General features: G+C 39.4%; 2 protein-coding genes across 2 annotated transcripts in view; one reads left to right on the top strand and one right to left on the bottom strand.

Moving 5' to 3' along the window:
- Positions 1-15,709: 15,709 nt before the first annotated feature.
- Positions 15,710-49,487, top strand: LOC143282894 (coatomer subunit beta-like). The gene is made up of 24 exons (XM_076588773.1): positions 15,710-15,839; positions 20,734-20,833; positions 21,553-21,782; positions 23,868-24,037; positions 24,666-24,780; positions 25,571-25,663; positions 27,204-27,341; positions 28,159-28,278; positions 29,059-29,166; positions 30,440-30,583; positions 31,549-31,694; positions 34,141-34,237; positions 36,327-36,381; positions 37,295-37,397; positions 38,568-38,688; positions 39,261-39,332; positions 39,738-39,893; positions 41,134-41,223; positions 42,782-42,868; positions 43,337-43,481; positions 45,088-45,207; positions 45,856-46,091; positions 48,024-48,179; positions 48,648-49,487. Exons 2-24 carry the CDS (start codon positions 20,740-20,742, stop codon positions 48,717-48,719), a joined length of 2,868 nt encoding a protein of 955 aa, XP_076444888.1. The 5' UTR covers positions 15,710-15,839; positions 20,734-20,739; the 3' UTR covers positions 48,720-49,487.
- A 14,639-nt stretch (positions 49,488-64,126) lies between these two features.
- The window catches only part of LOC143283347 (ras-related protein R-Ras2-like), a 13,591-nt gene continuing 5,628 nt past the window's right edge, over positions 64,127-72,089 (bottom strand). The window contains exons 3-6 of the mRNA XM_076589553.1: positions 71,231-71,333; positions 69,663-69,771; positions 66,000-66,118; positions 64,127-64,595 (exon numbers count right to left, since the gene is read on the bottom strand). Of these exons, the coding sequence (XP_076445668.1) occupies positions 64,517-64,595; positions 66,000-66,118; positions 69,663-69,771; positions 71,231-71,333 (410 nt within the window). The 3' untranslated portion in view covers positions 64,127-64,516. The remainder of the gene's footprint in view (positions 64,596-65,999; positions 66,119-69,662; positions 69,772-71,230; positions 71,334-72,089) is intronic.

The following is a 72,089-nucleotide window of genomic DNA, read 5'->3' as shown; positions in this document are numbered from 1 at the left end:
CACCCAAAGTGGGAAAAAGCAAAACTTATAATCTACACAAAACATCAGATAATAATGTAATAATAAAATCTTTCACTCACCTCAAGCATCCAGAGAGGTAATCTTGAAAAATAATGTAAAATTCAGCTTCACACACAAGCACAAAACAAAAGAAGATGATGGGAACCACACACTGTCGGCGCAGAATTGTCTCCTCACTGAAGATTCACAAAGTTTATTTTGCTGTTCTGTTCAGTTTCTGTCCATCCGAAAATAGCCTACAAAGTCAGAATTATAAACTGAATGTGTGTGTGTTTACTGGCTAACCACATCACAAAGACATAGTGTTATAGACTGATTCAATGATTGTTCACAGCACATACACTGACACACACAGACTGACTGAACACACACACACACACAACACACGGTATGGTTTGAATGGTGCATGATTTAAACTCGGCACCTCAAAAAGTACAGACAGATGAAAATGTAAACTGAGCGGTGAAGGCAGGAACACATGGAAAGTTCTTGATGTTGCACACCCACATTTGCTGCCTCTGATTTCCATCAACAGCATGTTGCACGTTGTTGTTGTTGACTGGTTCATCATTTCTTCGTTCATCAACAACCATAAAATCATCACTGTCACTGTCGCTTTCTCCATTTTCGAGTTGAAAATCAGGATCGCCATCACCCACACGCACCTCCTCGGTATTGTCAATTTCTTCTTCATCCTTAACGACAACATCTTCAAGTAAATTGTCTTCATTTTCTCGGTCTTCATCTTCACCTTCTGAACAGCTACCTTCATCGCCAGAGCCATTCTGAACAACTTCTTGAAGCACTTCTTCAAGTGACATGACTGTCCGCCTCATCCGTTGCGACGCCGTCCTTGATAGCACAATGACTGTCTCGAGTCCTTTGTTTCAAGTTGGGGATTCATCCGGATAACGCTGACTAGGACAGCACAAACTGGTCTAAAAATAGATGGATGATTGGTATGTGGACTTCCATGCATTTTTTTTCCTCAGACCGTTGACGGGCAGTCTTTGTCTCGGAACAAAGCTCGGCACATAAATGCGCACGCTGCGTGTTTAACTATAAATGGCGCTACCACACAGATATGCGTGATTCGTGCCCAGCGGAGCATCGCCCTCCACGCATATATGCGTGGTACGTTGTTATAGAGTTAACATATGTTCACCTTTTTTCCACAAGACATTGATCAAATCCAAGGGCACATCCATTTGAAAAACCAAAGTTATTGAAATAAAATGAAAAAATTGATTTTGAGAATTTAAAATTGTTTGAAATTCAAAGATGCTGGTGAGAAGAACTTCATAGAGATGTGTTCTTTACGTATTGGAATCAGATCACATGAAACTGTATTTTTTAATTTATTTTTAAATTGAATAAGCTAAGTTTTCAGAATTTATTCTTGTTTGAAATGTAAAGATCTTGGCTTTATGAAGATGCAGTCTATTACATATTGGGAATAAAAAAGACATAAGAAACCTTTTATCACTTTGGTTTTTTAACTTTTTCTGTCCTTTGATTTTTGTTTTTAATGGAATTGCATAGTTGCCTGTAGTGACGCTTTTTGATAAAGACTGACCATGTTGTTGTTTTTCCTTTAAATTTGAACATATTTGATGGTAGTGATTGTTTTTAAATCATTGAACTTGAAGTTGACTTTTTATAATATCTGATTGCTTTGATTGAAATTAACTTCTTCTTTTTTTCTTTTTTCTTTTTTTTTTTTTGTTTGGTTGGTTGGTTGGTGTTTTTGTTTTGTTTTGATAGTCTGCTTGATTTTAGCGTAAATGCAGCTATTTTTGTTTTGCCTAAAGAGAGTCAGTGCAGTGTATTTTGGCTTTGTTTTCCAGATGTAGAAAGTATTAGCATTAGCAAAAGAGATCTTCATTTGATAATATTTTTGTGTATTGGCACACACACAAATCAGTCCATAGTAGTTTGTTGGAGAATATTGGTGCTGATTAATTTTTTGTTTGAATATTTTTTTGTGATATGTGCACTTGCAGTTGAAGCTTGGGCCTTAACCCTTTGGTTGCTGTAGTCGCCACTCGGCGATTTGCAGTGAGAACACCTCGGTCGCTGCACGGCGACTTGTAGGGAGAACGCTGCTGTCTCCGGTTGGCAACTTGAGCATCAGAGTTAACTCACTCCAGACGAATAGTTTTCTCCCTTGCTTTTCCCTACAAATGACCCATTTGTCAGGGTTTGGAAAATAAAATCTCAAAAAATACAAAACATAAAGTAACTGAATGAAACTCAATGTGCTTGATCCACTGACCCTCTCCTCACGTTGTGTGAACACCCACCCCCCTCTCTCTTCACTGCTGTCAGAAGCTGAATCACTATCAGTACCTACTTGCTGGTTGCTTTCTTCACTGGAGATACTTTTTTCAACTTCTTCTTCATCCTCCTCGATGTCAAAAACTTCAGTTTGAAGCATTTCAATCACTTCAGCAGTTGTAAAAGCTGCTGTCATGATCTAGTTTGCTCAAAAAATTTCCATTTAATTACACATACTTAACCGTGACCCAACTAGAGCAGACTCCGGCAGGGGTCTCCATTTCACAAGGTACACAACTTCAAGTCAGGCCCGGCACTTCCTTTTTGAGGAAGTGTCTGGGTTTGTTCCAATGTACCTTTTATTTACCCGTGTGCTAGCTGAATCGGTAGCATAAGCGTCACTAAGTTGTGTACCTTGTGTAATGGAGAGAGTTGCCACCCTTTACTATATGTTTTCCATTCAACCCTTGACACGTTTGCAATGCCTGGTGTAGCTGCAATTGTTATGCTACCCTATGAGGAAAAGGTGGAAAAAATTTTCATTGTCGAAACCGCTATAGCGTTCCATCATCCAGAACGCTATAGCGTTCCATTGTCCGGAGTGAGTTAACAAACTTGAGCTACTGTTCAAGAAATAACACTAGACTTCGTCAGCACTTCCTGCCACATGTACCAGAAGCATCTTTCTCATTGTAAATGTCGAACTAACTCTGTGCAGTTTGGAGTGATTTTCAGTGGCTTTTTTAAAACTTAATTTGAATGATGGCGAGTTCTTCAACCAGCTCAGATTGTAACTAGCAGTCGCACTTTAGACCACACTGTATGGGACAGCAAGCTGCAAATCTAATTAAAAGGCATTTAGCAGAAAATGATTTTGCTGCTGACGGTGACATTGGAGAAGAGTTTGTGCCACATGGCAGCGAAAAAAATGAGTACCCCACATTCCCACTGGCTGCTCTGCTGCACAGTTGGTTTTCAGCTGTACTGTGCAGCTGACTTGGTGGGCTAGCAGATGTTTGCAGCTTGAACAGAGCTGGCGATGTAAGGGTTAAAATGTGAAGTTGTTGGATCGATGGAGAGGTGTGTTCTAAGACAAGCAGTTGCTTCCATGTGGAAAGATTAGTTCATGTGCTTAGACATTTCCGTGAAACTGATACCACTTCCAACTTTTGTTCTGTTATTTCATATTCATATGCAAACCTAATGTTGGTTTGTTTGTTCAAATTTGGTGCTGACTTTGTATCAGTTGCAATATGCACACTGGTTTTATTGTTGTTTTTTGTTGGTTTCTGTGCTTGCTTGCTTGCTGCTTTTTTTTTTTTTTTTTTTTTTTGCAATGGTTTAATATTGCAACATGCAGTAAAGCAGATCAGTGGCAGTTCAGTTCATTCATTTAAGAAAAAAAAAATTGCTCATGGAAAAGTAGCAGACAAGACATTATCTTACATGTATGTGTATTATTTCTTTTATGTTGATCGATGAAAACCACCACAGACCACAGCAAAAGAAAAAAAAAGAAATGTGGCCTCAGTCAGAATGAAATGCCAGTCATGTTCTCGGAGAGAGAGCCGTCAAGCTTTTCTTGCGCCAAAGAGCGTTCCATGGTTTTTGTGTTTATGTGAAGTTTCATGCTTAATCCATGGACTTTCCAACGTTGGTTTTTTTGGGGTTTTTTTAAATGAATGTTGTCCGATGCTGCATTGTGTACATATGTTGTAAGGAAACTGCTGAATGTCAGAAGCTGAGATTGTTACTGTTGAATAAAATTATCATTCTTACATGGTGTGTGCCGTTCTGAGAGATGATGGTGTGGACATTCAGTGATTAATTTTCTGTGGTTTGCTTCAGTCATGTCATTTAAGGAACACATGCACTGAAGGCGGTCTTGAGAGCACTGTAAATGCACATGGCATTTCTTGTTCTCTGTTGTTGCTTTTTTACTTGACAACTAGTTTTCTGTTTATGTGGGGAAATATGTGTAGTAATTTCTTGGAAAACAGTCCGTATTGTATTGTATTTCTCTTTTTATCACAACAGATTTCTCTGTGTGAAATTCGGGCTGCTCTCCCCACTGAGAGCGTATCGCTACACTACAGCAGCACCTTTTTTTTTTTCTCCTGCGTGCAATTTTATTGGTTTTTTCCTATCAAAATGGATTTTTCTACAGAATTTAGCCAGGAACAACCCTTTTGTTGCCATGGGTTCTTTTACGTGTGTTAAGTGCATGCTGCACATGGTACCTCAGTTAATCATCTTGTCCGAATAGATAAGTCAAAAACATTTGCTGGCTCATATGTCACTGTTATTTCACCCACACTCCATTAAAAGAAAAAGAAACACCCACACTTACTCCATCAAAAAAAAACCCAAAAAAAACACTCTATTCAAAAGACAAAACATGAAACGCCCACAGTCCATTAAGAAAAAAAGAAATACCCACATTCCATTAAAAAATAAAAAGGAAAGCCCAACATGAAATTACACACATAGGATTTCACTTTTTTTCTGAGGATTTTTTTGGGCGTCATTTATATGACATAAAATATTGCAATATTTTATTTTTTACTCTTTAAAGAACAAATAACATGAAAAATGGAAACGGTGTTTTGCCAAAACAAAAACAGCACACACGCTCCCACGCATGCACACACACACACACACACAATGCCAGGTGGTTGTATACTGAAAATGCACCCTGAAATTTTGCCTGTGTATCACAAACAACCCAACCTCCCACACACAAGAGAAACAAAAACTGACGACTTTAATGTGAACATTCAAGATTTAATGACAGGAATAGGACATGATTTGACCAAAGAAGACCTCTTCAGAAAGATGAATTTCAGAAATGTTAGTGGTGAATGGTTTCTACCCCCACCCCCACCTCCCCCTCTCTCGCTCGCTCGCTCACTCTCCCTTTGTGATTGGCATGCATAGTAAGCATTTTCACATGCACACCAGGTCTTAATAATACACTGAAAATTTCAACTGTCACTGTCAGTAGCTGAAGGAGGCATCATTGTTCTCGGACAAATCCATTTGCGCTACACAACATCTGCCAAGCAGATGCCTGACCAGCAGCGTAACTCAACGCACTTAGGCCTTGAGAAAAAAAAAAGTAAATCAATATTTAAATTAAAATTTTGATTTTTAAAAGGAAAAAAGATAATTACAATTATGATAATAATATAATAGACAATGATAATAAATATGTAAATAAATGAAAAACATGCATACACACGCGCACACACATGCATAACAGATATGCAACAAACATGCAGTAGCTGTAAGCAAACACACCAAACACCTGCAGCGTTGACTGTTGATCAGGATGTTTGAGCGAATGCAAGCTCCAACCTGGGCAGAAGCAGACCTAGTGATTCGAACCTATGCTTTTGGTCTTCAGACCGTGACACAAGCCATCGTGCCACGGTGAATGGTTCGTTTTGATGTGTCATGAGGTGCATGACAGATATGCTGGAAGGTGTGGTTTTTTCCTCGGTTTATGAGTGATATTCTGACCAAAGAAAAAGTTGTGGACCGCTGTCTAAAACGAGGTAAGTTTCATAAGAATCAATGTTAAAAAAAATCGAGAGATTATTCAAATTGTACAAGGTGCATATGGTCCACTGCAAGCCATTTATTGAATACTCAAATGACTTTTTCAGGCACACATGTACCATGGACAGCCTGGAAAAACGCCTTCGAAAAATCTCTGTGTCAGCCAGAAAGGCACAGTTCAGTTTTTTTTTTTTTTTTTTTTTTTTAAGCGGGTTTTGTTGTGTTTTTTTGTGTGTGTTGTTTTTGTTGGGGTTTGTTTTTTGTTGTTGTTTTGTTTTGTTGTTGTTGTTTTGTTTTTGTTTTGTTTGTTTGTTTTGTTTTGTTTTGTTTTGTTGTTGTTGTTTTGGGGGGGGGGTCTTTAGTGGTTGTTTTGTTTTTTTCAAAAAATGGGAGTGCATGGGAAACAAAGCACCTCTGGCTATGAATGATTCTCACTGTATTGACTACACACCGCTGTGTGTTGAAAACTCAGCATGATTTCGCCATATCCCAAAGCAGAAAATTGTGCAAGTTGCTAATTAAGTGGTTATTTTTGTGAACCCTGTATATCAAAGTCAAACTGTGGAAAGCACGTTTCACATTTCAGTGTTCTGGGCCTGGTATGCCGCAATATATGCATCCAGGCCAACAGTAACTACAACTATTGAATTAGTTCAAACGCTGTTACTCGCAGAAATAAGATGCTGGTATTGTATTTGCCTGGTCACTGCATACTTTTAAACCTAGCACAACAATAAGGATACCCGAACAGCAACTATTAACTCCTTCATTGCATAACTTCGGTGAAATGAGGTCAGTGTTGCTTCAGTGCATTTGAGATGCAGTTATTTACTACCTTTTATTTGCTCTTTTAAAATGGTGTAATTTATTTTGCCGAAGTAATCAATGCGATCACAGGTTTCGAAGAAGTCCAAATAAAGACTGAATAGTGACTGACATCCTCAGCTGTAAGCTTTGTCTTATCTCAGTGAGCATACTTGTCAGCAGCAGCGAAGGGGTTAAAAAGAAGGGGGGAGGGTGGCGTGTGTGTGTGGGATGGGGAGGATGGGGGGCGTGGGGGTTAGAGGTTAAACAAGAACAGGAATTTGAGCGAACACGACAGTTGATCCAGCATAATCATATAAAGTACGCAGCAAAGACACTGTCGCCAGGACCAACGCCTCGACCACACCACCCATCACGGAACAGACCACAGCCACGAACAACTTAATTGACCTTAAGGGCGAAATGCTAATTCGTCGTTGAACTCACCCAAACGGCGACAGCGGCGATGGCGAACACAATCTATTCAAAGTACACAGCGAAGACATTGACGATGGCGAATATCTTGCCGTTGTTAAAGTTCACGGTGGAGGAGGTGTCGGAAGCCGTGTCCCAGAGACAACGACTGGCGACCACCATCCCCTGGTTGCAGACCGGCCCCACGATCACATTGGTGACCAGCTTGTGACGCTCACTGTGCAGACCCTTCATCGCAGTCTTCACCCTCTCACTCAGCATAGCAACCAGAGTGGACGCTGCGCCTGGGTTGTACGTCTGGTTCGCCAGTGCAGAGTCCAGAATTTCTCGTATCATCTCTTCGGCTTTGCTGTAGCGGAACTTCTGTTCATCTTTGGGTCCCATCTGGTACGTGTTCTCCAAGCGGACCTTGGGTTTGGCTGCGGCTGCAGCAGCGGCTGCGGCTGCAGCTAGTGATTCTTTATCCGCGGAGCATTTGGTCATTCGACGGATTGACATAAAACTGGATGCGACGCCTTTGAAGGTGGATTTTCTTCGTCGGGTTACGTCTTCCGGAGGTGGCCCGTGTTGATCCCCTGTCTTGACGACGGAGGATCTCCGGTCGGAACTGGTTGAACTTTTCCCGCCGGCGCTCCCCGGGGCCTTGAGGTATTTCATGTCCAACCGGGGACTGGTTGCAGTTACGACCTTGCCCTGATGACACAACGATAACACAGTTCTTGGTGTTTTACTGTCGTCAGCACTGAGATCCCAAACTCTGTGTGTGTGTGTGTGTGTGTGTGTGTGTGTGTGTGTGTGTGTGTGTGTGTGTGTGTGTGTGTGTGTGTGTGTGTGTGTGTGTGTGTGTGTGTGTGTGTGTGTGTGTGTGTTTAATCAACGCCGGAAACTGTTCATCCCTGTATATTATGTCCTGGAATTCCGTTGATTTTCTTTGTTAAATATGGATAATCTCAGTGGTCATTTTCACGCTGTGTGTACTTAAATGCCTTAAAAAAAGATTCCATTAGGGTCAAAATAGTGCCGCTGGCTCTTAATGTTACATCAATACCACCTCGCTCCCCTCTTTTTCCTAACTTAGTCACCCTCAACCAGCTGATAAGTACTTGTGGGTCTTAATCGGCAACTATGATAATCATAATTAGTAGCTCCATCAAAATATGATACAACTCTCTCCCTCTCTCTCTCTCTCTCAGTCTGCGATGCGATCATGATAACTGGGATACTTGCCTGCTTCCCGGCGGCTACTGCCATCGTTGTCGTCTTGCGTGAGCTGTGCACTGAGACTTCACCTGATGTCTTTATTTGCTGACCTATAACAAAGCGTTCACATTGCATCAGTAATAAATCAGTGCTGAAGCAGTGGCCAAACGGAAATGCATTCGACTAGGAAGCCATGTGGAATGATGGCGGCCTAGAGGTAACGCGTCCGCATAGGAAGCGAGAGAATCTGAGCGCGCTGCACTGATGGTTCGAATCACGGCTCAGTCTCCGATATTTTCTCCCCCTCCACTCTAGTAGACGCTTGTCATTCGGATGAGACGATAAACCGAGGTCCCGTGTGCAGCATGCACTTAGCGCACGTAAAAGAACCCACGTCAACAAAAGGGTTGTTCTTGGCAAAATTCTGTAGAACTTGAAAATCCACTTCGATAGGAAAAACAAATAAAACTGCACGCAGGAAAAAATACAAAGAAATGGGTGGCGCTGTAGTGTGGCGACGCGCTCTCATTGGGATAGCAGCCCGAATTTTACACAAGAGAAATCTGTTGTGATAAAAAGAAATACAAATACAAAATGTGCTCACGGGTTCGAGCCCACTGATACGGACCAGGATTTTTTTTTTTCAACATTTTTTATTCAGACAAAGGTTTACAGATACAGAATTTATGTTTTGTGCATTAGAAAGTATAGGGTAAGCATATAATTAAGTTCTAAGTACTGACAAATCTATAACAGCAAAACAATATATGTTGAATGTCAAAATTCCAAGGTAGCATTGTATAGCTTAATATTGTATCAAACAGTTATAAAGTGCCCATCTTTCCACAAACGTGTTATATACCATAGTTATGTTAAAGGCATACTTGTCTACTTCATATGCCTGTTTGAGGTCTTTTTTGAACATTTGTAATGTTGGTTTTACTTTGTTGATTCTACATTTGTATACATAGAATTTAGCTATCAATAAAATATATGAGAAACATTTATCAGTTTTCATTTTCTTATGTCCAAAAAAGCACCAGTGTGTCATTCACGTTAAGTCCATCACAATGTAAACACCTTTCTTTTAAATATCTCACAAACTCCGTCCAAAAATATTGTACATGGTTACATTCCCATAGATAATGCAGAATTGTATCTCTTTCTTCCTTACAAAAATTACACATATTATGTGGGAGTATTCCCATCTTCATCAAAACCGAATTTGTCACAAGACTATGATAATTAATTTTCATCTGGAACCATTTCAACCTTATTTCATGGATTTTTTTTGTATTGAAAAAAATGTTTTTCCAGTAAAGTTTGTTTTCAAAATTCAAGTCCCAATTTTTACAGGCATTTGGCTTTCTGGTTTTCCAATTATTATTTAGTAGAAACATTTCGTTCCTCTTGGGGCCTTTATCATTGCAGTGTATGCTTTATTAAAGCTGATTCCATTGTGATCATTAGTTTCAAATGTTATGTTCTTTTCTCTTAAAAAAACTTTTAACTGAATTAACACAACCGAAGTATTCTAACATTGGGACTCTATTTTCAATTTTATCTTGGAATTCTTGAATATTGAAAAAAATATCCATTCCCTTTCACAATGTCTTTCACATAATAAACATCTTTTCTGACCCAGTCTTCAAAATACAAGACCAATAAAATACCATCAATCTTAAATTTGTTATTAAAAAACAAAGGTTCCATGAGAATATCTTGCTTAACATATATATCAGTTTTGTCATAAAATTCTGTGTAGCTACGAAACGAATCTTTCCAAAAGGGGTTTATCATACATCCTCCAACTGTAAGAACTATTGGGCCATATTCTTGTAACATTTGAACTTCTGGACATTCTTTTGTTAATATAGTTTTCCATTTCGGACGATACGACATATTGTAGCATTTTTTCAACCATGTGAGTTTTAAAGATTTTATGAATGATAGAATATGTGGAATATTTACACCCCCGTTTTGTACACTGTGCACTGCCACTGATCTTTTAACTTCGTCCTTCTTTTTATCCAATACAAAATTAAAACACATTTTTTGCAATTCTTGAATACTGTTATCTGGTGGATCAGTCGGCTCTACTCAGGTAGGCAGCCTGTGGTGCAAATGTCCCCGTGTATGTAAAGCGCTTAGAGCTTGGTCTCTGACCGAGGATAGGCGCTATATAAGTATCCACATCAATCAATCAATTTGGAAGCATAATCCATAAGTAAATTAATTTTGACAAGATAATCGACTTAAGAACAGCTACTCTTTCTAGAGGTGTAATTGGTCTTTTTATCCACACGTTAAACAGTTTTTTTTGTTTCGTTGAACTTATCAGTTATATTTAAATCTATTATATCACTTAAATCGTTAGTAAACCAGAGCCCTAGGATTTTAAACTGTGATGGATTCCAATTCATTTTCAAATTTGATGAATAAACTGTATCACAATTACGCTTATTTCCCAGCCATACATTGCATGTTTTTTCGTGATTTAATTTGAGTCCTGAAACTGTTTCAAAATCTTCTAGTTCTTTGAACAGTTCTCCATATGATTTTTTGTCACCCTCTAAAAAATAAGACGTATCATCAGCAAACTGGCTTATCTTAAATTCTACCTCTATAATTTTTTTTAATCTTAATACCGTTTATGTTTGTATTTTGACGAATTTTGCAAGCCATTATCTCTGCGCACAAAATAAACAAATAGGGTGAGAGTGGGTCTCCCTGTCTACAGCCTCGTTCAATCTGTATACTTGTAGATACTTTACCATTAACTACTATTGAGGATTTCATATTGGTGTAGAACGCTTCTACCTCTGCGAATATCCTCACCCAAACCCAAATGTTTTAAAACTTTATGCATATATTTCCAACTAACTGAATCAAAGGCCTTCTCAAAGTCTATTGAAACTAATAGTCCTGGTAGATTTTTTTCCTTCAAGTAATTGATTATATCATAAATAAGCCTTAGATTATCTCCTATATATCTGCCAGATTACAAAACCCGTTTGATCTTCATTAATAAGTTTATCCACGGACCAGGATTTTTACTCCTACCCTCACTAGTATAGACCTTGAGTGGTGGACGGCTGGATGTTAGTCATTCGGATGACACGATAAATCCGGCCGTAGGGCCCCGCGCCGTGTGTAGCCGGCATGCAGTTGGCGCAGGTAAAAGTACCAACGGTAACAAAACTAGGGATGTCCCTGGCAAAATTCTTCAGAAAAATCACGTTTGATCTTAGAACAAGTATGCCTGCACTTGCAGACGGGGGCGGGGAGGGGGGGTGGGGGGTGGGGGGGGTTGAGGGCGAGGGAGGAGGGGGGCGCGGGGGGGGATGGGGGGGGGGGGGGGCGATGCACTGTGGCGTCCGCGGCCGCGCTCTCCCCGCACAGAGCTACCGGCCGAATTTCACACAAAGAAGTCTGCTGTGACAAAAAGTAGTCACCACAAAAAAAATACGGGCCAATATCAAACTTGATCACTAAAATAGCTAAGGAAGGATTAAAATAATAATAATAATAATCATTATAATTATAATAATACTAAAAACCTGGTCCACCGAGTGCCGTCTGATCACGCAGTGTACACTGACTTTGCTGTCAGTATTCTATGATGTCTATAATCTTCCTAGAAAGTATTTTCTGCAGGTATTCTATAATGTCTTCCTAGAAAGTAGTTTCCTTTCCATCACATTTAAACAGCATACCTATGCAACTAACTGTCGCTCGCGTGTTAAATTAAGAAAGCCTATCAAATATAGCTAAATATTTTTTCTTGTGCGTTAAGCATCCGTTCTGTTATACCTACCTTCAGATCATCCGCTTGTATGGTTCTTTCGTGCCCAACAAAGTTATTATGTAAAAGTTTTCTTCTGCAGGGCCGGCAGGTTGGAGTATTGTAATGGTGATTCTGATTTCCACCAGTTCAGTCGAACTAAATCACAATTCAAGCTCGCAGCGGTTTTCAAAGCTGTGGAGCGTCAGTGTGCAGGCAGTTCACATGAAGGCAACCACAGCATAAGTCGTTGAACAAGCAAACACGATACCCCACATGCCCACAGCTGCTAAACCTTTCATCATCTGTTTTGCATGCATGAAACCAGCTATCACGTGAGTGATCACATTTACTACGAATTTCCCAATCATGTCGCTCTCTCTCTCTCTCTCTCTCTCTCTCTCTCTCTCTGACAGGAACTGTAACGTGCCACCCCCACATTCTAAGCGTCTGGCTTACATTAAGTTGTGAAGGTAACAAGCGATGAAAATCGGCTAATCATTGTTGACACGTCTTTCTGTAAATCGGATTGCAGCTCTTTAAGGGGTGTATGGCTCATATTATGGGTTAGAAACACGAGCAAACTTTAGTGTTATACGCACTGCTCGTAGGCAGCTAGGTGGGGGTTTTTTGTTTTGTTTTTCTCCAGTTTTTAAGGTATTGGAATTATACGCTCGGTAAAGCTCTGATGCGATTCAGCGAAGCAATGATTTGTCAAGGATTTGGCTTATAGCCTGGTACTCCCCCCACTCTCTCTCTCAGTCACCTCCCCTTTTAAAACACACACACACACACACACACACACACACACACACACACACACACACACACACACACACACACACACACACACACACACACACACTCACTCACTCACACACACGTGGCAGTGCCTACTTTTCAGCCGGACAACACTACACTCGGCCTCACTGCAAGACACGCTGCATGTGGAACGGTTTCACACAGCTGTCCATCTACTAAATCATTATCTGAGGAGGCTGTTCCACATCTCACACCGTGGCAAAGAGCACCGATGAGACAATCGACAACTGAGATATAGGTTTATATCTAATATCAGTTGCTGAAAATTGCTGTCATCTCAGCCATTTAATTATGTGTGTGTGTGTGTGTGTGTGTGTGTGTGTGTGTGTGTGTGTGTGTGTGTGTGTGTGTGTGTGTGTGTGTGTGTGTGTGTGTGTGTGTGTGTGTGTGTGTGTGTGTGTGTGTGTGTGTGTGAGTGTTGGAGTGTTACAGTTGTAGTATTGATAGTATGTTACTTTATACGTGAGTTGTATGCATTGTGTTTTTATAATATTAATGATTCTGTTTTATGTTTCTACTACTTTTTATATGCATTCTTGTTTCACTTTAGGTAGTGGATTGTAAAACGCTTAGAGCCTGTTTATGCTTGTATTATAGCCCTATATAAAAATAAAATATTATTATTATTTTTGATACAGGTCAGCCAGATGTTACGGACGTACGTGCTCAGTCAAGACGCCTATGGGTCCCTCAATAACCCTATAAGTCAACCACAGACACTAATAATCATCTCCGTATAGTGTCTATGACTCAACCTTCAAACGACAAAATCTGGCTTGGTATTTGGACACGTCATCAGACATGACACCCTCTCGGCAAAAACCACCCTGCAAGGCACTGTGGAGGGTAGTGAGAACGGACTAAAAGTGGAGTGATGGCCTAGAGGTAACGCGTCCGCATAGGAAGCGAGAGAATCTGAGCGCGCTGGTTCGAATCACTGACAGGCTCAGCCGCCGATATTTTCTCCCCCTCCACTAGACCTTGAGCGGTGGTCTGGACGCTAGTCATTCAGATGAGACGATAAACCGAGGTCCCGTGTGCAGCATATACTTAGCGCACGTAAAAGAACCCACGGCAACAAAAGGGTTGTTCCTGGCAAAATTCTGTAGAAAAATCCACTTCGATAGGAGAAACAAATAAAACCGCACGCAGGAAAAAAAATACAAAAAATGGGTGGCGCTGTAATGTAACGACGCGCTCTCCCTGGGAGAAATCTGTTGTGAAAAAACAACAACAAAAAAACAAAAAACAAACAAACAAACAAACAAAAAACAAGCGCGGGTGACAACGCTGGTCCGACAATTACATTAAAAGACTAGACGGGGATGACCTGCTTGGGTCTTCTTTTGACACGCCGCTAACAGAACAGCGTGGAGGAGGAGGTCGGCGTCTGTCTCTTCGGTCAGCCTCATGTCCCTCCTTCGACGACTCCTTATTTCGGAGTGGCTTGCTGCCTTTAGACCGTCATCATTTTCATATATCTATCAGTGTCACACACACACACACACACACACACACACACACACACACACACACACACACACACACACACACACACACACACACACACACACACACACACACGTAATGTGCCAGGGACATCTCTCTTGTTGCCGTGAGTTCTCAGTTTTCGCCGTGCGCAAAGTGCATGCTACACAGCCGGGGGACGTCAGTTAATTGACTCATCCGAATGACTAGCGTACAGACTATCACTCTGTCAAGTTTGGGATTCGATCCCCCGTAAGCCCAGACGGATTCTCGGCTCGCTTCATAGGCGACCGCGTTACCACCAGGCCACTACTCTACTGATCCGCTACTGGAGAATGGGTACTGACAAATAATATCTGCAGTTCACCGAAGAGTTCGTTGTCCCTGCCCACCTGCGCAAAGAACCTGAAAAGTTGGAGTTGGTTGTACTTAAGCCATTAAGCTGCCTGTGGGCCATATGGGCCGTACTGATTTAATCACTCGCCTTTCTCCCTTTCTCAAAACAACACACACACACACACACACACACACACACACACACACACACACACACACACACTCACACACACACACACACACACACACACACACACACACACACACGCACACACACCCACACGCACGCACGCACGCACTGACGCACGCACGCATGCACGCACGCACGCACATACACGCCGTGCGCACGCACGCATTTCACGCACTGGCACGCCACGCACGCACTCTCTCTCTCTCTCTCTCTCTCTCTCTCTCTCTCTCTCTCTCTCTCTCTCTCTCACGTTAAAATATCATGGCATTATTTTGTGGAATGACTATGTGAAAGTTCTAAACACACACACGTGGTACACACATTCACGCACACACCAATAAGGGCCTACGTATTCAGGCATCTGCATTGCAGACGTGGTGTAGAGTATATGGATTTGTCCGGACGCAATGACGCCTCCTTGAGAAACTGCAACTGAAACTACGTACGAATGCACACACGCAATCTCTCTATCCTCTCTCTGACACACACACACACACACACACACACACACACACACACACACACACAATGACACGCGACTGAGGGATGCCGGTGTGGACCAATATAATTATAAGGTCATTTGAAATCAGTGTTAGTATTGTTAGCATGTTTAAAGACACCGATTGCTCGAATCAAAGAACCAGTCAACTGGGAACATCAGCGCTACAGTATGATATATTTACGCATGCATTGTTCGGTTCTACCACGAACATGTCCGTGGGTTCCACACACACCAGATTTTGTGGGCGTGGACATTCAAGGGACGTTACTCTTGACACACTAACATGAATGTTACCGGAAATTTAGCCACGTATGTCGGCCAGCAGACGTCAGTGCTTGGTGGCGTGGATCAAACGAACGAATACATTAGCTACAATATAGTCTACTGAGAATTGCTGTTGTTTCTTCAACATTTAAAAGGTAAAGTCATATATTTACTGTAACCCTTCATATGTTTCATGGGTCAGTGCATGGTAGCTTGCTTCTGATAATTTATCATTTTATGTCTGAAACAGTCACACAGTTGACTTGTTCCAGATATCCGAGTCGTGAAGTTGAGTTCACGAGCAGCTAGGAATAGTCCAGTGGATTGGGTCCTTAGATACGACGACACACAAGATTACTACAGATAGTACAATCTAGTATAGGTCTATCTTGAGGTGGATCCCGTTAACCAAGCATTTATTGTTACAACTTGGCAAAAGCAAAGAACCAGAGGAAATGGCCAAAGGCGGTTTCTAGAACCGAAACAGAAAGGGGGGAAAAAGTAAAATTTTCAGCTTTGAACAACTGTGCCATCATATCATATCAATATTAAGGCGTGCAGACCTGATAAGGCATTTGCCCTTTTAAAGTGGGTAAGAAAAAGAGTCAAAATGATAAAGTAGGTAGTTTAGAATGAAAAAAATATTCATTTATTGCTGTGTCAACCGTTTCAATGGTTTTACATAACAGTTAGAACTGTGTTCTTTTGGCATATCACCTTTCAGTTGTTTACTGTTACTAGTGATAGTGCTGCCAATGGCATTAGCCTTAAAAAAAATCATATATATATGGATATATATATATATATATATATATAGAGAGAGAGAGAGAGAGAGAGAGAGAGAGAGCGAACAGTAGTCAGTATTGTTTTCATAGTCATACTCATGTAAAGTTACTATTATAAAGATATGTAGAACAGTATTGTTGTCATACGCATGTAAACATTCTTATTTCACGTATTGATGTCTACACCATGATATTCTTTCAATCTTTGTAATCTCGAATATGCAGTTTGGTATTCATCAGATGATCAGTACATGGAATAAAAATGTTTATATTAAGTCATCATACAATGATACATGAGTATGATAACAATACTGTTCTAACCCTCATCTATATACCTCTGCATATTTGGGATTGACTAACTTAATTTTCACAACAAAAAAGTAAGCTTATGAAACACCTTGAGATGCACAGTTTCCTGGAGCCATTTCAGTCATCATACAGAAAGGGACACAGCATGGAAACGGCCTTATTACGTGTGGTCAATGACCTGTTGCTAGCATCTGATGCAGGCAAGGTATCCATTCTGTCACTGCTGGACCTTTCTGCAGCATTTGACATGATAGACCATGAAATTATGGTCAGAAGGTTGTGTGCTGTGTTCGGACTCAATGGTACTGTTCAGAAATGGTTTCATTCCTACTTATCAGGTCGCACACACTCTGTCCTTGAAAATGGAAACCAGTCTGTTCCGTCTGTGCTCAGATATGGGGTACCACAAGGTTCCGTCCTGGGACCTGTACTCTTTACAATGTACACACAACTAAGTTTGATCATTCAACAGTCTGTACCTCACTATCATCTGTTTGCTGACGATTCTCAACTGCATGATTCTACTATTCCCTTTGAAATTCCATGTTTAGCTTTTAAATTTAAAACTGGTATAGAAAATGTAGCAAAGTGGATGAAACAAAACAAACTAAAATTAAAAATGAATGACGACAAAACAGAACTCATGTTGACTGATAATAAAAATGAGCTCAAGCAGATAAATACAACGTCTATCATTTGTTCTGGCATAGAAATTTCTTTTTCTAGTTTCGTCCGCAATCTTGGTTTTTACCTCGATTCATCCCTCACGATGGAAACTCATGTGAACCACCTGTGTAAAGTTCTTTTCTTTCAGCTTCGTAAGATTAGTAAAATCCGCCCCTTCCTGTCTGTTGATGCCACCAACAAACTTGCTGTTGCCTTCATTTTATCCCGCTTAGATTATTGTAATTCTCTCTTAGCTGGCCTTCCCAATGATAAACTCTACAAGCTCCAGAAAATACAGAATAGTGCAGCTCAACTCGTCCTTAAAAAAGTCGAGGAGAGAGAGCGCTACTGCTCTCCTGCGGACATTTCATTGGTTGCCTGTTCAAGCCAGAATTGAATATAAAGTTACTTGCCTATGCTTTCAGTGCCTGAATTGTGATACCACACCCTCATATCTTTCTGACAACAAACAAAAACAACCCCCCTTGCTGAGCTGGTACAGATTTATGTTGTCATTTCAGATGATTTCAGTATAGTTTCCTCTTTAGTTCTTACAATACTGTGCATCAGAGTGTGCATGGTTACTGTAGTTAGGGAGTTAAGTATGATGGCCATTCAAATTTTCTTTGCCTGAACAGATCTATGAAATATAATTGTAGTTATACGAAGATAAGTTGTAATATCATGAGACCAATGATTATCAAGATATCAGTCTGTATGCATGTTTTTATACCATGTACAGTCTAGATTAATAAAAATGTAGAATTTAAATGAATACTACAAAATATATTGTTCATCAGTTACATTAGAAAAATTATATGTCCAATAATTCTTAATCAGGTGTGGCTGTTAAAAGAGAAAGAACAGAAATTGTGACCAGGATGAGTGTGAACATTGCATTTGCAACATTTTTTCTCAAGGTAAAACTTTAAAAAGCAAAGTGTTTGTTGTTTGAATTTTTTTCTCTTCTTTTTATGAAAGAAGAAAAACAAACTTTCAAAATTATCTCCTTTAGTGATTGGTGCATGAATTCTCACTTGTTGTCAGTGTCATCCTGGAATTTGTCATTCACTATTCAGCTGACTCCGAATTAATGATTGAAAATGGAATAATGTGTAAGGAAATTGATATGTCATTTTCACATTTAACGTGGAAGATTCTGAAGAAGATAGATACGAAAAAAATAAATGTAAACGGATTTTGTAAAATGCACAGCTTTTGTCAAGGTCATTTACAATGGTGGTGGAGCACTGTCTTTGAAAGCTGGAGGAAAACATTCTGGAGTGACTCTTTTTATGCTTGTTTTTGGTTGCCATCTACAGTGAAAGACAATACAAAGTTAGCAAGATACAGTTCTTAAAAAAAGGGAAAAAAAAGTCTGGGGAACAGCCTGTTGCATTATATATTTAAGCGAACTCAATTCAACCATCCTCCCCAAAAAAAGATTAAAAAACACCCAAAAAAACCAAACAAAAAAACCAACAAAAAACCCCTCCTTTTCAAGCTCCAGATGGAGAGACGAAAGAACTTTCAAAGAATTTCAGAGATCAGAGCAAAACATGGTTTTATTTTCCCTCAGAATCATTTCCCTGTCTCTTCTACTTTGTTCTTGGGCTGCAACTCCCACGTTCACTCATATGTACCCATGTGGGCTTTTACGTGTATGACCATTTTTACCCCGCCATGTAGGCAGCCATACTCCGTTTTGGGGGTGTGCATGCTGGGTATGTTCTTGTTTCCATAACCCACCGAACACTGACATGGATTACAGGATCTTTAACGTACGTATTTGAACTTCTACTTGCATATACACATGAATGGGGTTAAGGCACAAGCTGGTCTGCACATATGTTGATCTGGGAGATTGGAAAAAATCTCCACCCGTTACCCATCAGGCACCATTACCGAGATTTGAACTTGGGACCCTCAGATTGAAAGCCCGCTTTAACCACTGGGCTATTGCGCCCATCATTTTCCCTGTCTAATAAGGCTTTGTGGCTATTCCACTTGGAGTCAGTCTATATTTTTAGCTCATGGGAGAGACACTGGGAGGTGAGATGGGAGTTGATAGCTGCCGTAACACACCAAGCTGGAGGACAGCTTTTCTTTCTTTCTTTTCTTGCTAGCTATACTTTTGCATCGACAGAATCAGGAAGCAAAGCTCTTCATTTTTTTTGCTCTGATTTTTATTTTATTTTATTTCATTAATTTATTTATTTGTTTATTTAATTCCTTTCTTTTTATGGTTTCTGGCTTGCATGAATCTTTTTCCAGTATGTGCCTGTGTTTTGATTTTTAGTTTTTTTGAGCATGTGCAGTGAATTAGCTTTCATTAACAGATTCTGAGATTGTAATTTGTGTGTGTCTATTTTCATTTTCATTTTTCATTTTCTTGTTTATTGTTATTTGTGATTGTAGGAAAATTTAAGAGATGACCTCATTACATGTAGATGATGTACTTAAGTGTAATTTATGTAAAATCATAAGTTACCATTTTTTGCAGCTATACCACTACCACTGGAATAACAATGCCTGCGGAGGTAGCTGTTTACTATATATATATATCAGTTTGGGTAGCAGACTTTTACTTTAGGACTTTGTGAAAATGTGGTTTCAGTGATGATTACCACTGGGACAGCCAGAGAATGTTAATGGTAAAGTAAGACTACCCACTGTGACTCAGCCAGGCAAAATATTAATAACTATCCATCCACTCATCAATCATTGAACCAACCATTCAACCAACCCACCCTGCCAGCCTGATATTTTGTAGTCAATCAATCCATCACTTAAACTAAACTTAAAACACGGACATTCTTAACAGTTAACTTACCTAAGTGCTGACCCACTCACCCATTCAGACAACCAACTAGTCATTATTCATCAGTGAAATGAATTTGTTGACCCAATCATCAGTCAACGTCAGCGGAAGAATATGCATAACTGGTACATTTACACAAGCAAAGAAGTAAAACTAAAATGTAACATCGTAAGTGAGTATATGACTGAATCATGAGTTGAAAAAGTGAGCAAGCAAATAATCAGGTGAAGTACTTAGTAAGGAAGTAAGTTTATTGTTATACAGACGTATAAAGATAAGGTAGAGAAAGTTTCTGTTGTTACTGATATTGAAGAGAAAGGCTTGTCCTCAGGATTGGTCAAGTGTTTTAATCATCATCATAGTTTTATCAGTGTCTGGTTAAAATGTACTATACATAATTTATATATATTTTTTAAATGCTAAGAAAAGGAGTGATGTGACTGATCAGTGGAGTTGTGCTGTTTTCAGGACAAAATGTCGGCCATGGTGGACCAGCCATGTTACACATTGATCAACACCCCCACAGACAGCGAGCCTCCCACGGAGATACAGCTGCGACAGGATCTGGGTAATTTGTCTGTCTGTCTGTCTGTGTCTTTTTGTTGGAAAACAGCAGTTCCTTTTCTTTTTGTATTTTGGTGCAGTTGTAATGTTTCCAAAAATAGAAATAATTTTAAAGAATAGATTTATATATGTGAACAAAATCTATTATTTATTTATTTTTTTATTGATGTATATTCATAATTTGTTTTGTTTTAGTTTGTTGTAGTATAATATTGGTTACTATGGATCTCATTGAGATCATGTGAGATAGAGGGTGCGATAATATGAGCATAAATTTTTTGCCTGACCCAGTGATGTGCTGTCTTTTTGCTTTGTTCTTTGTTCTGAATGTTAATTCCATTGATCTTTCATGTGCAAGTAATCTTAGAAAGAATTGCTGTGTCATGAACATTAATTTCTTGTCTTGGCCTCATGGTGTGCATCACACCTAACGCATTTGTACCCACGCCATTTCGCTCTCGGACGATGAGACCTGATGCATTTGAACCTATGCCATTTTGCAGCAGTTAGCTCTCTGACAACGACACCTAATGCATTTGAACCAATGCCATTTCACTCTCAGACAACCACACTTAACGCTGTTGAACCAACCAACCAACCAACCAACCAACCAAACAAAAAACCCTGTACTTTATGACAAATTTGATATCCAAATAAAACGTCATTTTGCTCATGTACAAGCACACCTAACAGATTCGAACCCACCTTCCTGTTGTCCTGCAGAGAAGGGGGACTCGCGCACGAAGATTGAGGCCCTGAAGAAGGTGATCCAGATGATCCTGAACGGGGAGAAGATGACCTCACTGCTGATGACGGTCATCCGCTTCGTGATGCCCATGCAGGACCATGTTGTGAAGAAGCTGCTGCTGGTGTTCTGGGAGGTGGTCCCCAAGTACCACCCTGACGGAAAGCTCATGCAGGAGATGATCCTCGTCTGTGACGCTTACCGAAAAGTAAGAGAAGCCAGGGAGATTTGAGAGGGGTTACCAGTCACACATTTGTATCTTAGTGTATGGCAGTTTCAGGCAAAGCTAGAGGGGAAGAGGGTGATATGATGGCACATGGGTAGGGGAATAAAGGTGGCAGAATGGCTAAAATGTTGATCTGCCAATACAGTGTCTGTTAGGGTCTGGGTTTGAATCCTGGTCTCACATTTTCTCCCAAGTTTGGAAAATCAGACTGAGCGTCCAGTCATTTGGAGAGGACTGTCAGCCAAAGTCCCGTGTGCATCATTCACTTGGTGCACTGAAAAAGAACCCAGTGGAAGAAATCCTCTCTGATAGGTACACCAAGATAAAGGTATGCACTCAAAGCCTGACGACTAGTGGTTGGCATGTTTGGTTATGCTGCTGGTCAGACATTTGCCAGAGATGTGGTGTAGTGAATATAGACTTGTCTGAAACGGAAAGCAGTGATGCCTTCTTGAGAAACTGAAACTGAGACATACAGTAGGTAAGGATGGGAGAGAGAGAAAGTTAAAACAGTAGTGTATTCAACAGGGTGACAGTCTCTTAGAGTGAAAATGATAACAGTGAATTTAAAGACAATAAAGTTTTATATCATTTTATTTTGACATCCTGGACCCTGTAATTTTATACCTGCTGAATCTGTGTTTAGGTTGACAGTGGGTAAATGGTGTGAGAAACGAAAAATACATCAAACATGTAATTTCTAGTATTTCTGTATTGTAATTAAAAAATCATTGGCTTATTTTCACACTTCATTGAATGGCTGAACATTATCATGATAAGTCAGCTTTGCTGCCAGTTATATTAATTGTTTTTGTCTTTGTCTCCCAAAGTCAGCAGTAGATGCAGACAAACTCTTCTTCTTACTCAACTCTTTGAAGAGCCATTCGAGCGCCATACAGAACATCCTTCAGGTCTCTAGGTAGAGTGTCAAAGCCTGGTTCTCTGCAAATGGTTTTTGGCAAGGTCTTTGGACCTGGGAAGGTGGTAGAATAATTAAGAAGCTTATCTGCCAGTACAGTGTCTGTGAGGTCCTGGGTTCAAATCCCCGAGTCTTGCCTTTTCTTACTAGTTTGACTGGAAAATCAAACTGAGCTTCTAGCCTTTTGGATGAAACACTGAAAAAGAATCCATGGCAACATAAGTGTCCTCTGGTAAATTCTTTGGAAGAAATCCACTTTGACAGGTACACATATGTTTATAAAAGCTCTGAAAGCCGGACAACAGGATTGTTTTATGCTGCTGTCAGGCATCTGTGTACAGGATGTGGTGTTGTGTATATGGATTTGTGTGAACACAGTGACACCTCCTTGAGGAACTGAAAGAAACTGATGCATTGGACATAATACAAGTTTTGCATTTTAAATTGAAAGCAAAAAAAATATTTAAAAAAAACAACAGGAAAAAACAGCAATAAACCTCAGCTGTGTTTTGTTTGCAGGCCATTAGATGCACTGTAATATCATAAAATGTATTTGAAATTGAAAAATTAAGAAATAAGAAAAACAACAACAAACTTTTTCTGTGTGTTGTGCTCAGGCCATTGGATGCACAGTAATATCATTAAATGTATTTGAAAATGAAAGATTTAAAAAAAAAATAAGAAAACTCAACAACAAACCTTTTCTGTGTGTTGTGCACAGGCCATTGGATGCACTATAATATTAAATGTATTTGAAACTGAAAGAAAAAAAAAAGAAAACAACAACCACCAACCTTTTCTGTGTGTTGTCCACAGGCCATTGGATGCACTGTAATATTAAATGTATTTGAAACTGAAAGAAAAAAAAAAAGAAAACAACAACAACGAACCTTTTCTGTGTGTTGTGCACAGGCCATTGGATGCACTGTAATATTAAATGTATTTGAAACTGAAAGAACAAAAATAAGAAAACAACAACAACAACCAATCTTTTCTGTGTGTTGTGCACAGGTCATTGGATGCACTGTAATATCATTAAATGTATTCAAAATTTAGAAATAAAAAAAGCAATAGCAAAAAAAAAAAAAACAACAACAAAAAAACCCCAACAAAAATGACATCATACCTTTTCCGTATGTTGTGCACAGGATCTGCAGCACCCGAACGAGTTCATCCGTGGGTCCACGCTGCGCTTCCTGTGCAAGCTGAAGGAGCCAGAGCTTCTGGAGCCACTCATGCCATCCATCCGGCAGTGCCTGGAGCACCGTCACTCGTACGTTCGACGCAACGCTGTGCTGGCCATCTACACCATCTACAGGTGTGCACATTTTGGGCTTTTGTCGTTGGTTTTGATTTTTTTCTGAAAGTGCGTTCCCTTAACAGGTGTGCACAGGTGGCATGAGAGTAATGCCACTGAAACAGCGCATATGATGGGGTAGGAAAAGAAGGGAAGAAAAAAAAAAGAAAGGGAAAAAAAAGGGTTCAGTAGAAGTGCACCAGTGTTTCTTATTTCAAGTGTAAAGGAGATCTTGTTTGAAGGATACATTCTGTGATGTGTATATATATATTTACTTTGTATGTTTGGTTGGCAGGAACTTTGACTTCCTGATTCCCGATGCCTCAGAGTTGATTGCTAACTTCCAGATCATGTTTGAAGGAAACATTCTGTGATGTGTATGTATATGTTTACTTTGTATGTTTGGTTGGCAGGAACTTTGACTTCCTGATTCCCGATGCCCCAGAGTTGATTACTAACTTCCAGATCATGTTTGAAGGAAACATTCTGTGATGTGTATGTATATGTTTACTTTGTATGTTTGGTTGGCAGGAACTTTTACTTCCTGATTCCCGATGCTCCAGAGTTGATTACTAACTTCCAGATCATGTTTGAAGGAAACATTCTGTGATGTGTATATATATGTTTACTTTGTATGTTTGGTTGGCAGGAACTTTGACTTCCTGATTCCCGATGCCCCAGAGTTGATTGCTAACTTCCTGGAGGGAGAGCAGGACATGTCCTGTAAGCGAAACGCTTTCATGATGTTGATCCATGCTGACCAAGTAAGTTTCAATTTTCACAGTGTGCACAGTTGTTCTCTTTTGGCTTTTTTTTTTCCCTCTGTATATTTGTTTACATCAAACTTTAGGGCCTTCTGTTTTTGTTTATGGATGCTACTTATGATACTCAGCACTTCCTTTATGTTAGTTGTGATGTGTGTGAAAACTGAATTAAATTGAGGCTGAGTGTTATTTTGCACAGGACAGGTATCAGACCCCTGCTGGAGTCTGCCTCCGAGGGTCGTGGTATGTTGAATTAAACTAAAAAAAAAAAACCACACATAAAAATGAGGATTTTCATTATTTGGTTCTGAGGCTGAGTGTCAGGTGTTAGCAACTGTGTTCTCTTAGTTACAATCTATCTAGCATTTTAAAGTTCCTTTTTGAAGAAAAAAGTGTTAAACTTTATAAATTTTAAAAATATTTTTTTAATTTTTTTTTTAGAATTGCTTTTTTCTAAGCTTGATAAAAAATATTTAATTACACATACTTAACCGTGACCCACTAGTGCAGACTCTGGCAGTGGTCTGACATTCCTGTCCTGTGCAAACTACTATCCGCCTATGCGGAGAAAACGAAAGTAGCTACGGCCAATAACCTCCCGGAAGTAGGTAACCTCCCCTTTGCCAATATTTACTATTGTCAATAATGATCATGTTCATTTGGTGATAAATGAGAATTAACCAACAGAATTTTTGGATGCATTGATGTTTAGTGCAGTGTGATGTCAGTACTGTATGTGCAGTATAACTGTGATCTGTGGCAGGAGAATACACTGTGAACTGTGTTTCAGGAGCGTGCCCTGAGTTACCTGAGCAGCTGCATTGACCAGGTCAACTCCTTTGGGGACATTCTCCAGCTGGTTATTGTGGAGCTGATTTACAAGGTCAGTTATTCTGTTTTTTATATTTATATATTTTATTTTATTTTATTTTCATTTTATTTTATTTCTTTATTAATTTTTTTTTCATCCATGAGTCTTACTCTTAGGCACATCAACACCTATCCATCCATGTCTTTTTACATCTATCAGTCCTCTGCCATCATGTTCAACAGTGCATGTTATCCAGTGACATTGAGGATTCAAATGCACATTGTCTTTTGCAACAGAAAAAAGACTTTAAACACTGTCCAAAACAAAAGAAATACAAGACATGTGCAGTGTGTGTGTGTGTGTGTGTGTGTGTGTGTGTGTGTATGTGTGTACCTGTGTGCTCCTGTGGGTGTGCATTACGTTGAATTCTTGTTTGTTATGAACATGTATTTGTGTACACACATTCTTATTTGTTACTAGTATTGCAGGGGACAAAGTTCTTTTTACATGCCTGCACATGTTGTACACATATTTTTACATGCGTGTGTATGCATACAGTGTATATATGCATGCACATAACTTGCAGTCTGTTACTTTTTAGAATCATACCACTGCATCTCATGGATGGAAAACCACGTGTCAGGGTTGTTGAGTGATATATATACACTGGCTTATTGTACATGGTGCCTTCCCCTGCCAAACAAGTGCGACATGCAAAAGATTGTTGTCCATGAGTATTCACGTTATTGCTCATGGCATCCTCCTAGTTGTGCTACACAAAAGACTTTTGTCCATGAGTATTTAAAATGACTGCATGGCATCATCCCAGGTGTGCTGGTCAAAATATTTTTGAAAAGATTTTTGTCCATACATCTTTCCAGGTGTGCCTTGCAAAAGATTTTTGTCCATACATCTTTCCAGGTGTGCCTCGCAAAAGATTTTTGTCCATACATCTTTTTTCTATTATCAAGTTTTTCTTTTTCTTTGCATGTACACAGATATGCAACAACAACAATAACAAAAATGTCACACCTTGTACCATTGTATTGTCCATACATTCTTCCAGGTGTGCCTCACAAAAGATTTTTGTCCATACGTCTTTCCATGTGTGCCACACAAAAGATTTTTGTCTAGAGTATTTAAAGTGATTGGGCATTGCATCTTCCTAGGTGTGCCACACAAAAGATTTTTGTCTAGAGTATTTAAAATGATTGTGCTTGGCATCTTCCCAGGTGTGCCATGCAAAAGATTTTTGTCTAGAGTATTTGATATCATTGTGCATTGCATCTTCCCAGGTGTGCCATGCAAAAGATTTTTGTCTAGAGTATTTGAAATGATTGTGCATGGCATCTTCCTAGGTGTGCCATGCAAAAGATTTTTGTCTAGAGTATTTAATATGATTGTGCATGGTGTCTTCCTAGGTGTGCCATGCAAAAGATTTTTGTCTAGAGTATTTAAAATGATTGTGCAATGCATCTTCCCAGGTGTGCTATGCAAAAGATTTTTGTCTAGAGTATATTAAAATGATTGTGCAATGCATCTTCCTAGGTGTGCCATGCAAAAGATTTTTGTCTAGAATATATTAAAATGATTGTGCATGGTGTCTTCCCAGGTGTGCCACGCTAACCCTGGAGAGCGTGCCCGCTTCATTCGATGTATTTACAACCTGCTGAACTCCTCCAGTCCTGCTGTCAGATACGAAGCTGCCGGAACCCTTGTCACGCTGTCCAGCGCCCCCACTGCCATCCGGGTCAGTCACCTCGGTGCCTGGTTGATGATAGGATAGAACAGAACAGAATGATATAAAATATAATACAACATGTCTTTATTATCACATGTACTGGGATGACAAGGAATATTTGGTGGGGGGAGGTGGAGGGGGAGGAAGGGTGTGTGTGTGTGCAAAAATGAACAAACATGAAACAGAAATTATGTACTGACACTAAAACAGATTTTAGACAAATATGCATATGATACATATAAGTGCTTGTGTATGCATACTCTCATTCATAAGCCAGCCCTCTGCTTCCTCCCCGAACACACACACACACACACACACCCACACACATAGGTGAACAGATAGCATGTTGAAGTGATGCATTTCAGTTTCTTTTTGATGCTGTTTTTGCTTTTCTGGTGTTAATGATGCAAACTTTTTGTTGTTGTTAAATTTTTTTTACTAGAATGTTAGGTTAAGTGTATGTGGGGGGATGAGGGAAAGGTTGCTGGGAGGCATTCGGGGAGTGGGGGGAAGAGGGGGTAGAGGGGTTGGGTGTCTGTGGATGTAGGCATTCATTCAAATTCGATATGGGGAAAATGTATGTGCATGAGCATATGGTGCTTATATTACATTCAATTCATGTATGTTTCCATGAACATTGTGTGCGCTGACTTTTGTTTTTATTTTCGGAGGAGTTCCATCTGAACGAAAAATAGTGTGTGTCCGTGTGAATGAATGTATGTGTGTGTGTGCCAGTGCATGTGTGCATGCATGTGAATGTTAGTGCACTGATGTAAGTGATGGAAAACTTGGGCTAAGTTTTCATGTCAGTGTGTGACTGTGACAGGCGGCAGCCAGCTGCTACATTGAGCTGATCATCAAGGAGAGTGACAACAATGTCAAGCTGATTGTGCTGGACCGCCTGGTGGCCCTGAAGGAAGTGCCTGCCCATGAGAAAGTTCTGCAGGTAGGTGGCAGCCTGGCAGAATTGGTTATACTTCAGACTGCGCTTGGTTATATATTTAATTACACATACTTAACCGTGACCCATCAGTGCAGACTCCGGCAGGGGTCTGATTCCTGTCCTGTGCAAACTACTACCTGTTTATGCAGAGAAAACGAAAGTAGCTGTCGGCCGATAACCTCCCGAAGTAGGTTACCTCCCCTTTGCACTCCCACTTAACCCTTTCAGTACCAAGTCTATTTTCTGTTCAGTGACAACTATTCGCCAAGGGATTTTTTTATTTTTTATCTTAATATATAATCACAGTGATAACATTCAATAATGACAGTAGACAAAAATTACTTGAATGTGAACTTAGAGAAAACATAATCATAGCTGTACACCTGCAATAATCACATTTACAGGACAGGTGTAAAATATATCTTACTGAAATTAAACATAAACATATAATAACAGTATACTTTTCAACAATATTTTTTTTATTAGAGAGGATGTAATTTGCACATATATACTCTACAGTTTATGGAGTGACATAATAATTACGCATTATTGTTATTCAATAGCTGAATTGATTCTACAATAAAGCTGCATTTAGCTCTGATTGTTTTGAGAGTTGGAACACTGAAGCGTTTGCCTGAAGGTAGAAGTTGATGCGTTCAGCAGTGCAGGGCCCCAACGACAAAGAAAAAGCAGGTTATGGGAAACACTGACCGAAGTTGATGATGATCTAGAGCATGACTGCTGTGACTTGCAATGCCCATGGCTTCATCTGTGCGTGCTCAGGAACTGGTGATGGACATCCTGCGAGTGCTGGCAGCACCGGACCTGGAGGTCAGGAAGAAAACACTGGGCCTGGCTCTGGAACTGGTCAACTCCCGCACCATTGAGGAGGTACATGGTGACTGATTGATTGATTGGTGTAACTGATTGAGTGATTGATTGATATAACTGATTGATTGATTGATTGTAAAATTATTGATTGATTGATATATGAATGATTGGTTGACTCATATAACTGATTGATTGATTGATATGAATGATTTATTGATTGCTATGACTGATTAATTGATATAAATGATTGATTGATATGAATGATTTATTGATTGATATAACTGATTGATTGATATGAATGATTTATTGATTGATGTAACTGATTGATTGATGTAATTGCTTGCTTGATTGATATGAATGATTTATTGATTGATGCAATTGCTTGCTTGTATTTGATTGATATGATTTATTGATTGATATAACTGATTGATTGATTGATATTGATCAGTGTATAGTAATTCGCATGAGACGATGAATTGAGGTCTTTTGATTTATTGATGTAACTGATTGATTGATTGAATAATGTGGATACTTATTTAGTCATTTGATTGAGATGATAAATTGATGTCTTCTGGTTTATATAACTGATTGATTGATATGAATACTTGTGTGATCATTCGTTTGAGACGATAAACTTAGGCCCCATGGGCAGCATGCACTTTGAGCGTATAGTTATTCAGATGAGACAATAAACCGAGGTTGTGTGTGCAACACACAGTTGAAAAAGAATTCATGGCAACCATAAAGTGTTGTCCTCTGGCAGAATTTTGTAGAAGAACTCCATACTGATAGGTACACAAGACGGGCGCAAAAGCCGAGTGGTTAAAGCGTTGGACTGTCAATCTGAGGGTCCCGGGTTCGAATCACGGTGACGTCGCCTGGTGGGTAAAGGGTGGAGATTTTTACGATCTCCCAGGTCAACATATGTGCAGACCTGCTAGTGCCTGAACCCCCTTCGTGTGTATATGCAAGCAGAAGATCAAATACGCACGTTAATGATCCTGTAAACCATGTCAGCGTTCGGTGGGTTATGGAAACAAGAACATACCCAGCATGCACACCCCCGAAAACGGAGTATGGCTGCCAATATGGCGGGGTAAAAACGGTTATACATGTAAAAGCCCACTCGTGTGCATACGAGTGAACGCAGAAGAAGAAGAAGAATAGGTACACAAAATGTATGCATGCAACTAAGGCCTGATTGAATGCATTGGGTTATGCTGCTGATCAGGCATTTGCCTTGTATATGGGGTGTAGCATATATGGGTTGGTCCAAACACAGTGATGCCTCCTTGACAAACTGAGACTGAGATTAGTGGTGGTGGTGAATCAGATGGTGCTGGTGCTGAAGAAGGAGGTGGTGAAGACCAACAACGTGGAGCACGAGGACACGGGCAAGTACCGGCAGCTCCTGGTTCGAACCCTGCATCAGAGCAGCGTCAAGTTCCCGGACGTGGCCTCCACCATCATCCCTGTGGTGAGATTGTGTGTGTGTGTGTGTGTGTGTGTGTGATAATGTGTGTGTTTGTGAATGGTATGTGTGGGTGTCAGCTGTGATTGTGGTGTGTGCCCAGTGGGTTTGCGTGTGTGTGTGGTTATGTGTGTGTGTTTTGCACACACACACGTTAGCATGTTTGATACTCTGGGTTCACAAAAACATTCACACATCAGCTTGATACACTTATCCAGTGATGCTACAGTTTGCTTTCTTTTTAACTTTTTTTTTTCATTATTAAAAATAAAATCATCATAATTTTCATCTGAAAAATTGTATGTTGTATACAGGTTCTTCAAAAACCCATGTTTAAAACATAACAGAAGCAATAATCTTCAGTGTTTTGATTATGATTTTATGATTTGATTTTGAAGTTCGTTTATTGATTTTTTTTATTCATTGACTCACTTGTGTAAACAAAGTTTTAACCCAGTGTTCGGTTGTCTGTGTGTGTGTGTGTGTGTGTGTGTTCGTGTGTCTGTGTGTCCGTGGTAAACTTTGACATTTTCTCTGCAAATACTTTGTCAGTTGACACCAAATTTGGCATAAAAATATGAAAAATTCAGTTCTTTCCAGTCATCTTGTTTAAAACAATATTGCACCTCTGGGATGGGCACAAAAAAATAAAAAAAAGAAGCCTAATTATATGCAAACTGCATTTACTGTTATATTTATATTTTTTTGTATTCTCTAAACTTGGCACTTGACCTCTTATTCTGACACAACAACAAGAGGAGTCATTATTATCATTTTTTGTTCAAACAGGAACTTCTTTTGCTAAGCATGGAATTTTTATTTATTTTGCAAACGTTTTTGGTGCAGATAGTAAAAAAGGGAAATTACTCTGTAATTAATGCTAGGGGACTTAATTTATCACAAGTGAGTCTTGAAGGCCTTGCCTCTCTTGTTTTTGTCGAAATACATGGATGTTATTCTTTGTTGCACAGTTGATGGAGTTCCTTGGCGATACCAATGAACTGGCAGCTGCTGACGTGCTGGTGTTTGTGCGTGAAGCTGTTCAGCGCTTTGAAAACCTGCGCCCTCTGGTCATCGGTCGTCTGCTTGACGTCTTCCCGTCCATCAAAGCCATGAAGTAAGGCCCTCAGTTTTCAGCAGACAATTCCACTTTGGGCTCCCCCCGACCCCTTTTTTTGTGTGTGTCTCAGAGAGAGCGACCCTTCCATTCTTTTTACTGCCACTACCTCAGGAAAAAACAGAATGCAGGCAAAATGTACCTGTTCAGGGCCACCCTTCCACTAATTTTTTTTTTTTTATCTCACTGCTGAGGGGCAGGAAAGAATGTAATGCAGGCAAATTGCACTCATTCAGGGCCACATTTCTGCTGTTCTGTCTGCCTCTACTTACGGACTGGGAAGAATTGAATGCAGGCAGAATACACCCATTCAAGGCCACCATTCCACTGTTCTGTCTGTCTCTATTCATAGGAATGAAAAGAATAGAGTGCAGGCAAAATGCAAACGTTTGAGGCCACATTTTCACTGTTTTTACTCTGACGCTTTCTTGGGACAGGAAAGAACAGAATCCAGGCTGCCCATTGTTTGCTGTCTGCAGGCTGAAGGAAAGTCAGCTTTTTTTTGTGTGCTCAGCACTGCTGCTGTAACCATCTCCAGATCTCCATTCAGATGATGAGTGTATCATTTTGGAGGGTGAATCAGAGTCTGGCTGACTTATATTTGTTCACAGCACAGGTGCTGCAGCCTGTGTAAATGCCGCAGTCTGTGTAAAAGCCAGTGTAAAAGCTGAAGTCTATGTATAAGATGCAGTCTGTGTAAAAGCCATAGTCTGTGTAAATGCTGCAGTCTGTGAAAAAGCCAGAGTAAAAGCTGAAGTATTTGTATAAGATGCAGTCTGTGTAAAGGTCACTGTCTGTGTAAAACCAGTCTGTGTAAACGCAAGTGTAAAAGCTGCAGTCTTTGTAAAAGGCTGCAGTTTTTTTAAATGTCACCATCCAAAAAGTCAGTCTATGTAAAAACAGTCTGTGTAAAAGCCATGTCTATGGTCTGTGTAAAAGCCGTGTTGTCCAAGTCCATTGGCAAATGTCGTCTGACTTCACCTTTCTGAATCAGCTTGTGACTGTCATCTGTGACATCTTTTACAATGACAGTTTTATGGTCTTTAATATTTTGTCGTTTTCTCAACACAAGATCTCAATTTCCACACGGAGTTGTGTTGTCTGCTGTTGTTCTTCTCAGCTGCTATGCTGCCTCTTTGTCATCTGGAGTCAGTTTGGTCCGGAGTTGTTTTTTGCAGATAGCTTCAGAATATCTTATTCAGTCATGTTGTTCTCTCCATTGTTTGATTCTGTGTCTTTCTTCAGTGTCCCCTGCAACTGGAGAATTCTGGTGTTGTTTCTATGGCTGTACTGATAGTTGTCTTCAGCAGGTCTCGTAGTGATTCCTGCCACTTGCTGAATATCTGTCAGTTTGTCTGTTTCCCCTCCCCTTTTTTCAGTTCAGTTACTTGATTTTTAGGACCTTTTTATCTTGACTTGATAATGCGTGATGAATAATGCCAGGAATTCCATGTGCTTCACTTTTGAGACGAAACATTTTCATTTTTGCACGCTTGTCATCCCATCTTCATGTGTGACTTGGGGTTTGGGGAACTGAGTGCACTGGCTGTTACATATTCCTTGCAACTGTGGGTTGAAGACAGGGGAAAACACTTTGTTCGTGGAAGTAGGCGCTGACCCGTGCAACTTTTTCTTTGGTTGGTTTCCTAAAGCTGACAGCTTGCCTTTTTGTCTTTACTGTCTCTTGCAGGCCTCCGCGGTCGATGAGAAAGTTCAAAAAGTTGGCTCGAAAGGCATATCGGGCGCATCGCATAAAGAGCAAAAGGTCAGTTTTCTCAGGTTGTTGTTTGACTCCACCTCTGACAGTGAGACATGGACATTGCATCGTTCCCCTCTGCCGCTTTCCGTGGCAGATGGTCACATACGGTCTGTCAGCCTGGACTACAGCTTGGATTTGGTGGTTGAGAAATTCTGAAGTTTACCAAAGCTGGAACCAGTTTGAGCTTTCCACACAGGAAGTGCTGGTATCACTGCAAATGATTTAAAAAATTTTTTTTTTTTTTTTAGTTGTTGTTTATACCTTTGCAGCAAATGTTCATTTCGATTGAGTGGATGGTTGCAGTCAACATAAACACACTCCATATTAGAGAGGAGAAACTAATTACCATTACACAAATTACCAAATAGCATATCACTTTCACACACACACACACACACACACACACACACACACACACACACACACACACACACACACACACACACACACACACACACACACACACACACACACACACACACACACACACACACACACACACACACACACACAATTGGAGATAGCCTATTAACAAAATAACACACGCACACAACTGGGTAACATCATAACATCTTATTATATTTTTAGTATACAAACTAGTACTCCTGTCTGTCACTTGTTTGTAGAACTGTGGAAGTGTTAGTGGCTGTGTGTAAGATGCTGCATGGTCAGAGATATGTTGATCAGGATCCATCGCGCGGCGCTGTGGATTCTGGGAGAGTACTGCACCACCACGGAGGATATTCAGAGCGTCATGACCCTCATTCGGCAGTCCCTTGGGGATGTGAGTAAAACAGTGAATGTGTGTGTAGTTTCCCTTTTCAAAAACAAAAGAAAAGTCTTGATGATATGTTTGAAGAAAAAACCCAACGACAACAACAACAACACAACAACAAAAATACAGCGACAGCACACACACACGCACACGCACACACACACACACACACACACACACTCACACTCACACTCACACACACTCACTCACTCTGCATTAACACAATAAAAGAAATATCCAACTCTTTAGTCTACAGACCTTTTTTCCAAGGATGAAAGACATGATGTGAAAAATGAAGTATGACATGTTTTTATGTAATTTATACTATTCTTTCTCTCTCTATCATTTTTTTATTATTTTTTATGGCATTAGATTCTTGTGTTTTTTTAAATAATCTGCCGTCATTCAACAGTACACATTAATTACAAATAAAAGCAATGACAAAATGACAAAAGAGATAAACAAACTTAAAGCTAGCTTTGTACTCAAATGTTGCAATACATTTTTAATGTAACGGCCGATGAGCCGTATTATTATTGATATCAGAATGTTAATATTCTTGTGTTTTGTAGGAAAAGATTTTTTGGTGTCATATACTGTACCATGTCAAACTGATGCAAACTAGGCCTATGGTTTGCTCTGTTTGGCCAAATTTCGCGCGGCTAACAGTGAAAAGACGCCCCTCTTAGTCTGGCCCGCTCTTAGCCAATCACTCTTCGTTTCCTTCCAGAGTTTCTGGCTAAGAACCAAGACCCCGAGGTCCCTTCCCCCTCTCTGAGGGTCAGACCTTTGTCGGATATTCTGGCACAAGATGATGAAGATAGGCATCTCTGCCCCGTTCGGTGCCTCAAATACTATTGCAATAGGTCTCGCCATAGGCGTTCTTCTCAGAGGCGCCTTCTCATCTCCCTCAATGAGAATTACAAGAAAGATATCGCTGCAGGCACCATTTCCCGCTGGGTTTCCCAAGTCATTCGTAGAGCCTACTCTCATGCACACAAGGATCTCAGCTGTCTTAATCCCAGAACACACGAAGTGCGGGCCATAGCTACTTCGGCTGCTTTCCAGCACTCGGTACCACTGCAGCATGTCTTGGAGGCAGCCTTCTGGCGGTCGGAGAATCCCTTCATCAACTTCTACCTCCGGGATTTCCGTATGACCAGGGCTGACGGTTCCAAGGGGATTTCCTTTGTCGCGGCTAACACTGCCGTCTCAGTTTCAAGGGCTCCCCATACGAACCAGTAGGCGTTGCCCTCCTCCATTTGCTTTAAATTCTGCATCAGTTTGACATGGTACAGTATATGACACCAAAAGGAGGAGTTTGTATTATACTCCATGTTTGGTGTTTACATATACTTACCATGTCAAACTCGAATGCCCGCCCGTCCGTCCCCGCGTCTCCGCCGTGGTTCTCATGGGGCATTTTCATTCATGGCCACGGAATGATTCAGCGCTTATAGCTGTTAGAGGCGTTTGATTGGCTAAGAGCGGGCCAGACTAAGAGGGGCGTCTTTTCACTGTTAGCCGCGCGAAATTTGGCCAAACAGAGCAAACCATAGGCCTAGTTTGCATCAGTTTGACATGGTAAGTATATGTAAACACCAAACATGGAGTATAATACAAACTCCTCCTTTCAGTTGTATTCTAGCTGAAGGCGAAGAATGAAATCATCGTTTTGGTATGCACTGTTTTCTGTGTTTTTGGAACAGCTTTTTATGGAAGGCTTTGAGTGAGGTATAGGAGTGACAACTTCATTGTATTTTTGCTCACCATGTGTGTTCACAGTGTAACTTGTCCAGGTCTGGAATATATTACGTACTGTAAGAGTGTAACTTTAAAGATCTTTAGATTAATGATTGGGGAAGGGAGGGGGGAGGAATAAAACGGAATCGTACAGTTAGGTCATTAGTTTTAGTGAAAATATTCTTTCAGTCTTCTTAGAAGTCTAACAAGTTGAAATTATTTATTTGTTTTTTTAATCGAAAAAAAATCACAGTGGTATGTTGTAGAAAGTATGAGTGTTTTCCTGTGGTAGATGATTATATTCATGGGCTTGAGCTTACAGAGAAAGATACATAATATTTTGCTTTGTCGTCAGATTCCAATTGTGGATGATGAAATGAAGAAAGCAGCTGGAGAAGTGAAGGAAGATGGTAAGTCTGTATGTTAAAAAAAAAGGAAAAAAAAAAAAAAAAAGAAGTCTATAACTAGAATCATTATTGTTGAGTTTTGTGTGTGTCTGTGTGTTTGTGTCTGAGTGTGTGTTGTGTGTGTGTGTGTGGCTCTGTGTGTGTTTGTGTCTGTGTGCTTGTCTGTTAGTGTGTGCGTGTGTGTGTGTGTGCGCGCAAGTATGTATTGTGAGTGAGTGTGTTTTTTGTTGGATAGGGATTGTGCATGGACTTAATGAAAAAATTGCACATCTAGGGATGTAGGTGTGGGAAAAACAAACAATGTCTTTCTTTCTTGTTGGTTAAGTGTCCATGACCAATATTTGAATGTCATGGTGGGGGCACTTCTGTATTATACAAATTTCTGTGTTGGCATTTTGGCTTTTTATGTTTTCTGGTTGTTGGTTTTTTTTTTTTGCTTTGTGTGTGTGTGTGTGTGTGCTTTGTTGTTTTTGTAGATATTTTTTTCCCTTCATAATAAATGGCCCCTGGACCCTGGCTGCAAACACTTCAGTATTACAAAAATCATTCACTCCAACCCACTTCCAGGCAAGTGTCCCAGTTGAGGCATGGCTTTCTTGTTTTGATTTGGACAACTTCTCATAGCTCTGCCTTCCTCTTCCAGAAATTGGTTTCTGTGCACAACTTGGACACTGGCCTGGAACTCTCTCCCAATTTGTGACAGTCGATTATAACACTACAGTCGGGTGCCTGTGGTCAGACAACTTAAATGCAGCTGTTCGCTCAGTTCACTCAGCCTGTCCCAAACCAAGTACTTTCCTGTATCGGTTTTGCTGAGGAAGGTGGTGAGAGGCCCCCGAATTAAATGTACATTCAAGCTTTTGAGTTCTGAGAAAAGGGAAGTTTCAGCAGTGTTGTTGTGTTTTGTTTTCCACAGAAATGCAGAGCGGTGGGAACATTCAGAGACTGGTGACAGCTGATGGCACCTACGCCACGCAGAGTGCGTTCAGCACTGTGACTGTCAAGAAGCAAGAAGAGAGGTAAAGGATTTTGTTGTTTTGTTTGCGTGTATGGATTTTGTGTGTGTTGTGTGTGTGTGTGAAAGAGAAAACCACATTTCTATTATCTGCTACATCTGAGGAAATGAAAAGTAAGGAAATGAGCAAATATTTGAAAAAAACTACTTTCTGATTCACATCATTTTTTTCTCCTTCTCTTTTTGTGGGGTTGGGAGAGGAGAAGTGGGGGAAGGGGTGTGTGTGTAAGGGGAATGGAGGAGACGGTTCTCCTATCATAAGATGATTTTTCTGTCTTCCTATTTGGGTGGCATATATGGGAAGCAGTTTTCATGCTTTTCATTTTTCATGAGATTGTGAACCTCTTTGTCTAGTCTTGAAACAAGAAAGAAGTGTGACAGAGTGATTGTTGTGCATAGTAGCTTCTTTGCAATTCATGACTCTTATAATATGGACTTTTCATGCAACTGTTTGCTGCATGTTTAACGAGTATTCCTAACTTGCTTAGCTTCAGTTTAGTTGTATTTTGTTGTATTTTATTTTATTTTTGTCAAACAGTGAATTTTTGTACTTGTATCTAGGCAATAAACCACTCTTGAGGCATGAGTTTTTAGTGAGTATTTCACATTATACAGATTTATACATTGGCTTTTTCTTAAAAAAAAAAAAAAAGTTACTTGATGTTACATTGCTTTGATATCAAGACATGGATTTTCCCTAACACAGTGTCGCTTGCTTGAAAAACCTGACACTGAAACATTGTTCAGGCCGTATTTTAATTTTTGAAAGTAAGTGTCAACACGATTTTTAGAAGTATTCACTTTGTTCGCCGGTCGATTGTGATTGCACCTTAATTTTAGTTCGATTGCCCAATCGGCCAAGTAGTTTTGTGACCTGTTGTGATTCATCATCGGACGCAAAATGGGAGTGCCAAGGAATCGATAGACAGAGAGAAAATACAAAAAAAACTTAGCCGTATGAAGAGCACAGGAGCAGGAGTCAAGATGGCTGCTGGAAAAAGAGGGCGCTAGTCAGGGATGCAAAGTGGAGGTAACATACTTTCGGAGGTTATTGGCCGTAGCTATTTTCGTTTTCTCCACATAGGTGGGTAGTAGTTTGCACCGGAGTCTGCACTAGTGGGTCACAGTCAGTATGTTACTTAAACGTAATTTTAGGAAGAAAATTTCCTTTCAGGCCGCCCCTGCGCAAAGACATGATGGAGGGAGACTTCTTCATTGGGGCAGCCCTGGCCACCACCCTGACTAAACTGGCCCTCAAGTACATCACTCTGACCACGGATAAGAAACGGCAGAATGTGAGTTGTTTGTGGGTGTGTGATGTGTGTGTGTGTGAGGGTGTGTGTTTGTGGGTGTGGGTGTGTGTTAATGTGTGTGTGGGTGGGGGAGGTATTATGTGTGTGTGGGGGGGGGAAGGGGGTGGATGTGTGTGTGAATGATATATTGTAGAATGGCATGCAGAAGGATATAGAGAGAAAATGTGTGTTATTTTGTTTGTACATGTGTGTAGTGTAGATTTGTTGCATAGGAGAGAGTGTGTGTGTGTGTGTGTGTGTGTGTGTGTGTGAAAGAGAGAGAGAGATAGATACACAGATAGTATAAAGATACACAGAAGGAGTGTGAGAATTGGTATGTGTTTGTGCTATGTGTGTGTTTGTGTTTAATATTTGGTTATTGTTTTTTGTGTGAATGACATTGATATTTGTGCTGGTGATGAAGGCTTTACCTGTAGTTGCATAATCAAGCATATATATGACTGTGTATTTGTAAGGAAAAGTATTTATTTGTTTTGTTGCTTTATTCATTAGTTGTTCTTCATGTCAAAGTAATATATCAATGCTTACTTGTTTGTTTGGTTGTTTTTTTTCAGTCTTTTGTGGCAGAAGCTATGTTGATCATGGCCACAATCATCCATCTGGGCAAATCTGGCCTTTCAGATAAGGTGAGCTTTTTTAATTGGTGAATGAATTCTGAACTTGTAATAAGATGGATACAAGTAAAGGTGAAAGTTTAGTTTTATGAATTATAATTTGATTTGAGTACTGGACTTATCAAAATATGTTAACTAGTGGTGACAGGTGAGTTTTCATAACTGGTGATTGAGTACTTGACTCATAAAAAAATATACGAATAAGATTCTTGTTGTGTTTGTAGTCTCCACATTTTGTATTGTGCTGTTATTTATATTGCATTACTCTTTAGTCACAACAGATTTTTCTCTCAGAAAATTTGGGGCCTCTCTCCCCAGGGAAAGTGTGTGTCGCCACAATGTAGCAACACCACCATTTCTTTATCCTGTCTGCCAGCGTATTTTGTTTCATTGTTTGATGCCTTCATGTGGTTTCAGCCAATCACGGACGACGATGTGGACCGCATCGCCACCTGCCTGCGAGTGCTGGCGGAGCGCTCAGAGCTGATGGGCGAGATCTTCAACGAAGCGTGTCGTGGCTCTCTGTCGGTCATGTTGGCCGCCAAGATTGAAGAGGACAAAGCCGCTCAGGAGGTACTGTACTGAATGTAGTACATCTGTAATTGATTTGATTTGAAATTGTGTGTGTGTGTGTGTGTGTGTTCCGATTTGAAAGACTTGTTACTTACGCAGCATAGCTCACAGTCTGCCACATGTGATGGAGTCTCCCATCGGTCCGACGGATGAGTTTGCAGGCAGGCTTATCTGTCGGTGTGTGTCCTCATATGGGAGAAGAGGCTAATTCTGGATGCGCAGCACTGCCACATGTATGAACATGACAAGTGACAAAGGTTGAATTAAAACACTTTCATGTATTTCTACAAGTTTTTCAGTTTGGAAAGAGAAAAAAAAAGTGGAGGGGGAGAGGGGGAGGGATAGCATAAGGGGATGGAGGGGATGGGGGAGGGGCCGGGGGGGAGTATTACTTTGTGTGCGTGTCTGTGTGTGAGCATGCATGCTTGTCTGTGTCTGTGTGTGTATGTGTTAATGAATGTATGTGTGCATGTATGTGTGTGTGTGTGTCCATAAGTTAGTGTTTGCAGGGAGAGAAAAGTTTTCAGAAAAAAAAGGAACATGAAATTAATTAATCATGAATAATGGAAAAATATGTTTATGTAATTAGGACTAAATTGTAATGGTTCCTTGGTGATGTTGATCAGTTTCCATAAAATTTCTGATGCATTTATGGCTAAATTGGAATGCGTCCTTGATCTGTTTAATGAATGGCTAAATCACTGTTCATCTTTGATGATGTTGATCAGATAATGAGTTTCCTTAAGATTTCTGATATTCTTCTGCAACTATTGCCCCACCAGGGACAGTCGACCCACATCAAAGATTCTCCAGCCATCCCAGTCCTGTACCAGTTGCTCCAGCTGTCTTATACAGTTATGGCGAAATTAGGGTGCTTCCTTGATCAGTTTACATTCGGTTTGTTTGCTCAGACAAGGAGTCTATGGAAATGTTTTTCCTAATCTTACATCTATTATATTAACATATAAAAAAAAAGAAAAAGTTGATTATATGCATTGAGAAAAAACAAGCATGTGTTCCCAAAGGAATTCCTGAAGTGATGAGATAGATAACACTGTTTAGTGAGAATCCACAAATTTATGAAGCACAAACTTTTAAGTTGTAGAGTTGTTTATATTTTATCGTGATTTTAAATTTCAGTGTGAGTTGATTTATTTTATCGTGACTTTTTTTCTCTTCCTCCCTTAATGTGTTTTATAATAATTATAAGAAAGACTGACAACACCTTGATGGTTTTCAGGCAGCGGAGAAGAAAGTTGTGAAGGTGCAAGCGGACGACCCCATAAACTTCACACAGCTCATCAACCGTGCAGACATGGGGCCAGGGGAGGTTGGTTATCATTGTTGATACTTCTATAGCACCAGTCTTAGGTCAGAGACCAAACTCAAACAAAGTCTTTTGCACAACAGGCTGCCTATCTGGGTAGAATGGATTGACACTGAGCTGCAATGAGGCTTTCATCATTCGTTTCCTGTGATATTTCAGTCAGGTTTCAGTCATGTGCACACATGCACAAATATATTAGAGTGAGATTTTTTTTATGAATTTTGCCAGAGACAACCCTTTTGTTGCCATGGGTTCTTTAACATGTTCTAAGTGCATGCTGCACACAGGACTCGGTTTACTTTCTCGTCTGGATAACTGGCATCCAGACCACCACTCAAGGTGGAAGGGAAGGAAATTCTGGCGGGTGTGGGATTCAATCTCGTACCCTTGGATTCTCTGGCTTCTTAGGTGGACGAATTACCACAGGCCATCACTCCACAAAGAGTGGACTGTAAGGTGTGGTGGTGTCTTGAGATCCAACAACTAGTGAGAAGCTGTAGAGCTTGTTGGGCCAGTTAACAGGACCACTTTGTGATTCGTCACGCTGTGGACTTAATACAGTGTCTATGTAAAGCTTAGCCAGTATATATATATATATATGTGTGTGTGTGTGTGTAGACCAACCTGTAAAGATTGATGTGTGGTTCATAATAGGGTGGATTTTCAACATAGCTTGTAAAACCTTCTTGATATGTGTGTATATCGATATGGATTACAGGGTAGATTTACATATTGCATGTAAAATCATGGTTGTGTTTGTTTATTTATTTATATTTTTTGAACAGTGTTGACTTAAGGATAAAACCATGTTAATATATCTGTGGATTGATATGTGATTCATTACATGGAGGACTGTAGTTAGCATATAAAATCATGTTGGTATTTGTGTGATTTATTACAGAACAGACTTACAGGTAGCATGTAGAACTATGTTCAATCGAGCTACATAATTATGTGACCTGGTTGGAGACATAATTTGACAAAAAACAAGAACGGCAGAGAATCGACAGACAGGCAGAAAATACAAAAAAACTTAGCCGTATGAAGAGCACAGGAACAGGAGTCATGATGGGTGCCGGAAAAAGAGGGCGTTAGCTAGCGTGACAAAGGGGAGATTACCTACTTCCGGGGGGTTATCGGCCGTAGTTGCTTTCGTTTTCTCCCCATAGGCAGATAGTAGTTTGCACAGGACAGGAATGTCAGACCCCTGCCGGAGTCTGCACTAGTTGGGTCACGGTAAGTATGTTATTTTTAACGTAATTTTAGATAGAAAATTTCCTTTGAAATGTGTTTGTGGATTGATATATATTTTTTAACAGGGTAGATTTACAGATAGCATGTAAAACCATGTTGATGTGTGTGTGGATTGATATTTATTATATAGCAGGGTAGACTAAAATATAGCATGCAAAATCATGTTGATGTGTGCGTGGATTGATGTGTAATTCATAACAGGGCAGATTTACAGCTGGCGTGTAAAACCATGTGTGTGTGTGTGTGTGTGTGTGTGTGTGTGCATGTGCATATGTGTGTGTGTGTGTGTCTGTTTGTGCGCGTGCAGAACCTGTTTGAGCTGACCCTGTCCCAGGCCCTGGGGATGTCCACCAAGAAGGACTCTGACCCCATCGGATCCTCCAAACTGAGCAAGGTCAGTCTGCTCTTTGCCCCTCCCCCTATGCCCCCCAATCCCATGGTCTGGAACCAGAATGCTTGTTGAGGCTGGGGCTCACATTTAATGTGCAATGTTGTAGCTTTTTAAAGCTTATAAAAAAACAACAACCCCAAACCGCTGCTCAAGTCTGTTCCAAACTTGGATGGTAAATTAGGAGGGTAGATAAGGGGCAAGCGACCCTTCTCTGTAGAAAAAAAATAACTGCTACAAAAACAAAGAAAAAGAAAATAAACGCTTAAAAGTTGTGAAAGATGTGTTGAAAAATGACAGAAAAGCTGCATCTGGCAGGGCAGTTCCACCCACACCCCCACCCCTCCTCCCCCTTTTTATTCGTCGCTGGTGTTGTCAGCAGTATTATTGTCTGCTCTCTGAAGTTGAAAACGTGCTCATACTTTTTCATGCAAGAGCTCACTGGTGGTTTGTTTGCTGTTGGTTTGCATACAGGTGACCCAGCTGACAGGGTTCTCAGATCCAGTGTATGCAGAGGCCTACGTGAACGTGAACCAGTATGACATTGTGCTGGACGTGCTTATTGTCAACCAGACAGCTGACACTCTGCAGAACCTCACCTTGGAGCTGGCCACTCTGGGTAAGCATGGCAAGCTGTGTACATGATTATGTGTGCGCATGAATGAAGCCTGGCTGATGCAGGAAGTGAATGTTTGGTGTCATATCTGTACCATGTCAGACTGATGCAAAACATCGAATAAAACATCACCAACAGATGCAAATGATATATGAATACCGAGATGAAAACATCCCAGAAAGCTGCAACAAACAGCAAACATTCATGAAAATAACATTTGTAATGCATAAAAAGTTGGCAAAGACAGAGCAAATCAATGTCACTTTTCTGAAAAATGGCGGCCATTGAGAATGATACCTCCTGTGGAAATGGCATTTCATTGGCTGTTGGCACAGTCGCAGGTCCTGTGTACAATTCACACATCCAGATTTTTGGAGCTGTGCACATAACAGGGATTGTCACAACAAGGGAGAAATTGCGATGTCTCCCAAAGTCAGTCCTCTGACTTCTTAGGGATGACATCTGCCATACGGTCCATGATAGTCCGTCAGGGGTTTTAAATGTTCAGTTCAAGGTGCACAGAGACTAGGTTGGTCTCAGAGGGCTATGATGAACGTCCAAAGGCAGCTGTCAGTCGGCTCTACCCAAGTAGGTGATGTCCACAAATTTGCTGACAACTGAACTGTCACAGAGCGTTGAAACATGTATCATTGATATACTTTGATGGGTGAACAGTTACAAAAAAAAAAAGAAAAAAAAAAGCTCATGCTGAACAGATGAAATAAGAGTTCTTGCCTGTTGGTATGTCAGGTTGTCTTGGATTGATTGGCAGTCTATTGGTAGACATTGGGGGTTGCACTATTCCTTCTAAAAGTCTGTGAAGATCTCTGGATTACTCTGGATCAGACTCTCTCCATGCAGGAACATATTAGCATTGTTTGTCGAACTTCTTTCTTCGAACTGAGATGTGTTTCACCCATTCAGCTATTTCTTTTTGCAACCTCTTGTGCATGCCTTGTCGCAGGTTTTCATCACTTCTCGTCTTGATTTCTACAAATTCTCCACACTCTTAGCGGAAGAAATTTCGCGGTTACAGCGAGTTCAAAACAGTGCTGTACCACTTACTCTGAGTACAAAAATAGGGCTTGTCAATCTGTCGCAACATCCAGGCACAAAGTTTTTCTATGTATGAATATTTTTTATGTAATGTATAATTGTTATGTGTATGTTTAGGAATGGTTATCATCAGAGGCATGACCAAGGTTTATGTGTATGAATGTGACCGTACTTCTGCCTGCAAATCAGTATTAGTGTTTCAGTCTTGGAAGCTCCTTTGTGGTCAGCTGGACTATGAGCAACATAAAGGCAAAAGCTCTTTTCTTGTGAAGAAGGTTGTCCAGAACAGAGACAACTCAAAATAATATTGTGCAATGGACTTCTCACTTGCAATTGCACAGCTAGCAGTCAAAAGCTGCATTACATTTTTTCTTTTCTTGACTTTTTAAAATAAAATAAAAACAACAAAACCTTTATCATGTTCATGTGTGTGGCAGACTCAACTGTGGCTCATAGACTGTGCTTTGTGAGTGATGAGCCTTTGGATGCACACAGTTTCCAGTGGTTGTATTCTGTTGTTTCACATGCGCTATTTCCATATGTGACTTTGCAGGCGATCTGAAACTGGTGGAGAAGCCCCAGCCACTGCTGCTGGCCCCTCATGACTTCTGCAACATCAAGGCCAACATCAAGGTGGCTTCCACTGAAAATGGAATCATCTTTGGAAATATAGGTAACCCATCTTGTTTGTTTCACTGTTAATTTCATGTGAAGATGTTTTACACAAAAAGAATCTAGGGAAAGCTCTCAAGGCCTGACCACTAGCTCACATTGGGTTTATGCAAATGTCAGGCATCTGCTACTCTTTTCTGTTCACATTAAAAAAAAAAAGAAAAAAATAAAAAAAAGTATATCTTTTGATTTTTTACAAGTCAAGAGTTGTGACACAACTCCTTGAATGTTGTATCTTCTTTCAGAATATTTTCCTTTGTTACAGTGATCGAAATGTACATTGTAAGGGATGGATTATTCATTATTTTCCCCATGTGTCTTAACAGTGTATTTTCTTACATAATGGTTTCCCTTTCAAATGATGATTAATGTGTATGTGGTGTTCAGGGAAAGGATGTGCCAGTGACTGATTCATTTTGTTTTCATTTCGCTTTCTTGTCTGATGACGAACACCAGAATGAGCTGGAAAAAAGTTTTCTGTTTCAATTACTTAAAAGCAGACAGTGAACTATTTTGAATTTGAATTTCTGAAATTGAAAAACAAAAAAACCCCACAAAACCCAGCTCAGGTCATTTACTTAGGGAGGCGTCACTGCATTCAGACACATCCATATATTTGAAACTAAGTGAACTGAACCGTGTGCTGCAGTGTACGACGTGACGGGGGCGGCCAGCGACCGGAACTGCGTGGTGCTGAACGACATCCACATTGACATCATGGACTACATCGTGCCGGCCACCTGCACGGACACGGAGTTCCGCCAGATGTGGGCGGAGTTTGAGTGGGAGAACAAGGTGACGGTCAACACCAACATCACCCGGCTGACTGACTACCTCCAGCACGTCATGAGCTGCACCAACATGAAGTGCCTCACCCCGGAGAAGGTTGGTCTGGTCTGGTCTGTCTCTATCGTGTCTGGTGGATGCTGCTGGCTGCTTTTGTCTTGTCTTGTCTTCTCTGTCTGTCCTCCCACACCACCACTTCCCCTTTTGTGCAGTGTGTTGTGCTGTATTGTATTGTAATGTTTTAAACCCTGAAAATGGAGTATGGCTGCCTATATGGTGGAGTAAAAACGGTCATACACGTAAAAGGCCCCTTATGTACATAAGGTTGAACGTGGGAGTTGCAGCCCATGAACGAAGAAGAAGAGGAGTGTTGTATAACTTTTTTGTCACCCTGACAAGTTCTGTTCATACGTAACTGGCTGCTTTGTTGTAATCTATTGTATAGTATTACCCTTTTGTCACACCAGAGAATGTCCATCGGTCTCAGGCAGTGCTGGCTGCTTTTGTTTGTTAGTCCCCTCCCATGCCTCCCACTTTTTTAAATATTTTTTTGTAATATTTTTTTTTTTTAATACATTTTATTGTATCGCATTATTTGTATTACTTGTTTGTTACCTTGGAGGTTGGTCCATCTCTCTGGTGGCTCAGGCTGGTTTTTGTTTTGTGTATCTGTCCTGTCCACTATCCCTTCAGGTCCCTCTCCTTTTGTGTATTGCAACATGTTGTATTGCATTATTTTTATTATTTCACCACGGAGATGGTTGGTCTCTGGCAGTGCCGACTGCTTTTTGTCGGTCTGTCCTGTCCACCCTAACCCCTGTCTCTGTGTTGTATTGAATTGAATTGTATTGCATTGCTAGGGGACAGGCCCTTTCGTGTGTGGACTTCATTAATGTTTGCCTGTTTTGTTTTCTTTTCCTTTTTGTAAATCTTGCCTTTTTTCCCTGGTTTCTTTTTCAATTACTGTTTAGTGTTTGCCCTTCTGACGGCAGTTTTGAGTTCATTTCTTATGTGAAAATGGTCAGTTTCACCCAGTGACTGTGATTGTTCTGTTCATATTTATTACAACGAATGTATTCAGTTGAAACATTGCACTCCAGTCTATAACCAGCAATGATAAGAGAGAGGTGTTGACTTAACGTCACAGGTATTACAGACTGTAAAGAGAGAAAGAAAAAAAAAATAAAACAGAAGTTTCTGGGGAGGGACAATAAGAAATGAGTGAGGCAAAGAAAGTGCCGTGCAAGTTTTAGAGTGCTGAAATCTGTTAATCCAGCAGCATGTGAATACAGCAATACAGACACAGGCATTGTGACTCGCAGTTTGCTCGGTCTGTTCAAACGCTCAGGTTGTGAAATGGCTTATTGTTTTGTGTGTGCGTGTTTGCTAAAACATAACCACAGATTAATCTCAGCTTGATGACTTTATATTTGCTCAGGAGTTGTATGGAGAGTTTTGTTTTAAAGTGAAATTTCGTAGACCCAAAAAAAAGATTTGCAAGAGAACTTAGCACTGAAAGAAAAAGATTACAGCAACCTTCTCATCATTCTGTAAAATCATACAGTCATAGACACAAATTTTGCACAAAGCTCATGTAACTTTGCTTCAAGAAGAACAAAAAACAACAACTTTGCTGCAAAACTATTCTGTTGCATGAGGGAGCGAAACTTTTCACTCTGCATGCTTGCTTTGATTGAGCTTCTGTAAAGACAGCTGTCAAGTCTCCCCTACCCAGTTGGCAGCCTGCAGTGCAAATAACTAGTTTTTGTAAAAGCGCTAAAAGTTTGGTGTTGACCATAGTTGGGTGCTATAAAAGTATGAATAGTAACAATAATGATAATAATATCAGTCACCATTTATTGCATGTGAATTCTGCACATTTTTTCAGGGTCTCAGGAATTTCACCTTTGCTCTCAGCTTGACTTTTTCTTTCCCCCAACTTACCATGTCTTTGGGGTCTATGGATTTTCACCTTTTGCTCTTTGTGCTTTATTGATTATTTTTCTTTTTTTTTTTCCTCCTCACACTCAGGCGTTGTCTGGCGAGTGTGGGTTCATGGCGGCCAACATGTACGCCCGTTCCATCTTTGGGGAGGATGTGCTGGCCAACCTGTCCATAGAGAAGGCCCTGCACCTGGGCAAGGACGCACCTGTCCAGGGTCACGTCCGCATCCGTGCCAAGAGCCAGGTGAGCAAATCAGAACTTAGAAAGTTTCACATGTTCATCGACCTTAGGATATCAGAAATTTTCATGCTCATCAGGTATTTGCAAGGTTGTTAGAATTTTTCAGTGGTGTCATTTGTATCTGACAAAGTGAACAGCATCGTTTGCTTATTAAAAAAAAAATGCAGCATAACAGTTTCATTCGAAAATATTTTTTAAAAAACCCACCCCAACAACAACATATATTAGGGTTCCTTATTTCGAGTTGCAGATGGGATCCAAAGAGAAAAACATTATTCAACAAGTTTTAATTCAGTTGCTGACAAGATTGAAGTCATTTGTCTAACATAATGCAAAGCATAGATTGGATTGTCTGTATGCCTCACTGAAGGCCTGGTGATGTTTGTCCGACTTGTAAAGCGTACAGCATCATGTGTTGTAGTGTTGCATTGTGTTTATTTCTACTCATCACCCGGTTGTGGATGATTGCAGGGAATGGCCCTGAGCATGGGGGACAAGATCAACCTGTCACAGAAGAAATCGGCGAAGGGCGGATCTGCCTGAATATGTGTACAGTAGTTGTGCATGACTTTGTGGAAGATATCAGCCAGTTCTTTAGAGCAGATGTTAGGGGTGCAGTTACGGCTGTGCACCACAGCTAGAAAAATAAAAGAATTGATCAGGCTGAACTACAGGAAATAATGCTATCTGGAAAATACTGTGAAGGTTTCTTTCCTTTATCTGTGGGCATGAATTTTGGTTTTGTGATTGTTGTTTTGTTCTCCTACATTTTCCTTCTGGTCTTTGTCTCAAAGATGTGTTCTGTCTGTCTGACTTTTGGAAAGTCAGTGTGATATTGGATGACAAATCCATGGACATGGCATTGGTGGGTAGAATGTTATACTGTATTGAAATACATGTTGTTTCATTTTCAAAGTGACACTTGCTTAGTGATTTTTACATGACAGAATGTTTACATTTCTGAAAGCATTTTATTGGTGCGATAGCTTCCTCTGGTTTAGCCAGTGCTTTTCACACTGTGAAAAATGTTAGAATTTCAAACAATCTGTTATGTGAGGTTTAACATGTTTTAGTTACTTTGTTTCAAGTTCCTCTTATGAGGAAATATGTTCATACTCTCATAAACTGGGGAAGTATCAGTGTGTCTCTTGAAAAAGTTTCATCAGCATATTTATTTTCCTTCCACAATAAGACAATATAATTTCTAGGTAATTTTGAGTGGTTGAAGACTTGTTCAATGAACATCAATGAACACTGATTTGATGCAAGTAATGTTTCATGTAAATAAAACAGTTCACTGTTTCCCAAGAAGCATTTGACATTGTTGCTTGTAGTCCAATCAACTGCACAAGGCCACATCAGGACTGCCCAACTTAAAAAATAAAAAAATAAAATCAACCATGTTAAAATAAAAACTGTATACATGTTGGGGGGAATTTGCTGGCTGAAAGGGATAAGTGTGGTGGTGTGAGCCACTGTTGCTCTCACCTGCTTTGATCATCCACTTCTGGTATAGCCTCCTTATGTTCAAGAACCCGAATTGACCGAGAATAATTCATATCACTGTCCAATAAAATATATGCCAGTAGGTGTTCATGCTCTGATGAGCCAGCAGGATATTAATGTTTGAAAGATTTTATTTCCAACTTACCTGGTTTAAGTGAACTCTTCGACATAATTAGCCCACTTGCACCGACTGTCCAAAACGGGCCTGAGAGAAATTGCCTGGGTACATTCACTCTGGCCACAACTGCACTGGCAGCAAGCATGGGGTGAAGATTTACATGGTGTCATAGTCAGCCACCGAAAGCGCACCATCACTCCATGAATGAAACCTTTCCTACTGAAGTGTGGGAGAACTGATGAAGTGATGGTGACAATGCAGACACCAGACACTGGAGAGAGAAGCGGGGGATGTGGCATTCGGTTCCCACAGAAAAAAAATGGCGGCAACTTTGGCTATGTTCACATGAAGCCCAGCCAAGGTTCTGACAGCAGCTGGCTAAGAATTGTGTGCCCATCATTTTGTGTTTTCATGTCATGTATGTCAGCAGTAAGTGTTCATACTGACCACCAGCAGCCAACAGCCAGCTGTTTGATTTGTAACTTGCACACACTTGAGACGGATGGCTAGTCTAAGCAACATAACTCTTCAATGATAATAGCAGCATGAATCCCAATATTTGTTTCGTCTGGAGAGCACCAAAGCTGACAGCAACTGGCTGTGTCTGACTGAAGTGTGTTGCTGTGTCAGGCTGACGGCAAATGGCTGACAGCAACTGGTTGTGTCTGACTGATGTTTTACAATGTCAGGCTGACGGCAACTTGGCGGGTTGGTGTGAATGCAGCCTTACAAAGATGTGGAATGGAATGAAATGATCATTGATTGATATGGATACTTATACGCCTATCCTCGGTTGGAGACCAAGCTCAAAGCGTTTTACAAACACGGGTCATTTGCACAACAGGCTGCCTACCTGGGTAGAGCTGACTGACAGCTGCCATTGGGTGCTCATCATTCGTTTCCTGTGTCATTCAGATTTCAGGCATGCACACATACACACTCAGACAAACATGTAACATTTAATGTGTATGACCGTTTTGTTTATTTACCCCGCCATGTAAGCAGCCATACTCCGTTTTCAGGGGTGTGCATGCTGGATATGTTCTTGTTCCATAACCCCCCAAATGCTGACATGGATTACAGGATCTTTAATGTGTGTACTTATCTTCTGCTTGTGTATGCACATGAAGGGGGTTCAGGCACTGGCAGGTCCGCACATATGTTGACCTGGGAGATGGGAAAAATCTTCACCCTTTACCCACCAGGCACCACTGAAATTCGAACCCAGGACCCTCAGATTGAAAGTCCAATGCTGTAACCATTTGGCTATTGCGCCCGTCATACTGAGGAAGAAATGGACAGTTTTATTATACAGACTGCAGGGGAGTTGAACAAAATTTATAATTAGATGAGTGAGTTTTGGTGAAGTAAGAAGAGATGGACTAAGACAAGGTGGAGGTTGACCCAGATGACAACACTCTCTTCTGAGTCTCTCTATAGCTTGTCTTCTTCCAACTCTTTTTCTTGTTCTTTATCAAATCTGAGTGAGCATCTGAATCTGCATTCCATTCTCAAATTCCCCTCATGCATCACGAAACTGTTTCAACTTCATTGTAATCATCACATTCCATGCCTTTGTTGCTGCCATATTTTTTTTCTATGGGAACCCAATCACCACATCCTTGACTTCTCTCTAAGACTGAAGCCATTGTGCAGTGTCAAAACTAGCGCCATCACAGGACTGGTTCTTCCCAACTTTTCACAAGAAAGTTTCACCCAAAGTTTGTGTATCAGGGCTAATTTGTGATGAGGTGGTTATTTCCACACAAGCATGCTGCCTCTTGAGTAAAATTCTGAGGCGATTTCTGCCTGATCAGTTTTGGCTGGAGTGAATGTAACATGGTTAAACCCTTTCCAATGAATGGTTAAACCATATGCTTCAGTTCTGCAGCACTCTGAAAGCAAGAGGGGAAAATGCTGGGGATGTGACCACACACACATCATCATTATACAAGATTTTAAGTGGAACAAAAACACTGATGAAACAATGCTTGTACTAGAAAGATCAAGCACAGAAAGTTCCTGACACGCACAAATACAGGTCAAGTTGAATGTGGGCGCGAAGAAGTATTGTCACAATTTCAAATCTCTTCACATGACAAAGCTCTACACATTTTAAACAGTACACCTTTATTATACAAACTTGAAGGCATGTATTAGGTATGTCTTACTTACATGGTTGGTATAAAATATAAAGTACAAAAATAGGGTTTGTCGACCTGTCCACAACATCCAAGCACAAAGTTGAAAAGCAGTAAATTAGTCCTAGTTGACTGCCTCCAAGCAGCGTTAATATGCAACACCAATGTTCATATGTGATTAAGAGACCTTTCAGGAAAAAGAAAAAGTTCTGATATGTTTGGGATATAGACTGACGCCTAGAAATCATGCCAAAAAAATGTTCTGAAATAAGTTTTACACTGAAACAGTCCTACTCTTAAAAAAAAAAAAAAAAAAAAAAAATTAAAGACAAACCAATAAATTCACAGGTCTGGGCCCATAGTTATCGGGGCAGGCAGTGGATTGCCAATCCCCCCCTGCTGATAAACCAGATTTCCAAACTGAATGTGCACGTGCCCAGTACGTGAACTTGCTTTGCTTTTGACAGCGGTAGGTGAACTTGCTTTGCTTTTAATCGCAGTCACAACATCCTGAAAATGAGGAGAAACCAGCAACAGACATTAGAAACACTAACCTTCCAGTTGAAGTTACTGCTGTAGGAAATTAGAAATTGCAGCACATAACACTGGGTGCATTTACAAATAAAATCAAGGAGGACAGAAAATAAAGGTGGAGCGTAGTGCCAACTGTTTATGTGATGTTGCACAACTGACACTGCTACTGACAGTCCAGCTAAATGCACCTGGTATATCAGGACGGTACAATCAACGGCAAAGGTGGAGAGAACTGGGGTCAGCATGCCTTTCCCAGGACTGGGAATTTCTCAATTTGCAGGGCATCTGTCATGCCTAATATAAATTTCTGCATTTGCTTTTGACATCGTCGTCATATTTTTAATACAGAAAAGTGGCAAAATACATGCGTCAGCAGGAATGGTTTTCCTTGCACGAATGGGCATGACACACACACACACAGCCAGCATCTGGATAGAATTATACCTGTTGTGAGGAGGTATATGGCAGCATCCCATACCATTGGTGGTATTAGGTTCATAATGCAGTTGTAATGGACTTAGATTATCTAAGTCCAAGAAGCAGTAAGGAGATACACCTCCTGCCCTGTCATAACTATGGACCCATATGTTTACACTTTCCCCTGTAGCTTTTAATACCAAGTATTAAAAAGAATATATATATATATATATATAAGGTTGTCCATTTACTAAGTGTCCTATCACCATTTTGGGTTTGGACCTGTGTCAGTGACAGAACAATAATAATGTCAAGCGGTTTGTCCAACTGGTTGTGTCCACTACAATATGCAAACATTACAAGAAGTAATTATGGGAAGCTCATGGCTCTCATTAAAGAAAGAAACATTGCACCAAAATATATGTCAAAGTGCTGACAGTAAAGAGAGATTTTCAATCTACTTTATAAGATCTGTAGCAGGGAAGCTCCATTTGCTTCTGAAGACCGCTAGTAAGTCAATTTTTACAACAGTACATTGGTGCTACATGCCATGAAGGTAAAAGGCAATACTCATATCAAATACACAACTGGAAAAAGTAAATGTTTCAGATTATAAAATTTTTTGTTCTGGAAATGATACCAAATACACAATTGAAAAAAAAAAAAGTCACCATGTTTCAACCTATTATGTCTTAGTTTGGGAAATCATGTAACCACTTGCACAGAATGCTATGAGTAATGCTGTGAAAATATGACAAAAAATTTCCAAAACATTGCCCTGTGTGGTGCTTTTACCCTATCCAAATAACAGCTTCTAGGAAGCCATCAAAACAGATTCAGTTTCCAGAAACTGGGCTACTTACACTACTGGTACTTAGAAAAAAGAAAAAAAAAACCCACCAAAGATACATACGAAGATATACAAAATCATATGATCTGTTCTATTCTGACACACCAAATCAAATCAGTTGATTTCATTGTGAAAACATCTCACAGAACAGGCAAAAAATGACCACCAAAAACAAAAAACAAAACAAAAGAAAAACAAACCAAAAAACCAAAGCAGTCAAAAATACTTTAACAGAATTTATATATATATATATATATATATATATATATATATATATATAAAGAACAGAAAGAAAAAAGACTAGATGCAGTACCATACATCTGCTATTAAAAGAAAAAAAAATCCTAGTCATCTTTATACACATAAAACACACAGTGCACGAGAGACAGTGCAAATCAATCTGCACACATAATTATATAAAAGCACTCTGTGCACATCGCCACCATTGATATAATTATACAACCCACACATCAAAATCTAATAGTGTGCAACTGGTCAACCATCACAAAGTGTTTGGTGAAATGTTGTAAAAATGGAACAAATTTGTTACATCACCTCCCTTAAAAAACAAACAAAAAACCCCAAAAAAACCCAACCAACAAACAAAAAAACAACTTAGTTTCAAATGAGCTGCTTCATTTAACAGTGATAAAGCATGTCACTGCCAGTCTAAACCCTTACTGAACAGCAATGTATGCTCTGCTACGCCACATACTCAACAAAATCTCCACATCCCAAATCTACATTCCTGTCAGAACCAAACCTCAAGTGCATGAATTACAGAACAAAAATCATGAATTTTAATGCAAAATGAACAAACCTCTTAACTGCTTCTTCTTCAGACCTAGACATACATACCCCACTGATTTTGTGATATCTTCAGACTCGGGGGGCTAACTTACAATAAATCTTCACATATCCCATTCATTTCTCAAGTAATATTTTCAGACTACAAGGTGGAATTCCAACTTATTAAATGTATAAACTGTACAAGTGGACCAAATCAATACCTTGACACCATGGCAGATGTTTGTTCAATGTATTGCGATTGAATGACGATTCAAGAGTTACCCATGAACGGGAGGCTCAGAGCTGTCAACATAATGCTATCATTTTGCACGGATGCTTCTTACACAAACTGTCGACATGCGAAGCCTGGCCTGAAAAGAAGTACCATAACTGAAAATGATGAACATCCGACCTGGACATGCAGAATGCCCAAGGTCAAAGCAAGTACAGGGTATTGGGCCACTCCTGGAGAGGCAGGGGGGTCACTGAAAACTTGTTGCAGTTATTTAATCTCAAGTCTAGGTCATGCTCTGCCTGTAGATTGCCACTCTCATAAAGCATTGAGCCAAAAAGTAAGAGTGTCTTTTTTAGAATTTCTTACTGAACAAGATCCAATATCTTCTAACTATTATGAGGACTTTCTTCTGAATATTAACATCAGGTAAGGAAAGGACTCCCCCACGCTTGCTGATGGGCTGTTCCACATGTGTTTCAGAGTGTAACACTGTGTGGTCAGCACTTGGGACTTGTTAGGACTCCATCTAAAAGCAACACTCATTTCAGGCATGCACAAAAGACTGCAGTTAAAATACTGATGCACAACAAAAGCTCTCAGCATAAGTTACTTGCAGCACTTGCAAATACTGACAAAATCAAAGAAACCCAAAATTAAATGCTCGCCATTCTCAAAGCAACTGCCATTTTTTGACTGATGAACAGTCAAGTTCCTGCCACTCATAAAACCAACTTCCCATTCTAGATTAATAATTTGACCTTCAAAATAATGTGCAATATGTTGGGAACACAAATCAGTGAATAACCTAAAATACTAATGCTGTGCTTTGTACAAACACGATGAAGTTGATCTGAGGATATAAAAATACTGCAGTCCTAACTCTTGGTGTAGTTACAGTTGTGCCTCTCCTCACTGCCTCATAAATACACTGTGGTTGGAAGACTGCCTACATTACATCATATGCAGCAACACAAATAATAAACTGCGTGAATCAGTGCAAATAGATTATAGAAAAAAGAACTACATGACAGATAGCATGTCTTCCTTAGTGGATTTCTTTACTGGGTGACATTAGTACTATGAACAGTGGAATGAACATCACAGGAATTCAGATCACAACTTCAAATACGAAGCCACAAACTGATCAGGTGAAGATCATTTCCACAAGTGATGAACAGGAGCAAGTGAACCTGGGTACAGGAAACAAGAAGAAACCGTGGATGGCAAAAAACAGTGCAAATATTTGTCCAACACAACTGTGAACTGTGAAGTGTTCAGATTCACACAAAACTCTCTCTCCAAATTATTGCAGCAGCACTTAAAACTATGATTTATGAATGAGAGTCGAGACTGACACAGCAAGCTGGACCTGAAAAACCAACAGTTGAAGCTAAGCTGAAAATTAGCTCTTTATCCAGCATGTTCAGTTCAATCAAACCTTAAGAAGGTGCCTTTCCAACGCAGTCACATCAGTGCTGACAACACTTCCATCAATACCTTTGTAGCGCAGTTCTGGTATTATAAAAACTCATTTGTTTTCAAAATTTTCCAGCACTGTTGTTGGAATGCTTTCATAAAATTTGCATCACTCTGGAACCAGTTAAATTTAAGCTGGTGGCATCTTATGTTTGTACCATCAGTAATATCCACGTTTCTTCCCCTCCACCACTCAATATGATTCGTGAAGTGAACATCCATGCCTTGTTGTGAACACAGTTCATTATGTCTTGAAAAGGAAATTCATGGATATTGCCATACTACTGCTATCAAATTGAATTTGACTGCATCATGCAAAAAATGTCATCTCTATCTTTTTGTGCTCCTTGCTATGTGACTGCTCATATAAAAACACACATGTGAACATGAGAATCTTCAAATGCACACTACACTCTAACAACACAACTGACATAGCCACTGCACAGTTGGAGATGGTCAGAAGAAATGGAAATGCAGTCAGTGATGCCCGACCAGCATAGGAATCATTCCAGATAATACTAATTCATAATACAGAATACAGCGAAAAAAACAAAAACAAAATGGTAAGTTATTGCAATACTGATTACAGACCATGAAATCCAAGGTCAAATATATATATATATTTGGAAATCTAAATAATGAAATAAAATGACATCTCATCTCTCTTACATGCTTCCAATGGTAGACATGACAGATTTAAAGCTTTTTTTTTCACCACATCTGACAATGGAATGAACAAACAAGCACTTCACCAGTCTAGCGTTGGCCAACTTCTGAACACATCCACAAATATAAAAAAAAAAATAATAAAAAGATTAATATAAAAATTAAGAATAAAAAATGCACTTAAGACCATCGAGCAAAAATGCTGTACCTAGTTGAGTCTCAAAACTGAATGTAAAGGAATCAAAATATTGGAGACTTAAAGAGATAATCTTTTTCATTCTGAGATAGCTGTTCCTTTAAGTACACTAAGTCCTTTTCTTCTTTATATAGGAAGAAAGAAAATGAGCGAAAGGGGGAAAGGGGGGTGGGGGGGAAGAAAGAAAGTACATATATCCAGTGCAAAGTATCCTAACTTAACCACATAATTTGTTTCAATTACATAACATGTCTTCTTTCTTCTGAAGACAGGCATTCTAAACAATTTGATTTACACAACATGCAATAACTTCCTTAGTTCAATTTCTCCATCATTATCATTCCATTTCTTCCCAACATCCTCCACCACTGTCTAACCACCCACCAACTGAAAAACCTACCACCGTCACACATAGAGAAAAAAATAAAACCATGTGACAGAGAATGAGACAATGTCAAAAAGGAGTACATTCAGACTGATGTACAAAATGGAAACGCTCCATGTCAAAAACTATGCTCTCCATCAAAAACAAACGGGGAAACAAATTCAGCTCCCTCTTCATTACTGATTACAAGTGTAGTGCCAAACTCTGAGAGACACCATCAGGGTATGGAGGTGGAGGGAGGGGTGGGGGGGTGAGTTCTTAACATAACATTTCCTGGCTCTCACCAATGTCAAGGCAACGCAATGGCAAAAAACAGAATTGGGACAAGATACAACCATGCACTTTGTTTATCTGTTTCTTTGTTCATCATACCACCAGGCAAAACTAGAAACGAAAACACCCGACATATAATATCCTACATTAGCAAGGAATATTACCAAACAATGGAAACGATTCAAGTCATCGAAAGCACTTGGCAAGTCAATGTGCAAAACACAAGCAAGCAAATGTCCAAGAAGACACTGGAAATGAAAATGAAATAAAATAAAATAAATAAAAATAAGGTTGTACATTACACGGTGAAACAAGAGCTTTGATATGACTGAACATGTATTGGAAATATGTCGGTGCAGAGCACACTTTTAAAGTTGCTAGCTCAGGGGAAGGTAGACAGACTGCTGAAAAAGGACTGGTGACAAAACTGATCGCATACATTCACACACACCCACAGTTAAGTCAACTGTATGTGTATATATACATATCTATCTCAAGAAATATATATATATATATCAAGAACAGCGATAACAACAATCACAATCCTGAAAAGAAAAGAAAAAAAAGATAACTTATCTCAAGCACAAGTATTACTTCAGTTTCAGACAAACCACAAAATGAAAGAAGAACAAAAAACAAAACAAAAAAAACACCCAAAAAACAAAAAAAGAAAAGAAAAGAAAAAAAAAGAGGTCTGAGAACAGCAACAGCAACGACCGTCCTGAAATATGTTATCATTTTTACCCAACGTATAATCATTACCCTCTTTCTCTCTTTCATCACCTGCCCCTCCCCACCCCAACAACAAATTAAATGCCACACAGGGACATTACCAATACTGGGCCACTCTTAGCAGTAGCATTAATTAGCATTAGTTAAAACACCCTTTTTTGGGGGGGGAGGATGGGGGGGAGGGGTAAATTAAGGTTAATGTAAGGGGACAATGCATTCCACCTTAAACTATTTGAGAAAAAATTTTTTTTTTACCTTAACACAATTAATATTGTTCTTTTGAGACTTGACATTTTCACTTATTTACTTTGGGCTGTATACAAATTTCTTTCCCTCCACTCCTCTGTGTGACCAGCAGAGAGAACGTTTACACCTTGATGTGATCACTACTCATTCCCCCTTCTGGGGTAAATTGAAGGAGTTGCCTTATTTTGCAGCACTGCGCCTTGGAGTTGGATTCATCTGCTACAACAGGAGAAATGTTTTGATGAACGAGAGATAGTTTTATTCGTTGGTAAAGAATCTCTGATTATCCGATACATCCAGAAGCAAGTTTCCTTTTGTTCAGAATCGAAGTTGGAACTTACTTGTATATTTCTGTGGTGTCACACCCACCGCCTTCCTCAGCAAAACTGATAAAGGATAGTCTTGTGACATGCTGTGAGAAAACTAAGTTCACACTGCATTAAAGTTGCCTGGCGCAACACCCCAGTTAGGCGCCTGTGACCAAGGGTGGGGTTGCATAAGCGGACATAGCAGCACAAAGTTTTCTTAGAGTTAAAAATGTTCCTATTTCCATGGTAAATTCTATACACTTCGGAACATTCCTAACCCTAAGCAAACATGGCGTTGTAAAGACAGCCTTACGCAACCCACCCCAGGCAACTTTAGATTAGTTTAATGCAGAGCTATCAACTTTGTTCAGTCACATGTCCAACCCAAGACTATCCTTTGTCATTTTTGCTGAAGAAGGTTGTGTGACACCACAGAAATAAACAAGTTAGTTCAAACTTTTGATTCTGAGCCAAACAGAAATTTTCTACTGAAGGTAGATTTTAACACGATATGTACTAAAGGCAGCTGAGGAATGATGAACTCAATTTCACATTCATAAGCTGGAGCAATCTGAGATCTGAATCTTGATCAGTTTAAAATTGGGTGTATTTCTTTGAAAAAAACAAAACAAAAACAAACAACCCCCCCAACCCCCCCAAAAAAAAACAGCAACGAAAAAACCTTTCTTGCACATGCACACACATTAAAAAAAAAAAAAAATTTTTTTTAAATAATGCCCTTTCACAATCCAGTTGTGATCCTATCCCCAGCCTACCCTTACTCCTCTACTCTCTTTCATGCACACACAAAATGTTCACCTCATCTAACTACTGTGCAAAGTTTGACTCAGACCGGATTGTGGATCACAGAGAAAACCAGAATAATAGGGGAAAAAAAACAAACCCACATCTTTCCTGACAAAAATGCACACACCCTACAAAAAGTCAAGCTAAATATAATTTTCCACTTCTTTAAAACCGAAAACAGCCCTCTATTACAAGATGAATGGCAAGAAAAAGAGAGATGAATTAATTTCTGTTTTATCAAATGCAAACATCAAAAAACATTGCAACAAAAAAAACATCACAAATGGTTTGCAGACACTTAGTCACATACAAGCATAAACAGACACAAACACAGTCATGAACATGCACAAGCATACACAAAATTTATCACAATGCAAGCATGAAAAATGCACAAAAAGTGAAATATAGGAAGAGAATAAAAAGAAGCCGAAAAAAGATGACTATTCAAAGCACATTATCACAATTCAACCCATGTACAAATAAAAATATGCCAAACAGATGTGATCTGTACACAATATTGCAACTTAGGAGCAGCAAAATGCACACTAATAAATGTGCAATGCACAACACTTATCTTTTTTTTTTTTTTTATTGATAAGCTAAATAAATACTACTATAAGAATAAACAAACAAAAAGAAACAACAGAAGGACACATCAAACTAATTTAAATGCACTCGTCTATCTGTTTGAATCCAAAACATTTATACCAAACATTCTCAAAATATTTTGCCTAAGAAGATCTCATTCAGCAAATCACAAGGGCTGATCTTTGATTTACCACCCATTCATTAATCTATATCTGTGTGTGTGTGTGTGTGTGTGTGTGTGTGTGTGTGTGTGTGTGTGTGTGTGTGTGTGAATTTGGACACAGCTGATGCACAACAAATTTTATCGTGTTTTTTTTTTTTTTTTTTATCTCAAGGTAAAGTGATTCTGAATTTATGAAGGAATTTATGAACGCAACTATTAACTGTTTTCTGGCATGAGTACTTTCAATTTTTTTTCTTAAATGAAAAACCCAAATCTTTCGTTTATGAATCATTGAATAACTGTAATCGTTTGGGCTGAAGCATCACTTTTTCAAACATTTTTATCAAACTGCTGACGGTGTACCTGTGTCTGAAGCAGGCGTATGTGCATTCAGTGAGAGGCTGGTGGTGGACCATATTCAGCCTGCATGATTTAAACTCATTTCTTGATTTTTTAACATTTCATGAAAATATTCCTTTATCTATGATCATGTCCCTTTCTTTTTGTTGTGAAGTCTGTACAAGGTGAAAAAAAACAACTGAGAAATACTCTGTGGGCAGATTCATATCACTATGTTGTGTACGCTGATGTAGAGAGAAGCAGCAGTTCAAAACACTTTTTTTTTTTTGGCATATGCAAGGAAAGTCAGTCACAGATTAGCAAATAATAAATCTAAAAAACAACAAATAAATAACCAACACAGAAGAAAGGGGAAAAAAACAGAAGATGAAAACAAGATATCTAACAGGTTCAACACATGCTGTTTTCACCTATAAAAGCATATTCACCTTCAAAGGCATACTATAAAAATCTTGATGATAATAGCAACAATAATAATAATCATTATCATAGTAACAACATTAATGAAAAAGAAACAAAAAATTAAAACAGATAATAAACATATTAATCAATTATTTAATCTCCAAGACACTAAACTGAAAAATTCTTTGACAAATTTGCTGGCAAATCACTTCTTCATTATCAAGGACAAGATATTAATATATGAGTACAGTCTGTACACAGTCATATACATACATACATATATATATATATATATATATACATATATATATATATATGATTCAGTAATTAATATGTATAAGGAACAGTCTATACTATCTGTCTTTGACCCTGCTCTCGTTTACATGTCAGAACGTTAACTTTCGAGCTCCCTGAATAAAGGACACAGAGTAAAAGTCTTTAAACATCCATTCCCTTACATCATAAATACTTGGTACTGATATGCTGGCCATTATAAATGTATTACAGAACCACAAGAAATCATGGACAAGAACTGTTTCCTGTGATAAATCAAAATACGCATAAATTCAAATCACTAACATCATCGAAATACTAACACTCTGATCAACAGTAAATCATAAAAAAAAAATATTCAAAAAAGAGAAAGAAGAGCGATACAGATCACTCAAAATGGGTTACAAAATCCTTAAGAAAAAAAACCAAACCATGCTGTTTTTCCTTCAGAATCAATGTCCATGACCTCAGTGTCGGAGGATCTGTGACCGTGGGTCCAGAGGTGACTTGAGGCCAGTCTGGGCTCAGAAAGCTCGCCCACATGGGTCACAGGAAAAGTAGAGGTAGCTCGTGCCTTGCGCACGGTGCATTTCCTCTGAGCCTCCGCAGTGCGTCTTGTTTTCTGTTGTGTGTACTCCTTTAGTAATGTTGCTTCACCTGGTTGGGTGGTCCACAGCAGTCAGTTCCAAGCTACTGGGATTAACTTCGAGGTCTCTGACGGACACTTTGAGGCAGTCCTTGGAAGCGTTTCTTCTGCCCCCTAACTGAATATTTCTACATTTATTCATATTGTAAACCATTCATTTAAGAACTGCTGACATTTTTATGACAATATCTACAAAAAAAAAGAAAGAAAAAAAAGTAAGACAATAAGCGGAGAAGGTGAACAAGTTTCATATGAGCAAGAAACATAAAATGTCATCACTAACAATAATTAATAAATAAAAACAAACAACGACAGCGAAAATAAACAACAACAACAAAACAACTGAACAAAAATCACAAGTCATAATCAGCCAATAGTGAACATCATTCCTTTTCCCCATTTAAAAGTAATACATTACATTATTTTCATATAAAATACCAGAACCTACATGGACAGTGTTTGAATATGTGTATGTGCATTCCCCTTAAACAACCAATCTTACTGACCTAGGACTCGAGGTGCAGTGGCAGAATTTGTATTCACCAATGATCAAGGTTCCAGAAGGCCCCATTTCCACATGGTGTTGTGTCCTTAAGAAAGGCACTTTACCTTTCCTCACTCCACCCACTTGTGAATGGGTACCCGACTTTGGATCAGGAAAGTTAGAAACAGGAGAGGACTGGGCCGCACCTTCCTACACTGAACCCTAGACACACTGGATATGGATTCACTGCCCTGATGGTTGTTAAAAGACTATGGGACCTTTAACCTTATCCTTTCTGACCTGAGATGCTGACAGTTTGTTGTGTTTTTTTTTTTTACTATCCCCAACACTTTTAACCTTATCCTTACTGACCTGAGATGCTGACAGCTGCTTTCTACTATCCCCAACACCTTTAACCTTATCCTTACTGACCCGAGATGCAGACAGTTATTTATTTTTTTTTTTTTTTACTATTCCAACACTTTTAACCTTATCCTTACTGACCTGAGATGCTGACAGCTGCTTTCTACTATCCCCAACACCTTTAACATTATCCTTACTGACCTGAGAGGCAGACAGTTATTTTTTTTTTTACTATCCCCAACACCTTTAACATTATCCTTACTGATGCTGACAGTTTTTTTTTTTTTTACTATCCCCAACACCTTTAACCTTATCTTTGCTGACCTGAGAAGCTGACAGTTATTTTATTTACTATCCCCAACATCTTTAACCTTATCCTCACTAACCTGAGATGCTGACAGTTATTTTTACTACCCCCAGCCTGAGAATGCTCGCAGAGACAAGAGTATCAATCTTAGCTGACGCATCTCAGCTACTGTCAAAACAATGTGACTTAAGTCTTTTTTCTTGTCCCTTCTCTTTCTTTAACAATTCCCTCCCCTTGCCCCTGTACAACCCTCTCCTCCCTCCCGCCCTTCCCCCCAAAAAACATGCATGCAAACATCTCAAGTGAAAGCAAGATTAAACAAAACAATCTTGCACTTTTATCCAACAAACAAGTAAAAAACAAAACAAACAACAACAACAGGATACTAATAACATATATAGGCCCAGATATTCATAAACAAAAGGAAAAAAAAGGTGGGGAAACATAGTACACTTTTATCATTTACATGTTAGTTACCCAAGGAATGCACAGGTAGACAGAGAGTGGAGAGAAACAGTCAGCAGATACAGGCACACACACACCACACTACACAGACAGACAGACAGACGGAAACAGTGTTAGGAGGGAAAGACATGAAAAGATGGGTCATGACAGTAAACAAGTGTGTGTGTGTGTGTGTGTGTGTGTGTGTGTGTGTGTGTGTGTGTGTGTGTGTGCACAAATACACAACTAGCACAACCCTACACTCTTGAGGAAGTGCACCCCCACAGAACTGTAAAACCATGTTAAACAAAACAAACAAAAATCAGTGATAAACAGGCAACACCAATAAATTGCTGCTCATTCCCTTACTACCCTCAATCCCAATGGAAATACAGAACTTTCTCCACTGGATCTAAAAATGATTTATCTATCCATTTATTCATTTATTTTTAAACAGCTCTGTCTCAGAATCCTTCCTCAAAACCTCCACACAATACCCACACCTAATTTTGAAACCCTTTCTCTCATTAGATGCTGAGATAAAAAAACAAAAAAAAAAAAGAAGAAAAGAAAAAGGTCTGACAGATGATGAGCAAGATGAGCAAATGACATGAGATTTGAGCCAGAGACTTCACAGCACTGTACATTTGAGTCGGCGCCGTTTCTTCCCTTCCTGCTTCGACAAAGGTCTCTCCTCCGCTTGAAATTTCCTGTGAAGGAAAATCAGATAAAAGTGAAAAGCACTTTCTTTTTATAATAAAATGATAATAATAACAACCACACTAGTAAGAAGAAGAAGGAGGAGGAGAAGGAGCAGAAGAAAACTGCGCATGCACACAGACACACACACATGTATAAATAAATGAACAAATAAATAAATAAATATGTGTGTGTGAATATATATTATTATTACATACATACATATATATATATCACATACAAACCTCTAAAAGTGCTTTACACACACAAACCAACAGCAGGAGAACCTAAGAATAAAGCTACTAATACTGCAGCTGATTTAATCATACTCCTTCATCAATTTTTCTACCTATAAATTTAGATCTCAAGATACTGTACCCTGTGTTCAAATTTCCTTACACTCTGTTGATATAAATATAAGATATATGTGGTCTGCTTTTCTGTTCTGGGTCAGAAACAAGAATTTAAACAGCTATGGTGTACCTTGATTTTTGTTGTTGTTTTTTTCATTTTATAAATGTATTTTTGATGAAAATGCATAAATGATGCATGCAATATGAAACAGACACAGCTGTTTGACAACAGGGAATGACATTCTCTCTTGGCAATGGCTGACATGTTTTTATTTCAGCTAATCCAATGTTCCAGTAAGACTTTGCCAAACTCTGTGTGTGTGTGTGTTTGAGTGTGTGTGTGTGTTCCTGTGCACATGCACATCCTTGTAATTTAAGCATGCATGCTGTTTGTCTGTCTATTGATCCTTCTGTTTTATCATGTGAGCATGCATGTATCAATGTATAATATCTATGTATGTATATTTGTCAGCTTGAAATGTAACCATAGTATTTTGATTACAATATACACGTTTTGAAAAAAAACAACAGACCCTTTGCAATATGAAAAAGACCGAAAACAACAACAACAAACAAACAATAGCAGTTAAAAACAACAACCAAACAACAGCAGAAAACAGCAGTCAAACTATCAGCAAAAGAGCAGTCATGGCTGCTGTGTTATTCCAATTGACCCCTTATTTTTTTCTTCTTCTTTTTTTTTTTTTTAAAGGTCAACAGTTCTTTAGTGTTGTGCCTGAATGACTCTTCACAGAGTTAAGGGTGAAGAAAACACTGAATAAAAAAGAAAATAATACATCTTTTCTGTCAATAATTGAAAAAAACAAAAAAACAGCAAAATGTTCCACTCAAATTGAAATTTTAAAGGAAAAAAATAAAGGAAAAAAAACAACAGAACCTGACCCCAAAAGGAACTTCCAACCAGAGTCGCAGTTCTCATCTACGCATCAGAGAATGATCTATGCAAACACTTAAGCTGGCACTTAAAAAAATATACTGTAATCCATGAACACAATCACCAGTGTGTGAACTTAGCACAAACCATCCGTAAAACTGACGTACCTCACAATGCGTACAAGTTCATAGAAGGCAGCATCCACATTAGTTCTGTTCTTGGCACTGGCTTCAATGTAGCGTATCTTCAAACTCTTTGCCAGCTCCTGTCCTTCCATGGACTGCACCTGGTCCACAGAACAAAAAATTGTATCTATGTCCATAGTGGTTTTTTCCCACTCCCCTTCCCAAACTTAGAGCATTCTGTTTTCAATATTTCAATGATGATGAATGAATGAATGCTGATGGGCATGACAAAGATGCTGCTACAGGGGTCCATTCAGGTTTGAGACTACTTCACATGGCTGTACTTTCATATCCAAGTGTTGATCAGGCTGAGAAATACAGACACCTGCAGTGTTGAAATTTGAGCAACAGTCTCAAAGATGCATCTGTGAAGTGAATGACCCTCTACTGTGTGGTCCCAGTCTTCCCATTTAGTTTTTCCATTTGAGCCTGCAGCACTCTTAGCTCTGGGTAGGAGCCAGCCACAGGCTCGTAAACGTCACCTCCTGTGGGAATCAAACCTGTGTCCTCCTAGTCCTCAGTCCCCGACGCTAACCACATCATCACAGTGGCTGGTCTTGACTACAGTATTGAGAGATAATGTTATCCTCCTCCTTTGCTCTCTGCAGACTTTGATGTTCTTGTTTTGCAAATTATTCAGTCAACACAATAAAAACAACAATAATAAGCAAACAAACCAGAACGGTAAGCCTTTAAAACTGTGTTGTTCCATGGTTCTGCAAAATACACGATATTGAAATTCATTTCAGAGATTCTTCAACTGAATAACAGACAAGTAAAAGTAAACAACTCTTTTCGTGACCGTGAACATGACACCCCTCCCCAAAAAATGGGGCTGGTGGGGAATTGGTACAGGCGAAAACAATAAATCAAACTCTTCAGATACAGCATCTGTGGACCCACTGTGTCCAAAGAGACACACCAGTCATTTAGTGCTCTTCCCAGTCTTCATAACTTCAGCAGGAGAAAAGAGACAGGCTAAACCGACAAGTGGTTAAAACACTGAATTTTCAATATGAAGGTCCTGGGTTCATATCCCAGCTGTGGCACCCGGTGGGTTAAGTTTTTTTTAATCATCACATTCATTTCAACCATGATACTGTCAGTCATTTCAAAGATGTTATTTTAGGTTTGAATTGACTGTGAACATGATTATAACAGCACAAATGGGAGAGGGAGGGAGTTAGAAATGTTTGGTTTATGTGTGATGATGGTGTCAAAGACTGCCTTCAACCATACCATGACAGCATATGTCTGTTTTTCTCGGGTACACTGGTGGAGATTTTACCAATTTACCAGGTCAACAGTTAGTGTCTGAACTCCCATTGCATGCATACCCATGAAGAAGATCAAATACAAATGTTAAAACTAAAGACCTCATTATCCTTGCCAGCACTCAGTGGGTTCTGGAAACAAACATATCCAGCATGCACACCCCTTGAAAACAGAGTATGGCTGCCTATATGGCAAGGTAAAAATGGTCATATACATGGAGGAGAAAGAGTGAACATGTGAGTTGCAAGCCCACAAATGCAAAAGAAGCAGGAGAACAGTAACTGTCCGATAACTTCCTGCCACTGCCAGTAATGAGTAAATGGTAATATCAGAATTAAAATTAAGAAGAAATTAAAATTCTCTTTGTTTGGATTCATCTGTGACTTAGTTCTTTTGAAAAAAAGACTAACACATAAAACTGGAAGAAACGGTAACTATCTGTGTGTGTATATATATCAATGTCTATCTATCTATCTGTCAATCTATCTATCTATCTATCAATCTCTCAGGTAACTATCTATGTGCATATAATTATTTATCAATATCTATCCATTCGTCCACCTGTCCCATTCTGTCCCACCATCCATCCATGGATTCCATCCCACCATCTATCTAAGTATCTATATAGATACTTTTTTTTTTTTTAACAGCTGAAGAAATTTCACAGTTAAGAATTTGCCCCCTTGTTACTGTACCCTAGAAAAAGCCATACATGTATTTGCTGTTTATATAAACAGAGAAAAACAGACACATTTGCTGTCACAGTATGATTGCAGGCAGTCTGTGGCACTGTCACTACACATGAACCAAGCATTTCTTCCACTCTGTCCCCCCACCCCCACCCCCCTTCCTTCCATTCATTCACAATCAATTCAAACCCCTTTATAACACCCTTGAAATTACTAATAATATTATGGTAAAAATAAGTGTGACAAAAACAAACAAGTAAACAAACAAAAACAACAATTTAAAAAAAATACAATCAATCAACGGCTGGTGATGCATTGTCAAGTCAGGACCAACTATCCACTGTCCATCGACGTCCACATCTTGGTGTGATTAATAGTGGAAGCTAGCATGTATATTAGAGTGGAATTTACTTCAAAATTTTGGCAGGGATCTTTCTCTTGTCAATTCTTTTACATGCATTAAGTGCATGGTACATATTGGACCTCGGTTTATCATCTCATCTGACTGGCATCCAGACTACCACTCAAGGTATAGAAGAGAAACGTGTGGCACGTATGGGATTTGACCCCGATGCACATATTGAGGAACAAGGAAAAAGCAAAACAGCATTCTTCCATAAAGATTCGTCTTAAAAGCAATCTCTGAGTGGTCTGTTGACCAGTTCTTCTGGTTTTCCCCAGGATCATTTTTAGCCTCTGTTATCATCAACTGATCAAGGGTGCCCAGACAAAAAAGCGTAATGTTTAAATTTCATAAATCAAACTCCCAGGTCAAATATCATCAGCCCTCAATCAAAACGTGCATTTCAGCAGTCACATTTGAGAAAACATACATGCAGACATGTATACACAAACACAAACATGACGCACATTGTTCAAATTTAAAGATCACTTTAATAAAGTTTCATCAATCTGTTAAATAAACATGAACCCACTACCCCATGCCCCCCCAAAAAAACCCACAACCCCTCCCACCAACCAACAAAAACAAAATGTAACTGAAGCCATAACAGATATAATTATGAAGTACTGTCAGGAGGGGAAAATCACACACACACACACACAAACACACACATGCGCACATAAATCCTCAGCTATCGACTGAACAGTTTAAATGACAGCCTGTTACAAAGCAACGACTCCATAAATTCTCTGCAAGCTCACACTTTTTGACTGACTATTGATAGGAATACTTTGAGAGACTCTGACATAAAAGAATTATATGACATCTATCCTCAGTCAGCAACCAAGCTCAAAGTGCTTTACAAACACAGAGTAATTTCCATAACAGGCTGCATACCTGGGCAGAGCAGACAGAGCCTTCAGACGCTTATCATTCATTTCCTGTGTCATCCAGTCAGGCTTCAGTCTTGCATGCGCACGCATCTGCCCGCACGCACATATATTAGTGGATTTTACTACAAAATTTTGGCAGGGACCTTTCTCTTGTTGATTCTTTTTCATGCATTAAGTGCATGGTACACATGGGACCTAGGTTTATCATCTCATCTGAATGACTGACATCCAGACTACCACTCAAGGTATAGAAGAGAAACTTGTGGCACGTATGGGACTCGATCCCGATGCACATATTCTCTCGCTTCCTATGTGGATGTGCTACTACAAGACCGTCACTCCACCCAGAGATAATAAATTTGACTTTTTACTTGACCTGACTTACCACTCGCTGTGACTCAAGGTCTGACTTGTTGGCCACCAGCAGCATGGGAAACTCATCCCGGTCCTTTACCCGTAAAATCTGTTTGTGAAACTTGAAGATCTCTTCATAGCTGCAACACAGTATGTGAGAATACAAACAATCTTCAGACAGGTGATTGTGGAGTAGTGTTTGATGGCCGTGTGTGTGTACATGAACATAAATCAGTGCTTGAGTGTTTGGCTGGATGTCTGTGGAGGGAAAAATGTATGTAGGTTTTTTGTTTTAGTGTTTAAATGCATGTTTTAGACACTGATTCATACATTGTACAGTCAAACTGCATGTGCTTTACATGAAATGGCAATATTCAAATTATTATAATCATTATGAAAAGTCAATCAGTCTCACACAATGCTAGTATTGCTACTCTCTCTATAACATAAGGAGATAAGGAGAGAACAAAGTATCCAAGTGTTATATAAAGTGATATATTTGTTTTTTTGTTTTTTTAAATATGTCTATAAACTTTTTTTGTGTGTGTTTTATGTAATAAACTTCATGACAGTTGTTTAGTTGTTATATACTTTCAATCTGGTTTGATAATGCTAGTTATGTGCAATTTTGTTTGAAAACTGTTCTTTTACAACTTTGCTTTTTACTTAGATCACATACATGTGTGTCATGGTTATTTACATGTTGATTTATAATTTTCATTTGGTTTGTGTATGCAATTATACATATATTTTTAATGTATATTTTCCACAGCATTTATCTTTAACTTGGATCACTTTTACATGCCTCTCTGTAATGTGCTCATTTTGACATGTCCTATAATAATGTGATTTGAGCCTTCTGACTGTAAGGGAACAAGTGTAACACAAATAAAATCTATTATCATTATGCTGACATGCATCAACTGTAATGCATGTTTTAGAAGAAGGTTATATGGTATAGATATGCCTATGTTTATAGAAAGTTTATACCTAATTCTTTTTTTTTCTTCTTCTTAATCTACAGATTTGAATATAACAAAGTGTGTCTGAGAGAGAGAGAGAGAGAGAGAGAGAGAGAGAGAGAGAGAGAGAGAGAGAGAGAGAGAGTGTGTGTGAATTTACCAGACCCACAAACTGTATTTTCATTACACTTGCATATACAAATATGCTGTCAGACTTTCAAAACCAACCAAACAACAACATAAAACCCTCACAATTTCAGTCTCTGACTGACGTTAACTAAAAACTATCGAAACATCAGGGATTATCTATGTATGATAGCCAGGGGTACATACAGGAGGAGGAGGAGAAAGAAGAAGTAGAAGAAGAAGGACAAGAAGAAGGAGGACAAGAAGGACAAGAATAAGGAGGACAAGAAGAAGGACAAGAAGAAGGAGGACAAGAAGAAGGACAAGAAGGAGGACAAGAAGAAGGAGGACAAGAAGAAGGACAAGAAGAAGGAGGACAAGAAGAAGAAGGACAAGAAGAAGAAGGACAAGAAGGAGGACAAGAAGAAGGACAGGAAGAAGGAGGACAAGAAGAAGAAGGACAAGAAGAAAAAGGACAAGAAGAAAGAAGTTGAGTTCTACCCAGCCCCACCTATTCCTGTCTGTGACAGAGTAGACCAGAAGGAATCCCTCCCCAGAGCGCATGTACTGCTCTCTCATGGCACTGAACTCCTCCTGACCCGCCGTGTCCAGAACTGCAATCACAAACAGAACAATTTCAGTTTCAGTATGAGAGGTCAATGCATTCAGCCAAATCCATGTATTTGCTAAACCATGTCTGTTGATGACAAACCTGCATACTAAAGGAGGGTATGGGGGTGAAGGTGTTACTGTTACCAGTACTTACTTATTCCAAATAATATTTTTGCTCACCATCAGAAACGAGTGTTTGTGTAACAAGAAGCTGAGTGCTGGAAATGTAATGACTCCATCTACACCAGCCCACATCAATCTGCATTTCGTAGTTTTACAATCTAATATTGATTTATTAAAGTTCCAAACTTTCCCTGTCTTTCTGGTTTACTTTCACATTCCAACGTCAATAAATCATAATAAAACACTCAAATGCTTGTGTAACACCCCACACAAAAATTGATGCTGGTAATCTCATTATTTTCTTTTGAAGAGCAACTGATTTACTGCAATCAGATGATGAGTAAATTCCATAAGTTGATCTGAATTATATTTAAGCTAACCATCAAAAAATTATTTTTGATTGAAATGAAACAATGGCAGAATGTGAATACACAACTTCCAACAACATTTCACTAATACCCAATTAACATATATTTCTAGATTTGTGTCTGTTGAGTTTTTAACCTGTTCCTTATTTTTCCATGACCTTACCATTCAGATACTTAATAAACTAATATCAAAATAACTTCATAAACTAATATCAAAATAACTAAGTTATAATTCAACATTCGAATCTGTTAAAATTTTAAACTATC

The sequence above is a fragment of the Babylonia areolata genome, chromosome 6, assembly GCF_041734735.1.
Source record: "Babylonia areolata isolate BAREFJ2019XMU chromosome 6, ASM4173473v1, whole genome shotgun sequence".
Classification (NCBI taxonomy): Eukaryota; Metazoa; Mollusca; class Gastropoda; order Neogastropoda; family Buccinidae; genus Babylonia; species Babylonia areolata.
Note: the sequence above shows the minus strand (reverse complement) of the source record. Positions and strands in the feature narration are given on the sequence as shown.

Excerpts from the sequence above, each read along its gene's own strand:
- LOC143282894 (XM_076588773.1), top strand. The coding sequence starts at position 20,740 with ATGTCGGCCATGGTGGACCAGCCATGTTACACATTGATCAACACCCCC. Across the intron at positions 27,342-28,158 it reads GCGCCCCCACTGCCATCCGG|GCGGCAGCCAGCTGCTACAT; the intron begins GTCAGTCACCTC and ends TGACTGTGACAG. Across the intron at positions 43,482-45,087 it reads CTTGGAGCTGGCCACTCTGG|GCGATCTGAAACTGGTGGAG; the intron begins GTAAGCATGGCA and ends GTGACTTTGCAG.